This window comes from Spermophilus citellus, assembly GCF_964194105.1.
Source record: "Spermophilus citellus genome assembly, chromosome: 5".
Taxonomy (NCBI): Eukaryota; Metazoa; Chordata; class Mammalia; order Rodentia; family Sciuridae; genus Spermophilus; species Spermophilus citellus.
This window is the reverse complement of record NC_138186.1, coordinates 31,589,479-31,661,567: the sequence shown is the minus strand read 5'-3', so window position 1 is coordinate 31,661,567 and position 72,089 is coordinate 31,589,479.

Sequence of the window (72,089 nt, the reverse complement as noted above, 5' to 3'; positions counted from 1 at the left end):
GCTACATCAAGAGGAAACAAAACATAGAGAGAGAACGTGAAACTACATTATTCTGTCAAGTTTCAAGAAGCTAGCACAAACCGTGTTGGATTTAGAGTTCCAAATACATCTATCAATATAGGAGAAAACAGAGTGAAACCTAAAAATTCAAACTGTTACTGGAAACGAACGCTTCAACATAGAAGAACGAAGTTTCGGGAACCAAGTCGCCTTAGTGTACTGATCATTACCTGAAACTATCATCAAGTTTGGGTGAAAAAATATTTGCTGAGATTTCTGGAGATTCGTAATTTTTGGACGCTTGTCAACCCCTTTATATGGAAGTGTTTCTGTCCAGTCAGTGCTTAGGGCTACATCAAGAGGAAACAAAACATAGAGATAGAACGTGAAACTACATTATTGTGTCAAGTTTCAAGAAGCTAGCACAAACCGTGTTGTATTTAGAGTTCCAAATACATCTATCAATATAGGAGAAATCAGAGTGAAACCGAAAAATTCAAACTGTTACTGGAAACGAACGCTTCAACATAGAAGAACGAAATTTGGTGAACCAAGTGGGCTTAGTGTACTGATCATTACCTGAAAGTATCATCCAGTTTGGGTGAAAAAATATTTGCTGAGATTTCTGGAGATTCGTAATTTTTGGACGCTTGGCAACCCCTTTATATGGAAGTGTTTCTCGCCAGTCACTGGTTAGGGCTACATCAAGAGGAAACAAAACATAGAGATAGAACGTGAAACTACATTATTGTGTCAAGTTTCAAGAAGCTAGCACAAACCGCGTTGGATTTAGAGATCCAAATACATCTATCAATATAGGAGAAAACCGAGTGAAACCTAAAAATTCAAACTGTTACTGGAAACGAACGCTTCAACATAGAAGAACGAAATTTGGTGAACCAAGTGGGCTTAGTGTTCTGATAATTACCTGAAAGTTTCATCCAGTTTGGGTGAAAAAATATTTGCTGAGATTTCTGGAGATTCGTAATTTTTGGACGCTTGGCAACCCGTTTCCATGAAAGTGTTTCTCGCCAGTCACTGCTAAGGGCTACATCAAGAGGAAACAAAACATAGAGACAGAACGTGAAACTACTTTATTGCGTCAAGTTTCAAGAAGCTAGCACAAACCGTGTTGGATTTAGAGTTCCAAATACCTCTATCAATATAGGAGAAAATAGAGTGAAACCTAAAAATTCAAACTGTTACTGAAAATGAACGCTTCAACATAGAAGGACGAAGTTGCGGGAACCAAGTCGCCTTAGTGTACTGATCATTACCTGAAAGTATCATCCAGTTTGGGTGAAAAAATATTTGCTGAGATTTCTGGAGATTCGTAATTTTTGGACGCTTGGCAACCCGTTTCAATGAAAGTGTTTCTCCCAGTCACTGCTAAGGGCTACATCAAGAGGAAACAAAACATAGAGACAGAACGTGAAACTACTTTATTGTGTCAAGTTTCAAGAAGCTAGCACAAACCATGTTGGATTTAGAGTTCCAAATACATCTATCAATATAGGAGAAAACAGAATGAAACCTAAAAATTCAAACTGTTACTGGAAATGAACGCTTCAACATAGAAGGACGAAGTTGCGGGAACCAAGTCGCCTTAGTGTACTGATCATTACCTGAAAGTATCATTCAGTTTGGGTGAAAAAATATTTGCTGAGATTTCTGGAGATTCGTAATTTTTGGACGCTTGGCAACCCCTTTATATGGAAGTGTTTCTCGCCAGTCAGTGCTTAGGGCTACATCAAGAGGAAACAAAACATAGAGATAGAACGTGAAACTACATTATTGTGTCAAGTTTCAAGAAGCTAGCACAAACCGTGTTGTATTTAGAGTTCCAAATACATCTATCAATATAGGAGAAAACAGAGTGAAACCGAAAAATTCAAACTGTTACTGGAAACGAACGCTTCAACATAGAAGAATGAAATTTGGGGAACCAAGTCAGCTTAGTGTACTGATCATTACCTGAAAGTTTCATCCAGTTTGGGTGAAAAAATATTTGCTGAGATTTCTGGAGATTCGTAATTTTTGGACGCTTGTCAACCCGTTTCCATGAAAGTGTTTCTCGCCAGTCACTGCTAAGGGCTACATCAAGAGGAAACAAAACATAGAGACAGAACGTGAAACTACTTTATTGCGTCAAGTTTCAAGAAGCTAGCACAAACCGTGTTGGATTTAGAGTTCCAAATACATCTATCAATATAGGAGAAAATAGAGTGAAACCTAAAAATTCAAACTGTTACTGAAAATGAACGCTTCAACATAGAAGGATGAAGTTGCGGGAACCAAGTCGCCTTAGTGTACTGATCCTTACCTGAAAGTATCATCCAGTTTGGGTGAAAAAATATTTGCTGAGATTTCTGGAGATTCGTAATTTTTGGACGCTTGGCAACCCCTTTATATGGAAGTGTTTCTCGCCAGTCACTGCTTAGGGCTACATCAAGAGGAAACAAAACATAGAGAGAGAACGTGAAACTACATTATTCTGTCAAGTTTCAAGAAGCTAGCACAAACCGTGTTGGATTTAGAGTTTCAAATACATCTATCAATATAGGAGAAAACAGAGTGAAACCTAAAAATTCAAACTGTTACTGGAAATGAATGCTTCAACATAGAAGAATGAAATTTGGGGAACCAAGTCAGCTTAGTGTACTGATCATTACCTGAAAGTATCATCCAGTTTGGGTGAAAAAATATTTGCTGAGATTTCTGGAGATTCGTAATTTTTGGACGCTTGGCAACCCGTTTCCATGAAAGTGTTTCTCCCAGTCACTGCTAAGGGCTACATCAAGAGGAAACAAAACATAGAGACAGAACGTGAAACTACTTTATTGTGTCAAGTTTCAAGAAGCTAGCACAAACCGTGTAGGATTTAGAGTTCCAAATACATCTATCAATATAGGAGAAAACAGAATGAAACCTAAAAATTCAAACTGTTACTGGAAATGAACGCTTCAACATAGAAGAACGAAGTTTCGGGAACCAAGTCGCCTTAGTGTACTGATCATTACCTGAAACTATCATCAAGTTTGGGTGAAAAAATATTTGCTGAGATTTCTGGAGATTCATAATTTTTGGACGCTTGGCAACCCCTTTATATGGAAGTGTTTCTCGCCAGTCAGTGCTTAGGGCTACATCAAGAGGAAACAAAACATAGAGATAGAACGTGAAACTACATTATTGTGTCAAGTTTCAAGAAGCTAGCACAAACCGTGTTGGATTTAGAGTTCCAAATACATCTATCAATATAGGAGAAAACAGAGTGAAACCTAAAAATTCAAACTGTTACTGGAAACGAACGCTTCAACATAGAAGAATGAAATTTGGGGAACCAAGTCAGCTTAGTGTACTGATCATTACCCGAAAGTATCATCCAGTTTGGGTGAAAAAATATTTGCTGAGATTTCTGGAGATTCATAATTTTTGGACGCTTGGCAACCCCTTTATATGGAAATGTTTCTCGCCAGTCACTGCTTAGGGCTACATCAAGAGGAAACAAAACATAGAGATAGAACGTGAAACTACATTATTGTGTCAAGTTTCAAGAAGCTAGCACAAACCGTGTTGGATTTAGAGTTCCAAATACATCTATCAATATAGGAGAAAACAGAGTGAAACCGAAAAATTCAAACTGTTACTGGAAACGAACGCTTCAACATAGAAGAACGAAATTTGGTGAACCAAGTGGGCTTAGTGTACTGATCATTACCTGAAAGGATCTTCAAGTTTGGGTGAAAAAATATTTGCTGAGATTTCTGGAGATTCGTAATTTTTGGACGCTTGGCAACCCCTTTATATGGAAGTGTTTCTCGCCAGTCACTGCTTAGGGCTACATCAAGAGGAAACAAAACATAGAGATAGAACGTGAAACTACATTATTGTGTCAAGTTTCAAGAAGCTAGCACAAACCGCGTTGGATTTAGAGATCCAAATACATCTATCAATATAGGAGAAAACAGAGTGAAACCGAAAAATTCAAACTGTTACTGGAAACGAACGCTTCAACATAGAAGAATGAAATTTGGGGAACCAAGTCAGCTTAGTGTGCTGATCATTATGTGAAAGTATCATCCAGTTTGGGTGAAAAAATATTTGCTTAGATTTCTGGAGATTCGTAATTTTTGGATGCTTGGCAACCCCTTTCCATGAAAGTGTTTCTCGCCAGTCACTGCTTAGGGCTACATCAAAAGGAAACAAAACATAGAGATAGAACCTGAAACTACTTTATTGTGTCAAGTTTCAAGAAGGTAGCACAAACCGTGTTGTATTTAGAGTTCCAAATACATCTATCAATATAGGAGAAAACAGAGTGAAACCTAAAAATTCAAACTGTTACTGGAAACGAATGCTTCAACATAGAAGAACGAAATTTGGTGAACCAAGTGGGCTTAGTGTTCTGATCATTACCTGAAAGTTTCATCCAGTTTGGGTGAAAAAATATTTGCTGAGATTTCTGGAGATTCGTAATTTTTGGACGCTTGGCAACCCGTTTTTATGAAAGTGTTTCTCGCCAGTCACTGCTAAGGGCTACATCAAGAGGAAACAAAACATAGAGACAGAACGTGAAACTACTTTATTGCGTCAAGTTTCAAGAAGCTAGCACAAACCTTGTTGGATTTAGAGTTCCAAATACATCTATCAATATAGGAGAAAATAGAGTGAAACCTAAAAATTCAAACTGTTACTGAAAATGAACGCTTCAACATAGAAGGACGAAGTTGCGGGAACCAAGTCGCCTTAGTGTACTGATCATTACCTGAAAGTATCATCCAGTTTGGGTGAAAAAATATTTGCTGAGATTTCTGGAGATTCATAATTTTTGGACGCTTGGCAACCCCTTTATATGGAAGTGTTTCTCGCCAGTCACTGCTTAGGGCTACATCAAGAGGAAACAAAACATAGAGAGAGAACGTGAAACTACATTATTCTGTCAAGTTTCAAGAAGCTAGCACAAACCGTGTTGGATTTAGAGTTCCAAATACATCTATCAATATAGGAGAAAACAGAGTGAAACCTAAAAATTCAAACTGTTACTGGAAACAAACGCTTCAACATAGAAGAATGAAATTTCGGGAACCAAGTCAGCTTAATGTACTGATCATTACCTGAAAGTATCATCCAGTTTGGGTGAAAAAATATTTGCTGAGATTTCTGGAGATTCGTAATTTTTGGACGCTTGGCAACCCGTTTCCATGAAAGTGTTTCTCCCAGTCACTGCTAAGGGCTACATCAAGAGGAAACAAAACATAGAGACAGAACGTGAAACTACTTTATTGTGTCAAGTTTCAAGAAGCTAGCACAAACCGTGTTGGATTTAGAGTTCCAAATACATCTATCAATATAGGAGAAAACAGAATGAAACCTAAAAATTCAAACTGTTACTGGAAATGAATGCTTCAACATAGAAGAACAAAGTTTCAGGAACCAAGTCGCCTTAGTGTACTGATCATTACCTGAAACTATCATCAAGTTTGGGTGAAAAAATATTTGCTGAGTTTTCTGGAGATTCGTAATTTTTGGATGCTTGGCAACCCCTTTCCATGAAAGTGTTTCTAGCCAGTCACTGCTTAGGGCTACATCAAGAGGAAACAAAACATAGAGATAGAACCTGAAACTACTTTATTGTGTCAAGTTTCAAGAAGTTAGCACAAACCGTGTTGTATTTAGAGTTCCAAAAACATCTATCAATATAGGAGAAAACAGAGTGAAACCTAAAAATTCAAACTGTTACTGGAAATGAACGCTTCAACATAGAAGAACGAAATTTGGTGAACCAAGTGGGCTTAGTGTTCTGATCATTACCTGAAAGTTTCATCCAGTTTGGGTGAAAAAATATTTGCTGAGATTTCTGGAGATTCGTAATTTTTGGACGCTTGGCAACCCGTTTCCATGAAAGTGTTTCTCGCCAGTCACTGCTAAGGGCTACATCAAGAGGAAACAAAACATAGAGAGAGAACGTGAAACTACATTATTCTGTCAAGTTTCAAGAAGCTAGCACAAACCGTGTTGGATTTAGAGTTCCAAATACATCTATCAATATAGGAGAAAACAGAGTGAAACCTAAAAATTCAAACTGTTACTGGAAACGAACGCTTCAACATAGAAGAATGAAATTTGGGGAACCAAGTCAGCTTAGTGTACTGATCATTACCTGAAAGTATCATCCAGTTTGGGTGAAAAAATATTTGCTGAGATTTCTGGAGATTCGTAATTTTTGGACGCTTGGCAACCCGTTTCCATGAAAGTGTTTCTCCCAGTCACTGCTAAGGGCTACATCAAGAGGAAACAAAACATAGAGACAGAACGTGAAACTACTTTATTGTGTCAAGTTTCAAGAAGCTAGCACAAACCGTGTTGTATTTAGAGTTCCAAATACATCTATCAATATAGGAGAAAACAGAGTGAAACCGAAAAATTCAAACTGTTACTGGGAACGAACGCTTCAACATAGAAGAACGAAATTTGGTGAACCAAGTGGGCTTAGTGTACTGATCATTACCTGAAAGGATCATCAAGTTTGGGTGAAAAAATATTTGCTGAGATTTCTGGAGATTCGTAATTTTTGGACGCTTGGCAACCCCTTTATATGGAAGTGTTTCTCGCCAGTCACTGCTTAGGGCTACATCAAGAGGAAACAAAACATAGAGAGAGAACGTGAAACTACATTATTCTGTCAAGTTTCAAGAAGCTAGCACAAACCGTGTTGGATTTAGAGTTCCAAATACATCTATCAATATAGGAGAAAACAGAGTGAAACCTAAAAATTCAAACTGTTACTGGAAACGAACGCTTCAACATAGAAGAATGAAATTTGGGGAACCAAGTCAGCTTAGTGTACTGATCATTACCTGAAAGTATCATCCAGTTTGGGTGAAAAAATATTTGCTTTCTGGAGATTCTTAATTTTTGGACGCTTGGCAACCCGTTTCCATGAAAGTGTATCTCCCAGTCACTGCTAAGGGCTACATCAAGAGGAAACAAAACATAGAGACAGAACGTGAAACTACTTTATTGTGTCAAGTTTCAAGAAGCTAGCACAAACCGTGTTGGATTTAGAGTTCCAAATACATCTATCAATATAGGAGAAAACAGAATGAAACCTAAAAATTCAAACTGTTACTGGAAATGAACGCTTCAACATAGAAGAACGAAGTTTCGGGAACCAAGTCGCCTTAGTGTACTGATCATTACCTGAAAGTATCATCCAGTTTGGGTGAAAAAATATTTGCTGAGATTTCTGGAGATTCGTAATTTTTGGACGCTTGGCAACCCGTTTCAATGAAAGTGATTCTCCCAGTCACTGCTAAGGGCTACATCAAGAGGAAACAAAACATAGAGACAGAACGTGAAACTACTTTATTGTGTCAAGTTTCAAGAAGCTAGCACAAACCGTGTTGGATTTAGAGTTCCAAATACATCTATCAATATAGGAGAAAACAGAATGAAACCTAAAAATTCAAACTGTTACTGGAAATGAACGCTTCAACATAGAAGGACGAAGTTGCGGGAACCAAGTCGCCTTAGTGTACTGATCATTACCTGAAAGTATCATCCAGTTTGGGTGAAAAAATATTTGCTGAGATTACTGGAGATTCGTAATTTTTGGACGCTTGGCAACCCCTTTATATGGAAGTGTTTCTCGCCAGTCAGTGCTTAGGGCTACATCAAGAGGAAACAAAACATAGAGATAGAACGTGAAACTACATTATTGTGTCAAGTTTCAAGAAGCTAGCACAAACCGTGTTGTATTTAGAGTTCCAAATACATCTATCAATATAGGAGAAAACAGAGTGAAACCTAAAAATTCAAACTGTTACTGGAAACGAACGCTTCAACATAGAAGAACGAAATTTGGTGATCCAAGTGGGCTTAGTGTACTGATCATTACCTGAAAGGATCATCAAGTTTGGGTGAAAAAATATTTGCTGAGATTTCTGGAGATTCGTAATTTTTGGACGCTTGGCAACCCCTTTATATGGAAGTGTTTCTCGCCAGTCACTGCTTAGGGCTACATCAAGAGGAAACAAAACATAGAGATAGAACCTGAAACTACTTTATTGTGTCAAGTTTCAAGAAGGTAGCACAAACCGTGTTATATTTAGAGTTCCAAATACATCTATCAATATAGGAGAAAACAGAGTGAAACCTAAAAATTCAAACTGTTACTGGAAACGAACGCTTCAACATAGAAGAACGAAATTTGGTGAACCAAGTGGGCTTAGTGTTCTGATCATTACCTGAAAGTTTCATCCAGTTTGGGTGAAAAAATATTTGCTGAGATTTCTGGAGATTCATAATTTTTGGACGCTTGGCAACCCGTTTCCATGAAAGTGTTTCTCGCCAGTCACTGCTAAGGGCTACATCAAGAGGAAACAAAACATAGAGACAGAACGTGAAACTACTTTATTGCGTCAAGTTTCAAGAAGCTAGCACAAACCGTGTTGGATTTAGAGTTCCAAATACATCTATCAATATAGGAGAAAACAGAGTGAAACCTAAAAATTCAAACTGTTACTGGAAACGAACGCTTCAACATAGAAGAATGAAATTTGGGGAACCAAGTCAGCTTAGTGTACTGATCATTACCTGAAAGTATCATCCAGTTTGGGTGAAAAAATATTTGCTGAGATTTCTGGAGATTCGTAATTTTTGGACGCTTGGCAACCCGTTTCCATGAAAGTGTTTCTCCCAGTCACTGCTAAGGTCTACATCAAGAGGAAACAAAATATAGAGACAGAACGTGAAACTACTTTATTGCGTCAAGTTTCAAGAAGCTAGCACAAACCTTGTTGGATTTAGAGTTCCAAATACATCTATCAATATAGGAGAAAATAGAGTGAAACCTAAAAATTCAAACTGTTACTGAAAATGAACGCTTCAACATAGAAGGACGAAGTTGCGGGAACCAAGTCGCCTTAGTGTACTGATCATTACCTGAAAGTATCATCCAGTTTGGGTGAAAAAATATTTGCTGAGATTTCTGGAGATTCATAATTTTTGGACGCTTGGCAACCCCTTTATATGGAAGTGTTTCTCGCCAGTCACTGCTTAGGGCTACATCAAGAGGAAACAAAACATAGAGAGAGAACGTGAAACTACATTATTCTGTCAAGTTTCAAGAAGCTAGCACAAACCGTGTTGGATTTAGAGTTCCAAATACATCTATCAATATAGGAGAAAACAGAGTGAAACCTAAAAATTCAAACTGTTACTGGAAACAAACGCTTCAACATAGAAGAATGAAATTTCGGGAACCAAGTCAGCTTAATGTACTGATCATTACCTGAAAGTATCATCCAGTTTGGGTGAAAAAATATTTGCTGAGATTTCTGGAGATTCGTAATTTTTGGACGCTTGGCAACCCGTTTCCATGAAAGTGTTTCTCCCAGTCACTGCTAAGGGCTACATCAAGAGGAAACAAAACATAGAGACAGAACGTGAAACTACTTTATTGCGTCAAGTTTCAAGAAGCTAGCACAAACCGTGTTGGATTTAGAGTTCCAAATACATCTATCAATATAGGAGAAAACGGAATGAAACCTAATAATTCAAACTGTTACTGGAAATGAACGCTTCAACATAGAAGAACGAAGTTTCGGGAACCAAGTCGCCTTAGTGTACTGATCATTACCTGAAACTATCATCAAGTTTGGGTGAAAAAATATTTGCTGAGATTTCTGGAGATACGTAATTTTTGGAAGCTTGGCAGCCCCTTTCCATGAAAGTGTTTATAGCCCGTCACTGCTTAGGGGTACATCAAGAGGAAACAAAACGTAGAGATAGAAGATGAAACTATATAATTGTGTCAAGTTTAAAGAAGCTAGCACAAACCGTGTTGTATTTAGAGTTCCAAATACATCTATCAATATAGGAGAAAACAGAGTGAAACCTAAAAATTCAAACTGTTACTGGAAACGAACGCTTCAACATAGAAGAACGAAGTTTCGGGAACCAAGTCGCCTTAGTGTACTGATCCTTACCTGAAAGTATCATCCAGTTTGGGTGAAAAAATATTTGCTGAGATTTCTGGAGATTCGTAATTTTTGGACGCTTGGCAACCCCTTTATATGGAAGTGTTTCTCGCCAGTCACTGCTTAGGGCTACATCAAGAGGAAACAAAGCATAGAGATAGAACGTGAAACTACTTTATTGTGTCAAGTTTCAAGAAGCTAGCACAAACCGTGTTGGATTTAGAGTTCCAAATACATCTATCAATATAGGAGAAAACAGAGTGAAACCTAAAAATTCAAACTGTTACTGGAAACGAACGCTTCAACATAGAAGAATGAAATTTGGGGAACCAAGTCAGCTTAGAGTACTGATCATTACCTGAAAGTATCATCCAGTTTGGGTGAAAAAATATTTGCTGAGATTTCTGGAGATTCGTAATTTTTGGACGCTTGGCAACCCCTTTATATGGAAGTGTTTCTCGCCAGTCACTGCTAAGGGCTACATCAAGAGGAAACAAAACATAGAGACAGAACGTGAAACTACTTTATTGCGTCAAGTTTCAAGAAGCTAGCACAAACCGTGTTGGATTTAGAGTTCCAAATACATCTATCAATATAGGAGAAAACGGAATGAAACCTAATAATTCAAACTGTTACTGGAAATGAACGCTTCAACATAGAAGTACGAAGTTTCGGGAGCCAAGTCGCCTTAGTGTACTGATCATTACCTGAAACTATCATCAAGTTTGGGTGAAAAAATATTTGCTGAGATTTCTGGAGATACGTAATTTTTGGAAGCTTGGCAGCCCCTTTCCATGAAAGTGTTTATAGCCCGTCACTGCTTAGGGGTACATCAAGAGGAAACAAAACGTAGAGATAGAAGATGAAACTATATAATTGTGTCAAGTTTAAAGAAGCTAGCACAAACCGTGTTGTATTTAGAGTTCCAAATACATCTATCAATATAGGAGAAAACAGAGTGAAACCTAAAAATTCAAACTGTTACTGGAAACGAACGCTTCAACATAGAAGAACGAAGTTTCGGGAACCAAGTCGCCTTAGTGTACTGATCCTTACCTGAAAGTATCATCCAGTTTGGGTGAAAAAATATTTGCTGAGATTTCTGGAGATTCGTAATTTTTGGACGCTTGGCAACCCCTTTATATGGAAGTGTTTCTCGCCAGTCACTGCTTAGGGCTACATCAAGAGGAAACAAAACATAGAGATAGAACGTGAAACTACATTATTGTGTCACGTTTCAAGAAGCTAGCACAAACCGCGTTGGATTTAGAGATCCAAATACATCTATCAATATAGGAGAAAGCAGAGTGAAACCTAAAAATTCAAACTGTTACTGGAAACGAACGCTTCAACATAGAAGAACGAAATTTGGTGAACCAAGTGGGCTTAGTGTTCTGATCATTACCTGAAAGTTTCATCCAGTTTGGGTGAAAAAATATTTGCTGAGATTTCTGGAGATTCGTAATTTTTGGACGCTTGGCAACCCGTTTCCATGAAAGTGTTTCTCACCAGTCACTGCTAAGGGCTACATCAAGAGGAAACAAAACATAGAGACAGAACGTGAAACTACTTTATTGCGTCAAGTTTCAAGAAGCTAGCACAAACCGTGTTGGATTTAGAGTTCCAAATACATCTATCAATATAGGAGAAAATAGAGTGAAACCTAAAAATTCAAACTGTTACTGAAAATGAACGCTTCAACATAGAAGAACGAAGTTGCGGGAACCAAGTCGCCTTAGTGTACTGATCATTACCTGAAAGTATCATCCAGTTTGGGTGAAAAAATATTTGCTGAGATTTCTGGAGATTCATAATTTTTGGACGCTTGGCAACCCCTTTATATGGAAGTGTTTCTCGCCAGTCACTGCTTAGGGCTACATCAAGAGGAAACAAAACATAGAGAGAGAACGTGAAACTACATTATTCTGTCAAGTTTCAAGAAGCTAGCACAAACCGTGTTGGATTTAGAGTTCCAAATACATCTATCAATATAGGAGAAAACAGAGTGAAACCTAAAAATTCAAACTGTTACTGGAAACGAACGCTTCAACATAGAAGAATGAAATTTGGGGAACCAAGTCAGCTTAGTGTACTGATCATTACCTGAAAGTATCATCCAGTTTGGGTGAAAAAATATTTGCTGAGATTTCTGGAGATTCTTAATTTTTGGACGCTTGGCAACCCGTTTCCATGAAAGTGTTTCTCCCAGTCACTGCTAAGGGCTACATCAAGAGGAAACAAAACATAGAGACAGAACGTGAAACTACTTTATTGTGTCAAGTTTCAAGAAGCTAGCACAAACCGTGTTGGATTTAGAGTTCCAAATACATCTATCAATATAGGAGAAAACAGAATGAAACCTAAAAATTCAAACTGTTACTGGAAATGAACGCTTCAACATAGAAGAACGAAGTTTCGGGAACCAAGTCGCCTTAGTGTACTGATCATTACCTGAAACTATCATCAAGTTTGGGTGAAAAAATATTTGCTGAGATTTCTGGAGATTCGTAATTTTTGGATGCTTGGCAACCCCTTTCCATGAAAGTGTTTCTCGCCAGTCACTGCTTAGGGCTACATCAAGAGGAAACAAAGCATAGAGATAGAACGTGAAACTACTTTATTGTGTCAAGTTTCAAGAAGCTAGCACAAACCGTGTTGGATTTAGAGTTCCAAATACATCTATCAATATAGGAGAAAACAGAGTGAAACCTAAAAATTCAAACTGTTAGTGGAAACGAACGCTTCAACATAGAAGAATGAAATTTGGGGAACCAAGTCAGCTTAGAGTACTGATCATTACCTGAAAGTATCATCCAGTTTGGGTGAAAAAATATTTGCTGAGATTTCTGGAGATTCGTAATTTTTGGACGCTTGGCAACCCCTTTATATGGAAGTGTTTCTCGCCAGTCACTGCTAAGGGCTACATCAAGAGGAAACAAAACATAGAGACAGAACGTGAAACTATTTTATTGCGTCAAGTTTCAAGAAGCTAGCACAAACCATGTTGGATTTAGAGTTCCAAATACATCTATCAATATAGGAGAAAACGGAATGAAACCTAATAATTCAAACTGTTACTGGAAATGAACGCTTCAACATAGAAGAACGAAGTTTCGGGAACCAAGTCGCCAAGTGTACTGATCATTACCTGAAACTATCATCAAGTTTGGGTGAAAAAATATTTGCTGAGATTTCTGGAGATACGTAATTTTTGGAAGCTTGGCAGCCCCTTTCCATGAAAGTGTTTATCGCCCGTCACTGCTTAGGGGTACATCAAGAGGAAACAAAACGTAGAGATAGAAGATGAAACTACATTATTGTGTCAAGTTTAAAGAAGCTAGCACAAACCGTGTTGTATTTAGAGTTCCAAATACATCTATCAATATAGGAGAAAACAGAGTGAAACCGAAAAATTCAAACTGTTACTGGAAACGAACGCTTCAACATAGAAGAACGAAATTTGGTGAACCAAGTGGGCTTAGTGTACTGATCATTACCTGAAAGGATCATCAAGTTTGGGTGAAAAAATATTTGCTGAGATTTCTGGAGATTCGTAATTTTTGGACGCTTGGCAACCCCTTTATATGGAAGTGTTTCTCGCCAGTCACTGCTTAGGGCTACATCAAGAGGAAACAAAACATAGAGATAGAACGTGAAACTACATTATTGTGTCACGTTTCAAGAAGCTAGCACAAACCGCGTTGGATTTAGAGATCCAAATACATCTATCAATATAGGAGAAAGCAGAGTGAAACCTAAAAATTCAAACTGTTACTGGAAACGAACGCTTCAACATAGAAGAACGAAATTTGGTGAACCAAGTGGGCTTAGTGTTCTGATCATTACCTGAAAGTTTCATCCAGTTTGGGTGAAAAAATATTTGCTGAGATTTCTGGAGATTCGTAATTTTTGGACGCTTGGCAACCCCTTTCCATGAAAGTGTTTCTCGCCAGTCACTGCTAAGGGCTACATCAAGAGGAAACAAAACATAGAGACAGAACGTGAAACTACTTTATTGCGTCAAGTTTCAAGAAGCTAGCACAAACCGTGTTGGATTTAGAGTTCCAAATACATCTATCAATATAGGAGAAAATAGAGTGAAACCTAAAAATTCAAACTGTTACTGAAAATGAACGCTTCAACATAGAAGAACGAAGTTGCGGGAACCAAGTCGCCTTAGTGTACTGATCATTACCTGAAAGTATCATCCAGTTTGGGTGAAAAAATATTTGCTGAGATTTCTGGAGATTCGTAATATTTGGACGCTTGGCAACCCCTTTATATGGAAGTGTTTCTCGCAAGTCACTGCTTAGGGCTACATCAAGAGGAAACAAAACATAGAGAGAGAACGTGAAACTACATTATTCTGTCAAGTTTCAAGAAGCTAGCACAAACCGTGTTGGATTTAGAGTTCCAAATACATCTATCAATATAGCAGAAAACAGAGTGAAACCTAAAAATTCAAACTGTTACTGGAAACGAACGCTTCAACATAGAAGAATGAAATTTGGGGAACCAAGTCAGCTTAGTGTACTGATCATTACCTGAAAGTATCATCCAGTTTGGGTGAAAAAATATTTGCTGAGATTTCTGGAGATTCGTAATTTTTGGACGCTTGGCAATCCGTTTCCATGAAAGTGTTTCTCCCAGTCACTGCTAAGGGCTACATCAAGAGGAAACAAAACATAGAGACAGAACGTGAAACTACTTTATTGTGTCAAGTTTCAAGAAGCTAGCACAAACCGTGTTGGATTTAGAGTTCCAAATACATCTATCAATATAGGAGAAAACAGAGTGAAACCTAAAAATTCAAACTGTTACTGGAAACGAACGCTTCAACATAGAAGAATGAAATTTGGGGAACCAAGTCAGCTTAGTGTACTGATCATTACCTGAAAGTATCATCCAGTTTGGGTGAAAAAATATTTGCTGAGATTTCTGGAGATTCGTAATTTTTGGACGCTTGGCAACCCGTTTCAATGAAAGTGATTCTCCCAGTCACTGCTAAGGGCTACATCAAGAGGAAACAAAACATAGAGACAGAACGTGAAACTACTTTATTGTGTCAAGTTTCAAGAAGCTAGCACAAACCATGTTGGATTTAGAGTTCCAAATACATCTATCAATATAGGAGAAAACAGAATGAAACCTAAAAATTCAAACTCTTTCTGGAAATGAACGCTTCAACATAGAAGGACGAAGTTGCGGGAACCAAGTCGCCTTAGTGTACTGATCATTACCTGAAAGTATCATCCAGTTTGGGTGAAAAAATATTTGCTGAGATTTCTGGAGATTCGTAATTTTTGGACGCTTGGCAACCCCTTTATATGGAAGTGTTTCTCGCCAGTCAGTGCTTAGGGCTACATCAAGAGGAAACAAAACATAGAGATAGAACGTGAAACTACATTATTGTGTCAAGTTTCAAGAAGCTAGCACAAACCGTGTTGTATTTAGAGTTCCAAATACATCTATCAATATAGGAGAAAACAGAGTGAAACCTAAAAATTCAAACTGTTACTGGAAACGAACGCTTCAACATAGAAGAACGAAATTTGGTGATCCAAGTGGGCTTAGTGTACTGATCATTACCTGAAAGGATCATCAAGTTTGGGTGAAAAAATATTTGCTGAGATTTCTGGAGATTCGTAATTTTTGGACGCTTGGCAACCCCTTTATATGGAAGTGTTTCTCGCCAGTCACTGCTTAGGGCTACATCAAGAGGAAACAAAACATAGAGATAGAACGTGAAACTACATTATTGTGTCAAGTTTCAAGAAGCTAGCACAAACCGCGTTGGATTTAGAGATCCAAATACATCTATCAATATAGGAGAAAACAGAGTGAAACCTAAAAATTCAAACTGTTACTGGAAACGAACGCTTCAACATAGAAGAATGAAATTTGGGGAACCAAGTCAGCTTAGTGTGCTGATCATTATGTGAAAGTATCATCCAGTTTGGGTGAAAAAATATTTGCTGAGATTTCTGGAGATTCGTAATTTTTGGATGCTTGGCAACCCCTTTCCATGAAAGTGTTTCTCGCCAGTCACTGCTAAGGGCTACATCAAGAGGAAACAAAACATAGAGACAGAACGTGAAACTACTTTATTGTGTCAAGTTTCAAGAAGCTAGCACAAACCGTGTTGGATTTAGAGTTCCAAATACATCTATCAATATAGGAGAAAATAGAGTGAAACCTAAAAATTCAAACTGTTACTGAAAATGAACGCTTCAACATAGAAGGACGAAGTTGCGGGAACCAAGTCGCCTTAGTGTACTGATCATTACCTGAAAGTATCATCCAGTTTGGGTGAAAAAATATTTGCTGAGATTTCTGGAGATTCGTAATTTTTGGACGCTTGGCAACCCCTTTATATGGAAGTGTTTCTCGCCAGTCACTGCTTAGGGCTACATCAAGAGGAAACAAAACATAGAGAGAGAACGTGAAACTACATTATTGTGTCAAGTTTCAAGAAGCTAGCACAAACCGTGTTGGATTTAGAGTTCCAAATACATCTATCAATATAGGAGAAAACAGAGTGAAACCTAAAAATTCAAACTGTTACTGGAAACGAACGCTTCAACATAGAAGAATGAAATTTGGGGAACCAAGTCAGCTTAGTGTACTGATCATTACCTGAAAGTATCATCCAGTTTGGGTGAAAAAATATTTGCTGAGATTTCTGGAGATTCGTAATTTTTGGACGCTTGGCAACCCGTTTCCATGAAAGTGTTTCTCCCAGTCACTGCTAAGGTCTACATCAAGAGGAAACAAAATATAGAGACAGAATATGAAACTACTTTATTGTGTCAAGTTTCAAGAAGCTAGCACAAACCGTGTTGGATTTAGAGTTCCAAATACATCTATCAATATAGGAGAAAACAGAATGAAACCTAAAAATTCAAACTGTTACTGGAAATGAACGCTTCAACATAGAAGAACGAAGTTTCGGGAACCAAGTCGCCTTAGTGTACTGATCATTACCTGAAACTATCATCAAGTTTGGGTGAAAAAATATTTGCTGAGATTTCTGGAGATTCGTAATTTTTGGATGCTTGGCAACCCCTTTCCATGAAAGTGTTTCTCGCCAGTCACTGCTTAGGGCTACATCAAGAGGAAACAAAGCATAGAGATAGAACGTGAAACTACTTTATTGTGTCAAGTTTCAAGAAGCTAGCACAAACCGTGTTGGATTTAGAGTTCCAAATACATCTATCAATATAGGAGAAAACAGAGTGAAACCTAAAAATTCAAACTGTTACTGGAAACGAACGCTTCAACATAGAAGAATGAAATTTGGGGAACCAAGTCAGCTTAGAGTACTGATCATTACCTGAAAGTATCATCCAGTTTGGGTGAAAAAATATTTGCTGAGATTTCTGGAGATTCGTAATTTTTGGACGCTTGGCAACCCCTTTATATGGAAGTGTTTCTCGCCAGTCACTGCTAAGGGCTACATCAAGAGGAAACAAAACATAGAGACAGAACGTGAAACTACTTTATTGCGTCAAGTTTCAAGAAGCTAGCACAAACCGTGTTGGATTTAGAGTTCCAAATACATCTATCAATATAGGAGAAAACGGAATGAAACCTAATAATTCAAACTGTTACTGGAAATGAACGCTTCAACATAGAAGAACGAAGTTTCGGGAACCAAGTCGCCTTAGTGTACTGATCATTACCTGAAACTATCATCAAGTTTGGGTGAAAAAATATTTGCTGAGATTTCTGGAGATACGTAATTTTTGGAAGCTTGGCAGCCCCTTTCCATGAAAGTGTTTATAGCCCGTCACTGCTTAGGGGTACATCAAGAGGAAACAAAACGTAGAGATAGAAGATGAAACTACATAATTGTGTCAAGTTTAAAGAAGCTAGCACAAACCGTGTTGTATTTAGAGTTCCAAATACATCTATCAATATAGGAGAAAACAGAGTGAAACCTAAAAATTCAAACTGTTACTGGAAACGAACGCTTCAACATAGAAGAACGAAGTTTCGGGAACCAAGTCGCCTTAGTGTACTGATCATTACCTGAAAGTATCATCCAGTTTGGGTGAAAAAATATTTGCTGAGATTTCTGGAGATTCGTAATTTTTGGACGCTTGGCAACCCCTTTATATGGAAGTGTTTCTCTCCAGTCAGTGCTTAGGGCTACATCAAGAGGAAACAAAACATAGAGACAGAACGTGAAACTACTTTATTGTGTCAAGTTTCAAGAAGCTAGCACAAACCGTGTTGGATTTAGAGTTCCAAATACATCTATCAATATAGGAGAAAACAGAGTGAAACCGAAAAATTCAAACTGTTACTGGAAACGAACGCTTCAACATAGAAGAACGAAATTTGGTGAACCAAGTGGGCTTAGTGTACTGATCATTACCTGAAAGGATCATCAAGTTTGGGTGAAAAAATATTTGCTGAGATTTCTGGAGATTCGTAATTTTTGGACGCTTGGCAACCCCTTTATATGGAAGTGTTTCTCGCCAGTCACTGCTTAGTGCTACATCAAGAGGAAAAAAAACATAGAGATAGAACGTGAAACTACATTATTGTGTCAAGTTTCAAGAAGCTAGCACAAACCGTGTTGGATTTAGAGTTCCAAATACATCTATCAATATAGGAGAAATCAGAGTGAAACCTAAAAATTCAAACTGTTACTGGAAACGAACGCTTCAACATAGAAGAATGAAATTTGGGGAACCAAGTCAGCTTAGAGTACTGATCATTACCTGAAAGTATCATCCAGTTTGGGTGAAAAAATATTTGCTGAGATTTCTGGAGATTCGTAATTTTTGGACGCTTGGCAACCCCTTTATATGGAAGTGTTTCTCGCCAGTCACTGCTAAGGGCTACATCAAGAGGAAACAAAACATAGAGACAGAACGTGAAACTACTTTATTGCGTCAAGTTTCAAGAAGCTAGCACAAACCGTGTTGGATTTAGAGTTCCAAATACATCTATCAATATAGGAGAAAACGGAATGAAACCTAATAATTCAAACTGTTACTGGAAATGAACGCTTCAACATAGAAGAACGAAGTTTCGGGAACCAAGTCGCCTTAGTGTACTGATCATTACCTGAAACTATCATCAAGTTTGGGTGAAAAAATATTTGCTGAGATTTCTGGAGATACGTAATTTTTGGAAGCTTGGCAGCCCCTTTCCATGAAAGTGTTTATAGCCCGTCACTGCATAGGGGTACATCAAGAGGAAACAAAACGTAGAGATAGAAGATGAAACTACATAATTGTGTCAAGTTTAAAGAAGCTAGCACAAACCGTGTTGTATTTAGAGTTCCAAATACATCTATCAATATAGGAGAAAACAGAGTGAAACCTAAAAATTCAAACTGTTACTGGAAACGAACGCTTCAACATAGAAGAACGAAGTTTCGGGAACCAAGTCGCCTTAGTATACTGATCATTACCTGAAAGTATCATCCAGTTTGGGTGAAAAAATATTTGCTGAGATTTCTGGAGATTCGTAATTTTTGGACGCTTGGCAACCCCTTTATATGGAAGTGTTTCTCTCCAGTCAGTGCTTAGGGCTACATCAAGAGGAAACAAAACATAGAGACAGAACGTGAAACTACTTTATTGTGTCAAGTTTCAAGAAGCTAGCACAAACCGTGTTGGATTTAGAGTTCCAAATACATCTATCAATATAGGAGAAAACAGAGTGAAACCGAAAAATTCAAACTGTTACTGGAAACGAACGCTTCAACATAGAAGAACGAAATTTGGTGAACCAAGTGGGCTTAGTGTACTGATCATTACCTGAAAGGATCATCAAGTTTGGGTGAAAAAATATTTGCTGAGATTTCTGGAGATTCGTAATTTTTGGACGCTTGGCAACCCCTTTATATGGAAGTGTTTCTCGCCAGTCACTGCTTAGTGCTACATCAAGAGGAAAAAAAAACATAGAGATAGAACGTGAAACTACATTATTGTGTCAAGTTTCAAGAAGCTAGCACAAACCGTGTTGGATTTAGAGTTCCAAATACATCTATCAATATAGGAGAAAACAGAGTGAAACCTAAAAATTCAAACTGTTACTGGAAACGAACGCTTCAACATAGAAGAATGAAATTTGGGGAACCAAGTCAGCTTAGTGTACTGATCATTACCTGAAAGTATCATCCAGTTTGGGTGAAAAAATATTTGCTGAGATTTCTGGAGATTCGTAATTTTTGGACGCTTGGCAACCCCTTTATATGGAAGTGTTTCTCGCCAGTCACTGCTTAGGGCTACATCAAGAGGAAACAAAACATAGAGATAGAACGTGAAACTACATTATTGTGTCAAGTTTCAAGATGCTAGCACAAACCGTGTTGGATTTAGAGTTCCAAATACATCTATCAATATAGGAGAAAACAGAGTGAAACCTAAAAATTCAAACTGTTACTGGAAACGAACGCTTCAACATAGAAGAATGAAATTTGGGGAACCAAGTCAGCTTAGTGTGCTGATCATTACCTGAAAGTATCATCCAGTTTGGGTGAAAAAATATTTGCTGAGATTTCTGGAGATTCGTAATTTTTGGACGCTTGGCAACCCGTTTCCATGAAAGTGTTTCTCCCAGTCACTGCTAAGGGCTACATAAAGAGGAAACAAAACATAGAGACAGAACGTGAAACTACTTTATTGCGTCAAGTTTCAAGAAGCTAGCACAAACCGTGTTGGATTTAGAGTTCCAAATACATCTATCAATATAGGAGAAAACGGAATGAAACCTAATAATTCAAACTGTTACTGGAAATGAACGCTTCAATATAGAAGAACGAAGTTTCGGGAACCAAGTCGCCTTAGTGTACTGATCATTACCTGAAACTATCATCAAGTTTGGGTGAAAAAATATTTGCTGAGATTTCTGGAGATACGTAATTTTTGGAAGCTTGGCAGCCCCTTTCCATGAAAGTGTTTATCGCCCGTCACTGCTTAGGGGTACATCAAGAGGAAAAAAAAGGTAGAGATAGAAGATTAAACTACATTATTGTGTCATGTTTAAAGAAGCTAGCACAAACCGTGTTGTATTTAGAGTTCCAAATACATCTATCAATATAGGAGAAATCAGAGTGAAACCGAAAAATTCAAACTGTTACTGGAAACGAACGCTTCAACATAGAAGAACGAAATTTGGTGAACCAAGTGGGCTTAGTGTACTGATCATTACCTGAAAGGATCATTAAGTTTGGGTGAAAAAATATTTGCTGAGATTTCTGGAGATTCGTAATTTTTGGACGCTTGGCAACCCCTTTATATGGAAGTGTTTCTCGCCAGTCACTGCTTAGGGCTACATCAAGAGGAAACAAAACATAGAGAGAGAACGTGAAACTACATTATTCTGTCAAGTTTCAAGAAGCTAGCACAAACCGTGTTGGATTTAGAGTTCCAAATACATCTATCAATATAGGAGAAAACAGAGTGAAACCTAAAAATTCAAACTGTTACTGGAAACGAACGCTTCAACATAGAAGAATGAAATTTGGGGAACCAAGTCAGCTTAGTGTACTGATCATTACCTGAAAGTATCATCCAGTTTGGGTGAAAAAATATTTGCTGAGATTTCTGGAGATTCGTAATTTTTGGACGCTTGGCAACCCGTTTCCATGAAAGTGTTTCTCCCAGTCACTGCTAAGGTCTATATCAAGAGGAAACAAAATATAGAGACAGAATATGAAACTACTTTATTGTGTCAAGTTTCAAGAAGCTAGCACAAACCGTGTTGGATTTAGAGTTCCAAATACATCTATCAATATAGGAGAAAACAGAATGAAACCTAAAAATTCAAACTGTTACTGGAAATGAACGCTTCAACATAGAAGAACGAAGTTTCGGGAACCAAGTCGCCTTAGTGTACTGATCATTACCTGAAACTATCATCAAGTTTGGGTGAAAAAATATTTGCTGAGATTTCTGGAGATTCGTAATTTTTGGATGCTTGGCAACCCCTTTCCATGAAAGTGTTTCTCGCCAGTCACTGCTTAGGGCTACATCAAGAGGAAACAAAGCATAGAGATAGAACGTGAAACTACTTTATTGTGTCAAGTTTCAAGAAGCTAGCACAAACCGTGTTGGATTTAGAGTTCCAAATACATCTATCAATATAGGAGAAAACAGAGTGAAACCTAAAAATTCAAACTGTTACTGGAAACGAACGCTTCAACATAGAAGAATGAAATTTGGGGAACCAAGTCAGCTTAGAGTACTGATCATTACCTGAAAGTATCATCCAGTTTGGGTGAAAAAATATATGCTGAGATTTCTGGAGATTCGTAATTTTTGGACGCTTGGCAACCCCTTTATATGGAAGTGTTTCTCGCCAGTCACTGCTAAGGGCTACATCAAGAGGAAACAAAACATAGAGACAGAACGTGAAACTACTTTATTGCGTCAAGTTTCAAGAAGCTAGCACAAACCGTGTTGGATTTAGAGTTCCAAATACATCTATCAATATAGGAGAAAACGGAATGAAACCTAATAATTCAAACTGTTACTGGAAATGAACGCTTCAACATAGAAGAACGAAGTTTCGGGAACCAAGTCGCCTTAGTGTACTGATCATTACCTGAAACTATCATCAAGTTTGGGTGAAAAAATATTTGCTGAGATTTCTGGAGATACGTAATTTTTGGAAGCTTGGCAGCCCCTTTCCATGAAAGTGTTTATAGCCCGTCACTGCTTAGGGGTACATCAAGAGGAAACAAAACGTAGAGATAGAAGATGAAACTACATAATTGTGTCAAGTTTAAAGAAGCTAGCACAAACCGTGTTGTATTTAGAGTTCCAAATACATCTATCAATATAGGAGAAAACAGAGTGAAACCTAAAAATTCAAACTGTTACTGGAAACGAACGCTTCAACATAGAAGAACGAAGTTTCGGGAACCAAGTCGCCTTAGTGTACTGATCATTACCTGAAAGTATCATCCAGTTTGGGTGAAAAAATATTTGCTGAGATTTCTGGAGATTCGTAATTTTTGGACGCTTGGCAACCCCTTTATATGGAAGTGTTTCTCTCCAGTCAGTGCTTAGGGCTACATCAAGAGGAAACAAAACATAGAGACAGAACGTGAAACTACTTTATTGTGTCAAGTTTCAAGAAGCTAGCACAAACCGTGTTGGATTTAGAGTTCCAAATACATCTATCAATATAGGAGAAAACAGAGTGAAACCGAAAAATTCAAACTGTTACTGGAAACGAACGCTTCAACATAGAAGAACGAAATTTGGTGAACCAAGTGGGCTTAATGTACTGATCATTACCTGAAAGGATCATCAAGTTTGGGTGAAAAAATATTTGCTGAGATTTCTGGAGATTCGTAATTTTTGGACGCTTGGCAACCCCTTTATATGGAAGTGTTTCTCGCCAGTCACTGCTTAGTGCTACATCAAGAGGAAAAAAAACATAGAGATAGAACGTGAAACTACATTATTGTGTCAAGTTTCAAGAAGCTAGCACAAACCGTGTTGGATTTAGAGTTCCAAATACATCTATCAATATAGGAGAAATCAGAGTGAAACCTAAAAATTCAAACTGTTACTGGAAACGAACGCTTCAACATAGAAGAATGAAATTTGGGGAACCAAGTCAGCTTAGAGTACTGATCATTACCTGAAAGTATCATCCAGTTTGGGTGAAAAAATATTTGCTGAGATTTCTGGAGATTCGTAATTTTTGGACGCTTGGCAACCCCTTTATATGGAAGTGTTTCTCGCCAGTCACTGCTAAGGGCTACATCAAGAGGAAACAAAACATAGAGACAGAACGTGAAACTACTTTATTGCGTCAAGTTTCAAGAAGCTAGCACAAACCGTGTTGGATTTAGAGTTCCAAATACATCTATCAATATAGGAGAAAACGGAATGAAACCTAATAATTCAAACTGTTACTGGAAATGAACGCTTCAACATAGAAGAACGAAGTTTCGGGAACCAAGTCGCCTTAGTGTACTGATCATTACCTGAAACTATCATCAAGTTTGGGTGAAAAAATATTTGCTGAGATTTCTGGAGATACGTAATTTTTGGAAGCTTGGCAGCCCCTTTCCATGAAAGTGTTTATAGCCCGTCACTGCATAGGGGTACATCAAGAGGAAACAAAACGTAGAGATAGAAGATGAAACTACATAATTGTGTCAAGTTTAAAGAAGCTAGCACAAACCGTGTTGTATTTAGAGTTCCAAATACATCTATCAATATAGGAGAAAACAGAGTGAAACCTAAAAATTCAAACTGTTACTGGAAACGAACGCTTCAACATAGAAGAACGAAGTTTCGGGAACCAAGTCGCCTTAGTATACTGATCATTACCTGAAAGTATCATCCAGTTTGGGTGAAAAAATATTTGCTGAGATTTCTGGAGATTCGTAATTTTTGGACGCTTGGCAACCCCTTTATATGGAAGTGTTTCTCGCCAGTCACTGCTTAGGGCTACATCAAGAGGAAACAAAACATAGAGACAGAACGTGAAACTACTTTATTGTGTCAAGTTTCAAGAAGCTAGCACAAACCGTGTTGGATTTAGATTTCCAAATACATCTATCAATATAGGAGAAAACAGAGTGAAACCGAAAAATTCAAACTGTTACTGGAAACGAACGCTTCAACATTGAAGAACGAAATTTGGTGAACCAAGTGGGCTTAGTGTACTGATCATTACCTGAAAGGATCATCAAGTTTGGGTGAAAAAATATTTGCTGAGATTTCTGGAGATTCGTAATTTTTGGACGCTTGGCAACCCCTTTATATGGAAGTGTTTCTCGCCAGTCACTGCTTAGTGCTACATCAAGAGGAAAAAAAAAAACATAGAGATAGAACGTGAAACTACATTATTGTGTCAAGTTTCAAGAAGCTAGCACAAACCGTGTTGGATTTAGAGTTCCAAATACATCTATCAATATAGGAGAAAACAGAGTGAAACCTAAAAATTCAAACTGTTACTGGAAACGAACGCTTCAACATAGAAGAATGAAATTTGGGGAACCAAGTAAGCTTAGTGTACTGATCATTACCTGAAAGTATCATCCAGTTTGGGTGAAAAAATATTTGCTGAGATTTCTGGAGATTCGTAATTTTTGGACGCTTGGCAACCCCTTTATATGGAAGTGTTTCTCGCCAGTCACTGCTTAGGGCTACATCAAGAGGAAACAAAACATAGAGATAGAACGTGAAACTACATTATTGTGTCAAGTTTCAAGATGCTAGCACAAACCGTGTTGGATTTAGAGTTCCAAATACATCTATCAATATAGGAGAAAACAGAGTGAAACCTAAAAATTCAAACTGTTACTGGAAACGAACGCTTCAACATAGAAGAATGAAATTTGGGGAACCAAGTCAGCTTAGTGTGCTGATCATTACCTGAAAGTATCATCCAGTTTGGGTGAAAAAATATTTGCTGAGATTTCTGGAGATTCGTAATTTTTGGACGCTTGGCAACCCGTTTCCATGAAAGTGTTTCTCCCAGTCACTGCTAAGGGCTACATAAAGAGGAAACAAAACATAGAGACAGAACGTGAAACTACTTTATTGCGTCAAGTTTCAAGAAGCTAGCACAAACCGTGTTGGATTTAGAGTTCCAAATACATCTATCAATATAGGAGAAAACGGAATGAAACCTAATAATTCAAACTGTTACTGGAAATGAACGCTTCAATATAGAAGAACGAAGTTTCGGGAACCAAGTCGCCTTAGTGTACTGATCATTACCTGAAACTATCATCAAGTTTGGGTGAAAAAATATTTGCTGAGATTTCTGGAGATACGTAATTTTTGGAAGCTTGGCAGCCCCTTTCCATGAAAGTGTTTATCGCCCGTCACTGCTTAGGGGTACATCAAGAGGAAAAAAAAGGTAGAGATAGAAGATTAAACTACATTATTGTGTCATGTTTAAAGAAGCTAGCACAAACCGTGTTGTATTTAGAGTTCCAAATACATCTATCAATATAGGAGAAATCAGAGTGAAACCGAAAAATTCAAACTGTTACTGGAAACGAACGCTTCAACATAGAAGAACGAAATTTGGTGAACCAAGTGGGCTTAGTGTACTGATCATTACCTGAAAGGATCATTAAGTTTGGGTGAAAAAATATTTGCTGAGATTTCTGGAGATTCGTAATTTTTGGACGCTTGGCAACCCCTTTATATGGAAGTGTTTCTCGCCAGTCACTGCTTAGGGCTACATCAAGAGGAAACAAAACATAGAGAGAGAACGTGAAACTACATTATTCTGTCAAGTTTCAAGAAGCTAGCACAAACCGTGTTGGATTTAGAGTTCCAAATACATCTATCAATATAGGAGAAAACAGAGTGAAACCTAAAAATTCACACTGTTACTGGAAACGAACGCTTCAACATAGAAGAATGAAATTTGGGGAACCAAGTCAGCTTAGTGTACTGATCATTACCTGAAAGAATCATCCAGTTTGGGTGAAAAAATATTTGCTGAGATTTCTGGAGATTCGTAATTTTTGGACGCTTGGCAACCCGTTTCCATGAAAGTGTTTCTCCCAGTCACTGCTAAGGGCTACATAAAGAGGAAACAAAACATAGAGACAGAACGTGAAACTACTTTATTGCGTCAAGTTTCAAGAAGCTAGCACAAACCGTGTTGGATTTAGAGTTCCAAATACATCTATCAATATAGGAGAAAACGGAATGAAACCTAATAATTCAAACTGTTACTGGAAATGAACGCTTCAACATAGAAGAACGAAGTTTCGGGAACCAAGTCGCCTTAGTGTACTGATCATTACCTGAAACTATCATCAAGTTTGGGTGAAAAAATATTTGCTGAGATTTCTGGAGATACGTAATTTTTGGAAGCTTGGCAGCCCCTTTCCATGAAAGTGTTTATCGCCCGTCACTGCTTAGGGGTACATCAAGAGGAAACAAAAGGTAGAGATAGAAGATTAAACTACATTATTGTGTCATGTTTAAAGAAGCTAGCACAAACCGTGTTGTATTTAGAGTTCCAAATACATCTATCAATATAGGAGAAAACAGAGTGAAACCTAAAAATTCAAACTGTTACTGGAAACGAACGCTTCAACATAGAAGAACGAAGTTTCGGGAACCAAGTCGCCTTAGTGTACTGATCATTACCTGAAACTATCATCAAGTTTGGGTGAAAAAATATTTGCTGAGATTTCTGGAGATTCGTAATTTTTGGACGCTTGTCAACCCCTTTATATTGAAGTGTTTCTCTCCAGTCAGTGCTTAGGGCTACATCAAGAGGAAACAAAACATAGAGATAGAACGTGAAACTACATTATTGTGTCAAGTTTCAAGAAGCTAGCACAAACCGTGTTGTATTTAGAGTTCCAAATACATCTATCAATATAGGAGAAATCAGAGTGAAACCGAAAAATTCAAACTGTTACTGGAAACGAACGCTTCAACATAGAAGAACGAAATTTGGTGAACCAAGTGGGCTTAGTGTACTGATCATTACCTGAAAGGATCATCAAGTTTGGGTTAAAAAATATTTGCTGAGATTTCTGGAGATTCGTAATTTTTGGACGCTTGGCAACCCCTTTATATGGAAGTGTTTCTCGCCAGTCACTGCTTAGGGCTACATCAAGAGGAAACAAAACATAGAGATAGAACGTGAAACTACATTATTGTGTCAAGTTTCAAGAAGCTAGCACAAACCGCGTTGGATTTAGAGATCCAAATACATCTATCAATATAGGAGAAAACCGAGTGAAACCTAAAAATTCAAACTGTTACTGGAAACGAACGCTTCAACATAGAAGAACGAAATTTGGTGAACCAAGTGGGCTTAGTGTTCTGATAATTACCTGAAAGTTTCATCCAGTTTGGGTGAAAAAATATTTGCTGAGATTTCTGGAGATTCGTAATTTTTGGACGCTTGGCAACCCGTTTCCATGAAAGTGTTTCTCGCCAGTCACTGCTAAGGGCTACATCAAGAGGAAACAAAACATAGAGACAGAACGTGAAACTACTTTATTGCGTCAAGTTTCAAGAAGCTAGCACAAACCGTGTTGGATTTAGAGTTCCAAATACCTCTATCAATATAGGAGAAAATAGAGTGAAACCTAAAAATTCAAACTGTTACTGAAAATGAACGCTTCAACATAGAAGGACGAAGTTGCGGGAACCAAGTCGCCTTAGTGTACTGATCATTACCTGAAAGTATCATCCAGTTTGGGTGAAAAAATATTTGCTGAGATTTCTGGAGATTCGTAATTTTTGGACGCTTGGCAACCCGTTTCAATGAAAGTGTTTCTCCCAGTCACTGCTAAGGGCTACATCAAGAGGAAACAAAACATAGAGACAGAACGTGAAACTACTTTATTGTGTCAAGTTTCAAGAAGCTAGCACAAACCGTGTTGGATTTAGAGTTCCAAATACATCTATCAATATAGGAGAAAACAGAATGAAACCTAAAAATTCAAACTGTTACTGGAAATGAACGCTTCAACATAGAAGGACGAAGTTGCGGGAACCAAGTCGCCTTAGTGTACTGATCATTACCTGAAACTATCATCAAGTTTGGGTGAAAAAATATTTGCTGAGATTTCTGGAGATCCGTAATTTTTGGACGCTTGGCAACCCCTTTATATGGAAGTGTTTCTCGCCAGTCACTGCTTAGGGCTACATCAAGAGGAAACAAAACATAGAGATAGAACGTGAAACTACATTATTGTGTCAAGTTTCAAGAAGCTAGCACAAACCGTGTTGTATTTAGAGTTCCAAATACATCTATCAATATAGGAGAAAACAGAGTGAAACCGAAAAATTCAAACTGTTACTGGAAATGAACGCTTCAACATAGAAGAACGAAATTTGGTGAACCAAGTGGGCTTAGTGTTCTGATCATTACCTGAAAGTTTCATCCAGTTTGGGTGAAAAAATATTTGCTGAGATTTCTGGAGATTCGTAATTTTTGGACGCTTGTCAACCCCTTTATATGGAAGTGTTTCTCGCCAGTCACTGCTAAGGGCTACATCAAGAGGAAACAAAACATAGAGACAGAACGTGAAACTACTTTATTGCGTCAAGTTTCAAGAAGCTAGCACAAACCGTGTTGGATTTAGAGTTCCAAATACATCTATCAATATAGGAGAAAACAGAGTGAAACCTAAAAATTCAAACTGTTACTGGAAACGAACGCTTCAACATAGAAGAACGAAGTTTCGGGAACCAAGTCGCCTTAGTGTACTGATCATTACCTGAAACTATCATCAAGTTTGGGTGAAAAAATATTTGCTGAGATTTCTGGAGATTCGTAATTTTTGGACGCTTGTCAACCCCTTTATAAGGAAGTGTTTCTCTCCAGTCAGTGCTTAGGGCTACATCAAGAGGAAACAAAACATAGAGATAGAACGTGAAACTACATTATTGTGTCAAGTTTCAAGAAGCTAGCACAAACCGTGTTGTATTTAGAGTTCCAAATACATCTATCAATATAGGAGAAATCAGAGTGAAACCGAAAAATTCAAACTGTTACTGGAAACGAACGCTTCAACATAGAAGAACGAAATTTGGTGAACCAAGTGGGCTTAGTGTACTGATCATTACCTGAAAGGATCATCAAGTTTGGGTTAAAAAATATTTGCTGAGATTTCTGGAGATTCGTAATTTTTGGACGCTTGGCAACCCCTTTATATGGAAGTGTTTCTCGCCAGTCACTGCTTAGGGCTACATCAAGAGGAAACAAAACATAGAGATAGAACGTGAAACTACATTATTGTGTCAAGTTTCAAGAAGCTAGCACAAACCGCGTTGGATTTAGAGATCCAAATACATCTATCAATATAGGAGAAAACCGAGTGAAACCTAAAAATTCAAACTGTTACTGGAAACGAACGCTTCAACATAGAAGAACGAAATTTGGTGAACCAAGTGGGCTTAGTGTTCTGATAATTACCTGAAAGTTTCATCCAGTTTGGGTGAAAAAATATTTGCTGAGATTTCTGGAGATTCGTAATTTTTGGACGCTTGGCAACCCGTTTCCATGAAAGTGTTTCTCGCCAGTCACTGCTAAGGGCTACATCAAGAGGAAACAAAACATAGAGACAGAACGTGAAACTACTTTATTGCGTCAAGTTTCAAGAAGCTAGCACAAACCGTGTTGGATTTAGAGTTCCAAATACCTCTATCAATATAGGAGAAAATAGAGTGAAACCTAAAAATTCAAACTGTTACTGAAAATGAACGCTTCAACATAGAAGGACGAAGTTGCGGGAACCAAGTCGCCTTAGTGTACTGATCATTACCTGAAAGTATCATCCAGTTTGGGTGAAAAAATATTTGCTGAGATTTCTGGAGATTCGTAATTTTTGGACGCTTGGCAACCCGTTTCAATGAAAGTGTTTCTCCCAGTCACTGCTAAGGGCTACATCAAGAGGAAACAAAACATAGAGACAGAACGTGAAACTACTTTATTGTGTCAAGTTTCAAGAAGCTAGCACAAACCGTGTTGGATTTAGAGTTCCAAATACATCTATCAATATAGGAGAAAACAGAATGAAACCTAAAAATTCAAACTGTTACTGGAAATGAACGCTTCAACATAGAAGGACGAAGTTGCGGGAACCAAGTCGCCTTAGTGTACTGATCATTACCTGAAACTATCATCAAGTTTGGGTGAAAAAATATTTGCTGAGATTTCTGGAGATCCGTAATTTTTGGACGCTTGGCAACCCCTTTATATGGAAGTGTTTCTCGCCAGTCACTGCTTAGGGCTACATCAAGAGGAAACAAAACATAGAGATAGAACGTGAAACTACATTATTGTGTCAAGTTTCAAGAAGCTAGCACAAACCGTGTTGTATTTAGAGTTCCAAATACATCTATCAATATAGGAGAAAACAGAGTGAAACCGAAAAATTCAAACTGTTACTGGAAATGAACGCTTCAACATAGAAGAACGAAATTTGGTGAACCAAGTGGGCTTAGTGTTCTGATCATTACCTGAAAGTTTCATCCAGTTTGGGTGAAAAAATATTTGCTGAGATTTCTGGAGATTCGTAATTTTTGGACGCTTGTCAACCCCTTTATATGGAAGTGTTTCTCGCCAGTCACTGCTAAGGGCTACATCAAGAGGAAACAAAACATAGAGACAGAACGTGAAACTACTTTATTGCGTCAAGTTTCAAGAAGCTAGCACAAACCGTGTTGGATTTAGAGTTCCAAATACATCTATCAATATAGGAGAAAACAGAGTGAAACCTAAAAATTCAAACTGTTACTGGAAACGAACGCTTCAACATAGAAGAACGAAGTTTCGGGAACCAAGTCGCCTTAGTGTACTGATCATTACCTGAAACTATCATCAAGTTTGGGTGAAAAAATATTTGCTGAGATTTCTGGAGATTCGTAATTTTTGGACGCTTGTCAACCCCTTTATAAGGAAGTGTTTCTCTCCAGTCAGTGCTTAGGGCTACATCAAGAGGAAACAAAACATAGAGATAGAACGTGAAACTACATTATTGTGTCAAGTTTCAAGAAGCTAGCACAAACCGTGTTGTATTTAGAGTTCCAAATACATCTATCAATATAGGAGAAATCAGAGTGAAACCGAAAAATTCAAACTGTTAATGGAAACGAACGCTTCAACATAGAAGAACGAAATTTGGTGAACCAAGTGGGCTTAGTGTACTGATCATTACCTGAAAGTATCATCCAGTTTGGGTGAAAAAATATTTGCTGAGATTTCTGGAGATTCGTAATTTTTGGACGCTTGGCAACCCCTTTATATGGAAGTGTTTCTCGCCAGTCACTGCTTAGGGCTACATCAAGAGGAAACAAAACATAGAGATAGAACGTGAAACTACATTATTGTGTCAAGTTTCAAGAAGCTAGCACAAACCGCGTTGGATTTAGAGATCCAAATACATCTATCAATATAGGAGAAAACCGAGTGAAACCTAAAAATTCAAACTGTTACTGGAAACGAACGCTTCAACATAGAAGAACGAAATTTGGTGAACCAAGTGGGCTTAGTGTTCTGATAATTACCTGAAAGTTTCATCCAGTTTGGGTGAAAAAATATTTGCTGAGATTTCTGGAGATTCGTAATTTTTGGACGCTTGGCAACCCGTTTCCATGAAAGTGTTTCTCGCCAGTCACTGCTAAGGGCTACATCAAGAGGAAACAAAACATAGAGACAGAACGTGAAACTACTTTATTGCGTCAAGTTTCAAGAAGCTAGCACAAACCGTGTTGGATTTAGAGTTCCAAATACCTCTATCAATATAGGAGAAAACAGAGTGAAACCTAAAAATTCAAACTGTTACTGAAAATGAACGCTTCAACATAGAAGGACGAAGTTGCGGGAACCAAGTCGCCTTAGTGTACTGATCATTACCTGAAAGTATCATCCAGTTTGGGTGAAAAAATATTTGCTGAGATTTCTGGAGATTCGTAATTTTTGGACGCTTGGCAACCCGTTTCAATGAAAGTGTTTCTCCCAGTCACTGCTAAGGGCTACATCAAGAGGAAACAAAACATAGAGACAGAACGTGAAACTACTTTATTGTGTCAAGTTTCAAGAAGCTAGCACAAACCGTGTTGGATTTAGAGTTCCAAATACATCTATCAATATAGGAGAAAACAGAATGAAACCTAAAAATTCAAACTGTTACTGGAAATGAACGCTACAACATAGAAGGACGAAGTTGCGGGAACCAAGTCGCCTTAGTGTACTGATCATTACCTGAAAGTATCATCCAGTTTGGGTGAAAAAATATTTGCTGAGATTTCTGGAGATTCGTAATTTTTGGACGCTTGGCAACCCCTTTATATGGAAGTGTTTCTCGCCAGTCAGTGCTTAGGGCTACATCAAGAGGAAACAAAACATAGAGAGAGAACGTGAAACTACATTATTGTGTCAAGTTTCAAGAAGCTAGCACAAACCGTGTTGTATTTAGAGTTCCAAATACATCTATCAATATAGGAGAAAACAGAGTGAAACCGAAAAATTCAAACTGTTACTGGAAATGAACGCTTCAACATAGAAGAACGAAATTTGGTGAACCAAGTGGGCTTAGTGTTCTGATCATTACCTGAAAGTTTCATCCAGTTTGGGTGAAAAAATATTTGCTGAGATTTCTGGAGATTCGTAATTTTTGGACGCTTGTCAACCCGTTTCCATGAAAGTGTTTCTCGCCAGTCACTGCTAAGGGCTACATCAAGAGGAAACAAAACATAGAGACAGAACGTGAAACTACTTTATTGCGTCAAGTTTCAAGAAGCTAGCACAAACCGTGTTGGATTTAGAGTTCCAAATACATCTATCTATATAGGAGAAAATAGAGTGAAACCTAAAAATTCAAACTGTTACTGAAAATGAACGCTTCAACATAGAAGGACGAAGTTGCGGGAACCAAGTCGCCTTAGTGTACTGATCCTTACCTGAAAGTATCATCCAGTTTGGGTGAAAAAATATTTGCTGAGATTTCTGGAGATTCGTAATTTTTGGACGCTTGGCAACCCCTTTATATGCAAGTGTTTCTCGCCAGTCACTGCTTAGGGCTACATCAAGAGGAAACAAAACATAGAGAGAGAACGTGAAACTACATTATTCTGTCAAGTTTCAAGAAGCTAGCACAAACCGTGTTGGATTTAGAGTTCCAAATACATCTATCAATATAGGAGAAAACAGAGTGAAACCTAAAAATTCAAACTGTTACTGGAAACGAACGCTTCAACATAGAAGAACGAAGTTTCGGGAACCAAGTTGCCTTAGTGTACTGATCATTACCTGAAACTATCATCAAGTTTGGGTGAAAAAATATTTGCTGAGATTTCTGGAGATTCGTAATTTTTGGACGCTTGTCAACCCCTTTATATGGAAGTGTTTCTCTCCAGTCAGTGCTTAGGGCTACATCAAGAGGAAACAAAACATAGAGATAGAACGTGAAACTACATTATTGTGTCAAGTTTCAAGAAGCTAGCACAAACCGTGTTGTATTTAGAGTTCCAAATACATCTATCAATATAGGAGAAATCAGAGTGAAACCGAAAAATTCAAACTGTTACTGGAAACGAACGCTTCAACATAGAAGAACGAAATTTGGTGAACCAAGTGGGCTTAGTGTACTGATCATTACCTGAAAGTATCATCCAGTTTGGGTGAAAAAATATTTGCTGAGATTTCTGGAGATTCGTAATTTTTGGACGCTTGGCAACCCCTTTATATGGAAGTGTTTCTCGCCAGTCACTGGTTAGGGCTACATCAAGAGGAAACAAAACATAGAGATAGAACGTGAAACTACATTATTGTGTCAAGTTTCAAGAAGCTAGCACAAACCGCGTTGGATTTAGAGATCCAAATACATCTATCAATATAGGAGAAAACCGAGTGAAACCTAAAAATTCAAACTGTTACTGGAAACGAACGCTTCAACATAGAAGAACGAAATTTGGTGAACCAAGTGGGCTTAGTGTTCTGATAATTACCTGAAAGTTTCATCCAGTTTGGGTGAAAAAATATTTGCTGAGATTTCTGGAGATTCGTAATTTTTGGACGCTTGGCAACCCGTTTCCATGAAAGTGTTTCTCGCCAGTCACTGCTAAGGGCTACATCAAGAGGAAACAAAACATAGAGACAGAACGTGAAACTACTTTATTGCGTCAAGTTTCAAGAAGCTAGCACAAACCGTGTTGGATTTAGAGTTCCAAATACCTCTATCAATATAGGAGAAAATAGAGTGAAACCTAAAAATTCAAACTGTTACTGAAAATGAACGCTTCAACATAGAAGGACGAAGTTGCGGGAACCAAGTCACCTTAGTGTACTGATCATTACCTGAAAGTATCATCCAGTTTGGGTGAAAAAATATTTGCTGAGATTTCTGGAGATTCGTAATTTTTGGACGCTTGGCAACCCGTTTCAATGAAAGTGTTTCTCCCAGTCACTGCTAAGGGCTACATCAAGAGGAAACAAAACATAGAGACAGAACGTGAAACTACTTTATTGTGTCAAGTTTCAAGAAGCTAGCACAAACCGTGTTGGATTTAGAGTTCCAAATACATCTATCAATATAGGAGAAAACAGAATGAAACCTAAAAATTCAAACTGTTACTGGAAATGAACGCTTCAACATAGAAGGACGAAGTTGCGGGAACCAAGTCGCCTTAGTGTACTGATCATTACCTGAAACTATCATCAAGTTTGGGTGAAAAAATATTTGCTGAGATTTCTGGAGATTCGTAATTTTTGGACGCTTGGCAACCCCTTTATATGGAAGTGTTTCTCGCCAGTCACTGCTTAGGGCTACATCAAGAGGAAACAAAACATAGAGATAGAACGTGAAACTACATTATTGTGTCAAGTTTCAAGAAGCTAGCACAAACCGTGTTGTATTTAGAGTTCCAAATACATCTATCAATATAGGAGAAAACAGAGTGAAACCGAAAAATTCAAACTGTTACTGGAAATGAACGCTTCAACATAGAAGAACGAAATTTGGTGAACCAAGTGGGCTTAGTGTTCTGATCATTACCTGAAAGTTTCATCCAGTTTGGGTGAAAAAATATTTGCTGAGATTTCTGGAGATTCGTAATTTTTGGACGCTTGTCAACCCGTTTCCATGAAAGCGTTTCTCGCCAGTCACTGCTAAGGGCTACATCAAGAGGAAACAAAACATAGAGACAGAACGTGAAACTACTTTATTGCGTCAAGTTTCAAGAAGCTAGCACAAACCGTGTTGGATTTAGAGTTCCAAATACATCTATCAATATAGGAGAAAATAGAGTGAAACCTAAAAATTCAAACTGTTACTGAAAATGAACGCTTCAACATAGAAGGACGAAGTTGCGGGAACCAAGTCGCCTTAGTGTACTGATCCTTACCTGAAAGTATCATCCAGTTTGGGTGAAAAAATATTTGCTGAGATTTCTGGAGATTCGTAATTTTTGGACGCTTGGCAACCCCTTTATATGGAAGTGTTTCTCGCCAGTCACTGCTTAGGGCTACATCAAGAGGAAACAAAACATAGAGAGAGAACGTGAAACTACATTATTCTGTCAAGTTTCAAGAAGCTAGCACAAACCGTGTTGGATTTAGAGTTCCAAATACATCTATCAATATAGGAGAAAACAGAGTGAAACCTAAAAATTCAAACTGTTACTGGAAACGAACGCTTCAACATAGAAGAACGAAGTTTCGGGAACCAAGTCGCCTTAGTGTACTGATCATTACCTGAAACTATCATCAAGTTTGGGTGAAAAAATATTTGCTGAGATTTCTGGAGATTCGTAATTTTTGGACGCTTGTCAACCCCTTTATATGGAAGTGTTTCTCTCCAGTCAGTGCTTAGGGCTACATCAAGAGGAAACAAAACATAGAGATAGAACGTGAAACTACATTATTGTGTCAAGTTTCAAGAAGCTAGCACAAACCGTGTTGTATTTAGAGTTCCAAATACATCTATCAATATAGGAGAAAACAGAGTGAAACCTAAAAATTCAAACTGTTACTGGAAACGAACGCTTCAACATAGAAGAACGAAGTTTCGGGAACCAAGTCGCCTTAGTGTACTGATCATTACCTGAAACTATCATCAAGTTTGGGTGAAAAAATATTTGCTGAGTTTTCTGGAGATTCGTAATTTTTGGACGCTTGTCAACCCCTTTATATGGAAGTGTTTCTCTCCAGTCAGTGCTTAGGGCTACATCAAGAGGAAACAAAACATAGAGATAGAACGTGAAACTACATTATTGTGTCAAGTTTCAAGAAGCTAGCACAAACCGTGTTGTATTTAGAGTTCCAAATACATCTATCAATATAGGAGAAATCAGAGTGAAACCGAAAAATTCAAACTGTTACTGGAAACGAACGCTTCAACATAGAAGAACGAAATTTGGTGAACCAAGTGGGCTTAGTGTACTGATCATTACCTGAAAGTATCATCCAGTTTGGGTGAAAAAATATTTGCTGAGATTTCTGGAGATTCGTAATTTTTGGACGCTTGGCAACCCCTTTATATGGAAGTGTTTCTCGCCAGTCACTGGTTAGGGCTACATCAAGAGGAAACAAAACATAGAGATAGAACGTGAAACTACATTATTGTGTCAAGTTTCAAGAAGCTAGCACAAACCGCGTTGGATTTAGAGATCCAAATACATCTATCAATATAGGAGAAAACCGAGTGAAACCTAAAAATTCAAACTGTTACTGGAAACGAACGCTTCAACATAGAAGAACGAAATTTGGTGAACCAAGTGGGCTTAGTGTTCTGATAATTACCTGAAAGTTTCATCCAGTTTGGGTGAAAAAATATTTGCTGAGATTTCTGGAGATTCGTAATTTTTGGACGCTTGGCAACCCGTTTCCATGAAAGTGTTTCTCGCCAGTCACTGCTAAGGGCTACATCAAGAGGAAACAAAACATAGAGACAGAACGTGAAACTACTTTATTGCGTCAAGTTTCAAGAAGCTAGCACAAACCGTGTTGGATTTAGAGTTCCAAATACCTCTATCAATATAGGAGAAAATAGAGTGAAACCTAAAAATTCAAACTGTTACTGAAAATGAACGCTTCAACATAGAAGGACGAAGTTGCGGGAACCAAGTCGCCTTAGTGTACTGATCATTACCTGAAAGTATCATCCAGTTTGGGTGAAAAAATATTTGCTGAGATTTCTGGAGATTCGTAATTTTTGGACGCTTGGCAACCCGTTTCAATGAAAGTGTTTCTCCCAGTCACTGCTAAGGGCTACATCAAGAGGAAACAAAACATAGAGACAGAACGTGAAACTACTTTATTGTGTCAAGTTTCAAGAAGCTAGCACAAACCATGTTGGATTTAGAGTTCCAAATACATCTATCAATATAGGAGAAAACAGAATGAAACCTAAAAATTCAAACTGTTACTGGAAATGAACGCTTCAACATAGAAGGACGAAGTTGCGGGAACCAAGTCGCCTTAGTGTACTGATCATTACCTGAAAGTATCATCCAGTTTGGGTGAAAAAATATTTGCTGAGATTTCTGGAGATTCGTAATTTTTGGACGCTTGGCAACCCCTTTATATGGAAGTGTTTCTCGCCAGTCAGTGCTTAGGGCTACATCAAGAGGAAACAAAACATAGAGATAGAACGTGAAACTACATTATTGTGTCAAGTTTCAAGAAGCTAGCACAAACCGTGTTGTATTTAGAGTTCCAAATACATCTATCAATATAGGAGAAAACAGAGTGAAACCGAAAAATTCAAACTGTTACTGGAAACGAACGCTTCAATATAGAAGAATGAAATTTGGGGAACCAAGTCAGCTTAGTGTACTGATCATTACCTGAAAGTTTCATCCAGTTTGGGTGAAAAAATATTTGCTGAGATTTCTGGAGATTCGTAATTTTTGGACGCTTGTCAACCCGTTTCCATGAAAGTGTTTCTCGCCAGTCACTGCTAAGGGCTACATCAAGAGGAAACAAAACATAGAGACAGAACGTGAAACTACTTTATTGCGTCAAGTTTCAAGAAGCTAGCACAAACCGTGTTGGATTTAGAGTTCCAAATACATCTATCAATATAGGAGAAAATAGAGTGAAACCTAAAAATTCAAACTGTTACTGGAAATGAACGCTTCAACATAGAAGGACGAAGTTGCGGGAACCAAGTTGCCTTAGTGTACTGATCATTACCTGAAAGTATCATCCAGTTTGGGTGAAAAAATATTTGCTGAGATTTCTGGAGATTCGTAATTTTTGGACGCTTGGCAACCCCTTTATATGGAAGTGTTTCTCGCCAGTCACTGCTTAGGGCTACATCAAGAGGAAACAAAACATAGAGAGAGAACGTGAAACTACATTATTCTGTCAAGTTTCAAGAAGCTAGCACAAACCGTGTTGGATTTAGAGTTCCAAATACATCTATCAATATAGGAGAAAACAGAGTGAAACCTAAAAATTCAAACTGTTACTGGAAACGAACGCTTCAACATAGAAGAATGAAATTTGGGGAACCAAGTCAGCTTAGTGTACTGATCATTACCTGAAAGTATCATCCAGTTTGGGTGAAAAAATATTTGCTTTCTGGAGATTCTTAATTTTTGGACGCTTGGCAACCCGTTTCCATGAAAGTGTATCTCCCAGTCACTGCTAAGGGCTACATCAAGAGGAAACAAAACATAGAGACAGAACGTGAAACTACTTTATTGTGTCAAGTTTCAAGAAGCTAGCACAAACCGTGTTGGATTTAGAGTTCCAAATACATCTATCAATATAGGAGAAAACAGAATGAAACCTAAAAATTCAAACTGTTACTGGAAATGAACGCTTCAACATAGAAGAACGAAGTTTCGGGAACCAAGTCGCCTTAGTGTACTGATCATTACCTGAAAGTATCATCCAGTTTGGGTGAAAAAATATTTGCTGAGATTTCTGGAGATTCGTAATTTTTGGACGCTTGGCAACCCGTTTCAATGAAAGTGATTCTCCCAGTCACTGCTAAGGGCTACATCAAGAGGAAACAAAACATAGAGACAGAACGTGAAACTACTTTATTGTGTCAAGTTTCAAGAAGCTAGCACAAACCGTGTTGGATTTAGAGTTCCAAATACATCTATCAATATAGGAGAAAACAGAATGAAACCTAAAAATTCAAACTGTTACTGGAAATGAACGCTTCAACATAGAAGGACGAAGTTGCGGGAACCAAGTCGCCTTAGTGTACTGATCATTACCTGAAAGTATCATCCAGTTTGGGTGAAAAAATATTTGCTGAGATTTCTGGAGATTCGTAATTTTTGGACGCTTGGCAACCCCTTTATATGGAAGTGTTTCTCGCCAGTCAGTGCTTAGGGCTACATCAAGAGGAAACAAAACATAGAGATAGAACGTGAAACTACATTATTGTGTCAACTTTCAAGAAGCTAGCACAAACCGTGTTGTATTTAGAGTTCCAAATACATCTATCAATATAGGAGAAAACAGAGTGAAACCTAAAAATTCAAACTGTTACTGGAAACGAACGCTTCAACATAGAAGAACGAAATTTGGTGATCCAAGTGGGCTTAGTGTACTGATCATTACCTGAAAGGATCATCAAGTTTGGGTGAAAAAATATTTGCTGAGATTTCTGGAGATTCGTAATTTTTGGACGCTTGGCAACCCCTTTCCATGAAAGTGTTTCTCGCCAGTCACTGCTTAGGGCTACATCAAAAGGAAACAAAACATAGAGATAGAACCTGAAACTACTTTATTGTGTCAAGTTTCAAGAAGGTAGCACAAACCGTGTTATATTTAGAGTTCCAAATACATCTATCAATATAGGAGAAAACAGAGTGAAACCTAAAAATTCAAACTGTTACTGGAAACGAACGCTTCAACATAGAAGAACGAAATTTGGTGAACCAAGTGGGCTTAGTGTTCTGATCATTACCTGAAAGTTTCATCCAGTTTGGGTGAAAAAATATTTGCTGAGATTTCTGGAGATTCATAATTTTTGGACGCTTGGCAACCCGTTTCCATGAAAGTGTTTCTCGCCAGTCACTGCTAAGGGCTACATCAAGAGGAAACAAAACATAGAGACAGAACGTGAAACTACTTTATTGCGTCAAGTTTCAAGAAGCTAGCACAAACCGTGTTGGATTTAGAGTTCCAAATACATCTATCAATATAGGAGAAAATAGAGTGAAACCTAAAAATTCAAACTGTTACTGAAAATGAACGCTTCAACATAGAAGGACGAAGTTGCGGGAACCAAGTCGCCTTAGTGTACTGATCATTACCTGAAAGTATCATCCAGTTTGGGTGAAAAAATATTTGCTGAGATTTCTGGAGATTCGTAATTTTTGGACGCTTGGCAACCCCTTTATATGGAAGTGTTTCTCGCCAGTCACTGCTTAGGGCTACATCAAGAGGAAACAAAACATAGAGAGAGAACGTGAAACTACATTATTGTGTCAAGTTTCAAGAAGCTAGCACAAACCGTGTTGGATTTAGAGTTCCAAATACATCTATCAATATAGGAGAAAACAGAGTGAAACCTAAAAATTCAAACTGTTACTGGAAACGAACGCTTCAACATAGAAGAATGAAATTTGGGGAACCAAGTCAGCTTAGTGTACTGATCATTACCTGAAAGTATCATCCAGTTTGGGTGAAAAAATATTTGCTGAGATTTCTGGAGATTCGTAATTTTTGGACGCTTGGCAACCCCTTTATATGGAAGTGTTTCTCGCCAGTCACTGCTAAGGGCTACATCAAGAGGAAACAAAACATAGAGACAGAACGTGAAACTACTTTATTGCGTCAAGTTTCAAGAAGCTAGCACAAACCGTGTTGGATTTAGAGTTCCAAATACATCTATCAATATAGGAGAAAACGGAATGAAACCTAATAATTCAAACTGTTACTGGAAATGAACGCTTCAACATAGAAGAACGAAGTTTCGGGAACCAAGTCGCCTTAGTGTACTGATCATTACCTGAAACTATCATCAAGTTTGGGTGAAAAAATATTTGCTGAGATTTCTGGAGATACGTAATTTTTGGAAGCTTGGCAGCCCCTTTCCATGAAAGTGTTTATAGCCCGTCACTGCTTAGGGGTACATCAAGAGGAAACAAAACGTAGAGATAGAAGATGAAACTACATAATTGTGTCAAGTTTAAAGAAGCTAGCACAAACCGTGTTGTATTTAGAGTTCCAAATACATCTATCAATATAGGAGAAAACAGAGTGAAACCTAAAAATTCAAACTGTTACTGGAAACGAACGCTTCAACATAGAAGAACGAAGTTTCGGGAACCAAGTCGCCTTAGTGTACTGATCATTACCTGAAAGTATCATCCAGTTTGGGTGAAAAAATATTTGCTGAGATTTCTGGAGATTCGTAATTTTTGGACGCTTGGCAACCCCTTTATATGGAAGTGTTTCTCGCCAGTCACTGCTAAGGGCTACATCAAGAGGAAACAAAACATAGAGACAGAACGTGAAACTACTTTATTGCGTCAAGTTTCAAGAAGCTAGCACAAACCGTGTTGGATTTAGAGTTCCAAATACATCTATCAATATAGGAGAAAACGGAATGAAACCTAATAATTCAAACTGTTACTGGAAATGAACGCTTCAACATAGAAGAACGAAGTTTCGGGAACCAAGTCGCCTTAGTGTACTGATCATTACCTGAAACTATCATCAAGTTTGGGTGAAAAAATATTTGCTGAGATTTCTGGAGATACGTAATTTTTGGAAGCTTGGCAGCCCCTTTCCATGAAAGTGTTTATAGCCCGTCACTGCTTAGGGGTACATCAAGAGGAAACAAAACGTAGAGATAGAAGATGAAACTATATAATTGTGTCAAGTTTAAAGAAGCTAGCACAAACCGTGTTGTATTTAGAGTTCCAAATACATCTATCAATATAGGAGAAAACAGAGTGAAACATAAAAATTCAAACTGTTACTGGAAACGAACGCTTCAACATAGAAGAACGAAGTTTCGGGAACCAAGTCGCCTTAGTGTACTGATCCTTACCTGAAAGTATCATCCAGTTTGGGTGAAAAAATATTTGCTGAGATTTCTGGAGATTCGTAATTTTTGGACGCTTGGCAACCCCTTTATATGGAAGTGTTTCTCGCCAGTCACTGCTTAGGGCTACATCAAGAGGAAACAAAACATAGAGATAGAACGTGAAACTACATTATTGTGTCACGTTTCAAGAAGCTAGCACAAACCGCGTTGGATTTAGAGATCCAAATACATCTATCAATATAGGAGAAAGCAGAGTGAAACCTAAAAATTCAAACTGTTACTGGAAACGAACGCTTCAACATAGAAGAACGAAATTTGGTGAACCAAGTGGGCTTAGTGTTCTGATCATTACCTGAAAGTTTCATCCAGTTTGGGTGAAAAAATATTTGCTGAGATTTCTGGAGATTCGTAATTTTTGGACGCTTGGCAACCCGTTTCCATGAAAGTGTTTCTCGCCAGTCACTGCTAAGGGCTACATCAAGAGGAAACAAAACATAGAGACAGAACGTGAAACTACTTTATTGCGTCAAGTTTCAAGAAGCTAGCACAAACCGTGTTGGATTTAGAGTTCCAAATACATCTATCAATATAGGAGAAAATAGAGTGAAACCTAAAAATTCAAACTGTTACTGAAAATGAACGCTTCAACATAGAAGAACGAAGTTGCGGGAACCAAGTCGCCTTAGTGTACTGATCATTACCTGAAAGTATCATCCAGTTTGGGTTAAAAAATATTTGCTGAGATTTCTGGAGATTCGTAATTTTTGGACGCTTGGCAACCCCTTTATATGGAAGTGTTTCTCGCCAGTCACTGCTTAGGGCTACATCAAGAGGAAACAAAACATAGAGAGAGAACGTGAAACTACATTATTCTGTCAAGTTTCAAGAAGCTAGCACAAACCGTGTTGGATTTAGAGTTCCAAATACATCTATCAATATAGGAGAAAACAGAGTGAAACCTAAAAATTCAAACTGTTACTGGAAACGAACGCTTCAACATAGAAGAATGAAATTTGGGGAACCAAGTCAGCTTAGTGTACTGATCATTACCTGAAAGTATCATCCAGTTTGGGTGAAAAAATATTTGCTGAGATTTCTGGAGATTCTTAATTTTTGGACGCTTGGCAACCCGTTTCCATGAAAGTGTTTCTCCCAGTCACTGCTAAGGGCTACATCAAGAGGAAACAAAACATAGAGACAGAACGTGAAACTACTTTATTGTGTCAAGTTTCAAGAAGCTAGCACAAACCGTGTTGGATTTAGAGTTCCAAATACATCTATCAATATAGGAGAAAACAGAATGAAACCTAATAATTCAAACTGTTACTGGAAATGAACGCTTCAACATAGAAGAACGAAGTTTCGGGAACCAAGTCGCCTTAGTGTACTGATCATTACTTGAAACTATCATCAAGTTTGGGTGAAAAAATATTTGCTGAGATTTCTGGAGATTCGTAATTTTTGGATGCTTGGCAACCCCTTTCCATGAAAGTGTTTCTCGCCAGTCACTGCTTAGGGCTACATCAAGAGGAAACAAAGCATAGAGATAGAACGTGAAACTACATTATTGTGTCAAGTTTCAAGAAGCTAGCACAAACCGTGTTGGATTTAGAGTTCCAAATACATCTATCAATATAGGAGAAAACAGAGTGAAACCTAAAAATTCAAACTGTTAGTGGAAACGAACGCTTCAACATAGAAGAATGAAATTTGGGGAACCAAGTCAGCTTAGAGTACTGATCATTACCTGAAAGTATCATCCAGTTTGGGTGAAAAAATATTTGCTGAGATTTCTGGAGATTCGTAATTTTTGGACGCTTGGCAACCCCTTTATATGGAAGTGTTTCTCGCCAGTCACTGCTAAGGGCTACATCAAGAGGAAACAAAACATAGAGACAGAACGTGAAACTATTTTATTGCGTCAAGTTTCAAGAAGCTAGCACAAACCGTGTTGGATTTAGAGTTCCAAATACATCTATCAATATAGGAGAAAACGGAATGAAACCTAATAATTCAAACTGTTACTGGAAATGAACGCTTCAACATAGAAGAACGAAGTTTCGGGAACCAAGTCGCCTTAGTGTACTGATCATTACCTGAAACTATCATCAAGTTTGGGTGAAAAAATATTTGCTGAGATTTCTGGAGATACGTAATTTTTGGAAGCTTGGCAGCCCCTTTCCATGAAAGTGTTTATCGCCCGTCACTGCTTAGGGGTACATCAAGAGGAAACAAAACGTAGAGATAGAAGATGAAACTACATTATTGTGTCAAGTTTAAAGAAGCTAGCACAAACCGTGTTGTATTTAGAGTTCCAAATACATCTATCAATATAGGAGAAAACAGAGTGAAACCGAAAAATTCAAACTGTTACTGGAAACGAACGCTTCAACATTGAAGAACGAAATTTGGTGAACCAAGTGGGCTTAGTGTACTGATCATTACCTGAAAGGATCATCAAGTTTGGGTGAAAAAATATTTGCTGAGATTTCTGGAGATTCGTAATTTTTGGACGCTTGGCAACCCCTTTATATGGAAGTGTTTCTCGCCAGTCACTGCTTAGGGCTACATCAAGAGGAAACAAAACATAGAGATAGAACGTGAAACTACATTATTGTGTCACGTTTCAAGAAGCTAGCACAAACCGCCTTGGATTTAGAGATCCAAATACATCTATCAATATAGGAGAAAGCAGAGTGAACCTAAAAATTCAAACTGTTACTGGAAACGAACGCTTCAACATAGAAGAACGAAATTTGGTGAACCAAGTGGGCTTAGTGTTCTGATCATTACCTGAAAGTTTCATCCAGTTTGGGTGAAAAAATATTTGCTGAGATTTCTGGAGATTCGTAATTTTTGGACGCTTGGCAACCCGTTTCCATGAAAGTGTTTCTCGCCAGTCACTGCTAAGGGCTACATCAAGAGGAAACAAAACATAGAGACAGAACGTGAAACTACTTTATTGCGTCAAGTTTCAAGAAGCTAGCACAAACCGTGTTGGATTTAGAGTTCCAAATACATCTATCAATATAGGAGAAAACAGAGTGAAACCTAAAAATTCAAACTGTTACTGGAAACGAACGCTTCAACATAGAAGAACGAAGTTTCGGGAACCAAGTCGCCTTAGTGTACTGATCATTACCTGAAACTATCATCAAGTTTGGGTGAAAAAATATTTGCTGAGATTTCTGGAGATTCGTAATTTTTGGACGCTTGTCAACCCCTTTATAAGGAAGTGTTTCTCTCCAGTCAGTGCTTAGGGCTACATCAAGAGGAAACAAAACATAGAGATAGAACGTGAAACTACATTATTCTGTCAAGTTTCAAGAAGCTAGCACAAACCGTGTTGGATTTAGAGTTCCAAATACATCTATCAATATAGGAGAAAACAGAATGAAACCTAAAAATTCAAACTGTTACTGGAAATGAACGCTTCAACATAGAAGAATGAAATTTGGGGAACCAAGTCAGCTTAGTGTACTGATCATTACCTGAAAGTATCATCCAGTTTGGGTGAAAAAATATTTGCTGAGATTTCTGGAGATTCGTAATTTTTGGACGCTTGGCAACCCGTTTCCATGAAAGTGTTTCTCCCAGTCACTGCTAAGGGCTACATCAAGAGGAAACAAAACATAGAGACAGAACGTGAAACTACTTTATTGTGTCAAGTTTCAAGAAGCTAGCACAAACCGTGTTGGATTTAGAGTTCCAAATACATCTATCAATATAGGAGAAAACAGAGTGAAACCTAAAAATTCAAACTGTTACTGGAAACGAACGCTTCAACATAGAAGAATGAAATTTGGGGAACCAAGTCAGCTTAGTGTACTGATCATTACCTGAAAGTATCATCCAGTTTGGGTGAAAAAATATTTGCTGAGATTTCTGGAGATTCGTAATTTTTGGACGCTTGGCAACCCGTTTCAATGAAAGTGATTCTCCCAGTCACTGCTAAGGGCTACATCAAGAGGAAACAAAACATAGAGACAGAACGTGAAACTACTTTATTGTGTCAAGTTTCAAGAAGCTAGCACAAACCGTGTTGGATTTAGAGTTCCAAATACATCTATCAATATAGGAGAAAACAGAATGAAACCTAAAAATTCAAACTCTTTCTGGAAATGAACGCTTCAACATAGAAGGACGAAGTTGCGGGAACCAAGTCGCCTTAGTGTACTGATCATTACCTGAAAGTATCATCCAGTTTGGGTGAAAAAATATTTGCTGAGATTTCTGGAGATTCGTAATTTTTGGACGCTTGGCAACCCCTTTATATGGAAGTGTTTCTCGCCAGTCAGTGCTTAGGGCTACATCAAGAGGAAACAAAACATAGAGATAGAACGTGAAACTACATTATTGTGTCAAGTTTCAAGAAGCTAGCACAAACCGTGTTGTATTTAGAGTTCCAAATACATCTATCAATATAGGAGAAAACAGAGTGAAACCTAAAAATTCAAACTGTTACTGGAAACGAACGCTTCAACATAGAAGAACGAAATTTGGTGATCCAAGTGGGCTTAGTGTACTGATCATTACCTGAAAGGATCATCCAGTTTGGGTGAAAAAATATTTGCTGAGATTTCAGGAGATTCGTAATTTTTGGACGCTTGGCAACCCCTTTATATGGAAGTGTTTCTCGCCAGTCACTGCTTAGGGCTACATCAAGAGGAAACAAAACATAGAGATAGAACGTGAAACTACATTATTGTGTCAAGTTTCAAGAAGCTAGCACAAACCGTGTTGGATTTAGAGATCCAAACACATCTATCAATATAGGAGAAAACAGAGTGAAACCTAAAAATTCAAACTGTTACTGGAAACGAACGCTTCAACATAGAAGAATGAAATTTGGGGAACCAAGTCAGCTTAGTGTGCTGATCATTATGTGAAAGTATCATCCAGTTTGGGTGAAAAAATATTTGCTGAGATTTCTGGAGATTCGTAATTTTTGGATGCTTGGCAACCCCTTTCCATGAAAGTGTTTCTCGCCAGTCACTGCTTAGGGCTACATCAAAAGGAAACAAAACATAGAGATAGAACCTGAAACTACTTTATTGTGTCAAGTTTCAAGAAGGTAGCACAAACCGTGTTATATTTAGAGTTCCAAATACATCTATCAATATAGGAGAAAACAGAGTGAAACCTAAAAATTCAAACTGTTACTGGAAACGAACGCTTCAACATAGAAGAACGAAATTTGGTGAACCAAGTGGGCTTAGTGTTCTGATCATTACCTGAAAGTTTCATCCAGTTTGGGTGAAAAAATATTTGCTGAGATTTCTGGAGATTCATAATTTTTGGACGCTTGGCAACCCGTTTCCATGAAAGTGTTTCTCGCCAGTCACTGCTAAGGGCTACATCAAGAGGAAACAAAACATAGAGACAGAACGTGAAACTACTTTATTGCGTCAAGTTTCAAGAAGCTAGCACAAACCGTGTTGGATTTAGAGTTCCAAATACATCTATCAATATAGGAGAAAATAGAGTGAAACCTAAAAATTCAAACTGTTACTGAAAATGAACGCTTCAACATAGAAGGACGAAGTTGCGGGAACCAAGTCGCCTTAGTGTACTGATCATTACCTGAAAGTATCATCCAGTTTGGGTGAAAAAATATTTGCTGAGATTTCTGGAGATTCGTAATTTTTGGACGCTTGGCAACCCCTTTATATGGAAGTGTTTCTCGCCAGTCACTGCTTAGGGCTACATCAAGAGGAAACAAAACATAGAGAGAGAACGTGAAACTACATTATTGTGTCAAGTTTCAAGAAGCTAGCACAAACCGTGTTGGATTTAGAGTTCCAAATACATCTATCTATATTGGAGAAAACAGAGTGAAACCTAAAAATTCAAACTGTTACTGGAAACGAACGCTTCAACATAGAAGAATGAAATTTGGGGAACCAAGTCAGCTTAGTGTACTGATCATTACCTGAAAGTATCATCCAGTTTGGGTGAAAAAATATTTGCTGAGATTTCTGGAGATTCGTAATTTTTGGACGCTTGGCAACCCGTTTCCATGAAAGTGTTTCTCCCAGTCACTGCTAAGGTCTACATCAAGAGGAAACAAAATATAGAGACAGAATATGAAACTACTTTATTGTGTCAAGTTTCAAGAAGCTAGCACAAACCGTGTTGGATTTAGAGTTCCAAATACATCTATCAATATAGGAGAAAACAGAATGAAACCTAAAAATTCAAACTGTTACTGGAAATGAACGCTTCAACATAGAAGAACGAAGTTTCGGGAACCAAGTCGCCTTAGTGTACTGATCATTACCTGAAAATATCATCAAGTTTGGGTGAAAAAATATTTGCTGAGATTTCTGGAGATTCGTAATTTTTGGATGCTTGGCAACCCCTTTCCATGAAAGTGTTTCTCGCCAGTCACTGCTTAGGGCTACATCAAGAGGAAACAAAGCATAGAGATAGAACGTGAAACTACTTTATTGTGTCAAGTTTCAAGAAGCTAGCACAAACCGTGTTGGATTTAGAGTTCCAAATACATCTATCAATATAGGAGAAAACAGAGTGAAACCTAAAAATTCAAACTGTTACTGGAAACGAACGCTTCAACATAGAAGAATGAAATTTGGGGAACCAAGTCAGCTTAGAGTACTGATCATTACCTGAAAGTATCATCCAGTTTGGGTGAAAAAATATTTGCTGAGATTTCTGGAGATTCGTAATTTTTGGACGCTTGGCAACCCCTTTATATGGAAGTGTTTCTCGCCAGTCACTGCTAAGGGCTACATCAAGAGGAAACAAAACATAGAGACAGAACGTGAAACTACTTTATTGCGTCAAGTTTCAAGAAGCTAGCACAAACCGTGTTGGATTTAGAGTTCCAAATACATCTATCAATATAGGAGAAAACGGAATGAAACCTAATAATTCAAACTGTTACTGGAAATGAACGCTTCAACATAGAAGAACGAAGTTTCGGGAACCAAGTCGCCTTAGTGTACTGATCATTACCTGAAACTATCATCAAGTTTGGGTGAAAAAATATTTGCTGAGATTTCTGGAGATACGTAATTTTTGGAAGCTTGGCAGCCCCTTTCCATGAAAGTGTTTATAGCCCGTCACTGCTTAGGGGTACATCAAGAGGAAACAAAACGTAGAGATAGAAGATGAAACTACATAATTGTGTCAAGTTTAAAGAAGCTAGCACAAACCGTGTTGTATTTAGAGTTCCAAATACATCTATCAATATAGGAGAAAACAGAGTGAAACCTAAAAATTCAAACTGTTACTGGAAACGAACGCTTCAACATAGAAGAACGAAGTTTCGGGAACCAAGTCGCCTTAGTGTACTGATCATTACTGAAAGTATCATCCAGTTTGGGTGAAAAAATATTTGCTGAGATTTCTGGAGATTCGTAATTTTTGGACGCTTGGCAACCCCTTTATATGGAAGTGTTTCTCTCCAGTCAGTGCTTAGGGCTACATCAAGAGGAAACAAAACATAGAGACAGAACGTGAAACTACTTTATTGTGTCAAGTTTCAAGAAGCTAGCACAAACCGTGTTGGATTTAGAGTTCCAAATACATCTATCAATATAGGAGAAAACAGAGTGAAACCGAAAAATTCAAACTGTTACTGGAAACGAACGCTTCAACATAGAAGAACGAAATTTGGTGAACCAAGTGGGCTTAGTGTACTGATCATTACCTGAAAGGATCATCAAGTTTGGGTGAAAAAATATTTGCTGAGATTTCTGGAGATTCGTAATTTTTGGACGCTTGGCAACCCCTTTATATGGAAGTGTTTCTCGCCAGTCACTGCTTAGGGCTACATCAAGAGGAAACAAAACATAGAGAGAGAACGTGAAACTACATTATTCTGTCAAGTTTCAAGAAGCTAGCACAAACCGTGTTGGATTTAGAGTTCCAAATACATCTATCAATATAGGAGAAAACAGAGTGAAACCTAAAAATTCAAACTGTTACTGGAAACGAACGCTTCAACATAGAAGAACGAAGTTTCGGGAACCAAGTCGCCTTAGTGTACTGATCATTACCTGAAACTATCATCAAGTTTGGGTGAAAAAATATTTGCTGAGATTTCTGGAGATTCGTAATTTTTGGACGCTTGTCAACCCCTTTATATGGAAGTGTTTCTCTCCAGTCAGTGCTTAGGGCTACATCAAGAGGAAACAAAACATAGAGATAGAACGTGAAACTACATTATTGTGTCAAGTTTCAAGAAGCTAGCACAAACCGTGTTGTATTTAGAGTTCCAAATACATCTATCAATATAGGAGAAATCAGAGTGAAACCGAAAAATTCAAACTGTTACTGGAAACGAACGCTTCAACATAGAAGAACGAAATTTGGTGAACCAAGTGGGCTTAGTGTTCTGATAATTACCTGAAAGTTTCATCCAGTTTGGGTGAAAAAATATTTGCTGAGATTTCTGGAGATTCGTAATTTTTGGACGCTTGGCAACCCGTTTCCATGAAAGTGTTTCTCGCCAGTCACTGCTAAGGGCTACATCAAGAGGAAACAAAACATAGAGACAGAACGTGAAACTACTTTATTGCGTCAAGTTTCAAGAAGCTAGCACAAACCGTGTTGGATTTAGAGTTCCAAATACCTCTATCAATATAGGAGAAAATAGAGTGAAACCTAAAAATTCAAACTGTTACTGAAAATGAACGCTTCAACATAGAAGGACGAAGTTTCGGGAACCAAGTCGCCTTAGTGTACTGATCATTACCTGAAAGTATCATCCAGTTTGGGTGAAAAAATATTTGCTGAGATTTCTGGAGATTCGTAATTTTTGGACGCTTGGCAACCCGTTTCAATGAAAGTGTTTCTCCCAGTCACTGCTAAGGGCTACATCAAGAGGAAACAAAACATAGAGACAGAACGTGAAACTACTTTATTGTGTCAAGTTTCAAGAAGCTAGCACAAACCGTGTTGGATTTAGAGTTCCAAATACATCTATCAATATAGGAGAAAACAGAATGAAACCTAAAAATTCAAACTGTTACTGGAAATGAACGCTTCAACATAGAAGGACGAAGTTGCGGGAACCAAGTCGCCTTAGTGTACTGATCATTACCTGAAAGTATCATCCAGTTTGGGTGAAAAAATATTTGCTGAGATTTCTGGAGATTCGTAATTTTTGGACGCTTGGCAACCCCTTTATATGGAAGTGTTTCACGCCAGTCAGTGCTTAGGGCTACATCAAGAGGAAACAAAACATAGAGATAGAACGTGAAACTACATTATTGTGTCAAGTTTCAAGAAGCTAGCACAAACCGTGTTGTATTTAGAGTTCCAAATACATCTATCAATATAGGAGAAAACAGAGTGAAACCGAAAAATTCAAACTGTTACTGGAAATGAACGCTTCAACATAGAAGAACGAAATTTGGTGAACCAAGTGGGCTTAGTGTTCTGATCATTACCTGAAAGTTTCATCCAGTTTGGGTGAAAAAATATTTGCTGAGATTTCTGGAGATTCGTAATTTTTGGACGCTTGTCAACCCGTTTCCATGAAAGTGTTTCTCGCCAGTCACTGCTAAGGGCTACATCAAGAGGAAACAAAACATAGAGACAGAACGTGAAACTACTTTATTGCGTCAAGTTTCAAGAAGCTAGCACAAACCGTGTTGGATTTAGAGTTCCAAATACATCTATCAATATAGGAGAAAATAGAGTGAAACCTAAAAATTCAAACTGTTACTGAAAATGAACGCTTCAACATAGAAGGACGAAGTTGCGGGAACCAAGTCGCCTTAGTGTACTGATCCTTACCTGAAAGTATCATCCAGTTTGGGTGAAAACATATTTGCTGAGATTTCTGGAGTTTCGTAATTTTTGGACGCTTGGCAACCCCTTTATATGGAAATGTTTCTCGCCAGTCACTGCTTAGGGCTACATCAAGAGGAAACAAAACATAGAGAGAGAACGTGAAACTACATTATTCTGTCAAGTTTCAAGAAGCTAGCACAAACCGTGTTGGATTTAGAGTTCCAAATACATCTATCAATATAGGAGAAAACAGAGTGAAACCTAAAAATTCAAACTGTTACTGGAAATGAACGCTTCAACATAGAAGAATGAAATTTGGGGAACCAAGTCAGCTTAGTGTACTGATCATTACCTGAAAGTATCATCCAGTTTGGGTGAAAAAATATTTGCTGAGATTTCTGGAGATTCGTAATTTTTGGACGCTTGGCAACCCGTTTCCATGAAAGTGTTTCTCCCAGTCACTGCTAAGGGCTACATCAAGAGGAAACAAAACATAGAGACAGAACGTGAAACTACTTTATTGTGTCAAGTTTCAAGAAGCTAGCACAAACCGTGTAGGATTTAGAGTTCCAAATACATCTATCAATATAGGAGAAAACAGAATGAAACCTAAAAATTCAAACTGTTACTGGAAATGAACGCTTCAACATAGAAGAACGAAGTTTCGGGAACCAAGTCGCCTTAGTGTACTGATCATTACCTGAAACTATCATCAAGTTTGGGTGAAAAAATATTTGCTGAGATTTCTGGAGATTCGTAATTTTTGGACGCTTGGCAACCCCTTTATATGGAAGTGTTTCTCGCCAGTCACTGCTTAGGGCTACATCAAGAGGAAACAAAACATAGAGATAGAACGTGAAACTACATTATTGTGTCAAGTTTCAAGAAGCTAGCACAAACCGTGTTGGATTTAGAGTTCCAAATACATCTATCAATATAGGAGAAAACAGAGTGAAACCTAAAAATTCAAACTGTTACTGGAAACGAACGCTTCAACATAGAAGAATGAAATTTGGGGAACCAAGTCAGCTTAGTGTACTGATCATTACCCGAAAGTATCATCCAGTTTGGGTGAAAAAATATTTGCTGAGATTTCTGGAGATTCATAATTTTTGGACGCTTGGCAACCCCTTTATATGGAAATGTTTCTCGCCAGTCACTGCTTAGGGCTACATCAAGAGGAAACAAAACATAGAGATAGAACGTGAAACTACATTATTGTGTCAAGTTTCAAGAAGCTAGCACAAACCGTGTTGGATTTAGAGTTCCAAATACATCTATCAATATAGGAGAAAACAGAGTGAAACCGAAAAATTCAAACTGTTACTGGAAACGAACGCTTCAACATAGAAGAACGAAATTTGGTGAACCAAGTGGGCTTAGTGTACTGATCATTACCTGAAAGGATCTTCAAGTTTGGGTGAAAAAATATTTGCTGAGATTTCTGGAGATTCGTAATTTTTGGACGCTTGGCAACCCCTTTATATGGAAGTGTTTCTCGCCAGTCACTGCTTAGGGCTACATCAAGAGGAAACAAAACATAGAGATAGAACGTGAAACTACATTATTGTGTCAAGTTTCAAGAAGCTAGCACAAACCGCGTTGGATTTAGAGATCCAAATACATCTATCAATATAGGAGAAAACAGAGTGAAACCGAAAAATTCAAACTGTTACTGGAAACGAACGCTTCAACATAGAAGAATGAAATTTGGGGAACCAAGTCAGCTTAGTGTTCTGATCATTACCTGAAAGTTTCATCCAGTTTGGGTGAAAAAATATTTGCTGAGATTTCTGGAGATTCGTAATTTTTGGATGCTTGGCAACCCCTTTCCATGAAAGTGTTTCTCGCCAGTCACTGCTTAGGGCTACATCAAAAGGAAACAAAACATAGAGATAGAACCTGAAACTACTTTATTGTGTCAAGTTTCAAGAAGGTAGCACAAACCGTGTTGTATTTAGAGTTCCAAATACATCTATCAATATAGGAGAAAACAGAGTGAAACCTAAAAATTCAAACTGTTACTGGAAACGAATGCTTCAACATAGAAGAACGAAATTTGGTGAACCAAGTGGGCTTAGTGTTCTGATCATTACCTGAAAGTTTCATCCAGTTTGGGTGAAAAAATATTTGCTGAGATTTCTGGAGATTCGTAATTTTTGGACGCTTGGCAACCCGTTTTTATGAAAGTGTTTCTCGCCAGTCACTGCTAAGGGCTACATCAAGAGGAAACAAAACATAGAGACAGAACGTGAAACTACTTTATTGCGTCAAGTTTCAAGAAGCTAGCACAAACCTTGTTGGATTTAGAGTTCCAAATACATCTATCAATATAGGAGAAAATAGAGTGAAACCTAAAAATTCAAACTGTTACTGAAAATGAATGCTTCAACATAGAAGGACGAAGTTGCGGGAACCAAGTCGCCTTAGTTTACTGATCATTACCTGAAAGTATCATCCAGTTTGGGTGAAAAAATATTTGCTGAGATTTCTGGAGATTCATAATTTTTGGACGCTTGGCAACCCCTTTATATGGAAGTGTTTCTCGCCAGTCACTGCTTAGGGCTACATCAAGAGGAAACAAAACATAGAGAGAGAACGTGAAACTACATTATTCTGTCAAGTTTCAAGAAGCTAGCACAAACCGTGTTGGATTTAGAGTTCCAAATACATCTATCAATATAGGAGAAAACAGAGTGAAACCTAAAAATTCAAACTGTTACTGGAAACGAACGCTTCAACATAGAAGAACGAAGTTTCGGGAACCAAGTCGCCTTAGTGTACTGATCATTACCTGAAACTATCATCAAGTTTGGGTGAAAAAATATTTGCTGAGATTTCTGGAGATTCGTAATTTTTGGACGCTTGTCAACCCCTTTATATGGAAGTGTTTCTCTCCAGTCAGTGCTTAGGGCTACATCAAGAGGAAACAAAACATAGAGATAGAACGTGAAACTACATTATTGTGTCAAGTTTCAAGAAGCTAGCACAAACCGTGTTGTATTTAGAGTTCCAAATACATCTATCAATATAGGAGAAATCAGAGTGAAACCGAAAAATTCAAACTGTTACTGGAAACGAACGCTTCAACATAGAAGAACGAAATTTGGTGAACCAAGTGGGCTTAGTGTACTGATCATTACCTGAAAGTATCATCCAGTTTGGGTGAAAAAATATTTGCTGAGATTTCTGGAGATTCGTAATTTTTGGACGCTTGGCAACCCCTTTATATGGAAGTGTTTCTCGCCAGTCACTGGTTAGGGCTACATCAAGAGGAAACAAAACATAGAGATAGAACGTGAAACTACATTATTGTGTCAAGTTTCAAGAAGCTAGCACAAACCGCGTTGGATTTAGAGATCCAAATACATCTATCAATATAGGAGAAAACCGAGTGAAACCTAAAAATTCAAACTGTTACTGGAAACGAACGCTTCAACATAGAAGAACGAAATTTGGTGAACCAAGTGGGCTTAGTGTTCTGATAATTACCTGAAAGTTTCATCCAGTTTGGGTGAAAAAATATTTGCTGAGATTTCTGGAGATTCGTAATTTTTGGACGCTTGGCAACCCGTTTCCATGAAAGTGTTTCTCGCCAGTCACTGCTAAGGGCTACATCAAGAGGAAACAAAACATAGAGACAGAACGTGAAACTACTTTATTGCGTCAAGTTTCAAGAAGCTAGCACAAACCGTGTTGGATTTAGAGTTCCAAATACCTCTATCAATATAGGAGAAAATAGAGTGAAACCTAAAAATTCAAACTGTTACTGAAAATGAACGCTTCAACATAGAAGGACGAAGTTGCGGGAACCAAGTCGCCTTAGTGTACTGATCATTACCTGAAAGTATCATCCAGTTTGGGTGAAAAAATATTTGCTGAGATTTCTGGAGATTCGTAATTTTTGGACGCTTGGCAACCCGTTTCAATGAAAGTGTTTCTCCCAGTCACTGCTAAGGGCTACATCAAGAGGAAACAAAACATAGAGACAGAACGTGAAACTACTTTATTGTGTCAAGTTTCAAGAAGCTAGCACAAACCGTGTTGGATTTAGAGTTCCAAATACATCTATCAATATAGGAGAAAACAGAATGAAACCTAAAAATTCAAACTGTTACTGGAAATGAACGCTTCAACATAGAAGGACGAAGTTGCGGGAACCAAGTCGCCTTAGTGTACTGATCATTACCTGAAACTATCATCAAGTTTGGGTGAAAAAATATTTGCTGAGATTTCTGGAGATTCGTAATTTTTGGACGCTTGGCAACCCCTTTATATGGAAGTGTTTCTCGCCAGTCACTGCTTAGGGCTACATCAAGAGGAAACAAAACATAGAGATAGAACGTGAAACTACATTATTGTGTCAAGTTTCAAGAAGCTAGCACAAACCGTGTTGTATTTAGAGTTCCAAATACATCTATCAATATAGGAGAAAACAGAGTGAAACCGAAAAATTCAAACTGTTACTGGAAATGAACGCTTCAACATAGAAGAACAAAATTTGGTGAACCAAGTGGGCTTAGTGTTCTGATCATTACCTGAAAGTTTCATCCAGTTTGGGTGAAAAAATATTTGCTGAGATTTCTGGAGATTCGTAATTTTTGGACGCTTGTCAACCCGTTTCCATGAAAGTGTTTCTCGCCAGTCACTGCTAAGGGCTACATCAAGAGGAAACAAAACATAGAGACAGAACGTGAAACTACTTTATTGCGTCAAGTTTCAAGAAGCTAGCACAAACCGTGTTGGATTTAGAGTTCCAAATACATCTATCAATATAGGAGAAAATAGAGTGAAACCTAAAAATTCAAACTGTTACTGAAAATGAACGCTTCAACATAGAAGGACGAAGTTGCGGGAACCAAGTCGCCTTAGTGTACTGATCCTTACCTGAAAGTATCATCCAGTTTGGGTGAAAAAATATTTGCTGAGATTTCTGGAGATTCGTAATTTTTGGACGCTTGGCAACCCCTTTATATGGAAGTGTTTCTCGCCAGTCACTGCTTAGGGCTACATCAAGAGGAAACAAAACATAGAGAGAGAACGTGAAACTACATTATTCTGTCAAGTTTCAAGAAGCTAGCACAAACCGTGTTGGATTTAGAGTTCCAAATACATCTATCAATATAGGAGAAAACAGAGTGAAACCTAAAAATTCAAACTGTTACTGGAAACGAACGCTTCAACATAGAAGAACGAAGTTTCGGGAACCAAGTCGCCTTAGTGTACTGATCATTACCTGAAACTATCATCAAGTTTGGGTGAAAAAATATTTGCTGAGATTTCTGGAGATTCGTAATTTTTGGACGCTTGTCAACCCCTTTATATGGAAGTGTTTCTGTCCAGTCAGTGCTTAGGGCTACATCAAGAGGAAACAAAACATAGAGATAGAACGTGAAACTACATTATTGTGTCAAGTTTCAAGAAGCTAGCACAAACCGTGTTGTATTTAGAGTTCCAAATACATCTATCAATATAGGAGAAATCAGAGTGAAACCGAAAAATTCAAACTGTTACTGGAAACGAACGCTTCAACATAGAAGAACGAAATTTGGTGAACCAAGTGGGCTTAGTGTACTGATCATTACCTGAAAGTATCATCCAGTTTGGGTGAAAAAATATTTGCTGAGATTTCTGGAGATTCGTAATTTTTGGACGCTTGGCAACCCCTTTATATGGAAGTGTTTCTCGCCAGTCACTGGTTAGGGCTACATCAAGAGGAAACAAAACATAGAGATAGAACGTGAAACTACATTATTGTGTCAAGTTTCAAGAAGCTAGCACAAACCGCGTTGGATTTAGAGATCCAAATACATCTATCAATATAGGAGAAAACCGAGTGAAACCTAAAAATTCAAACTGTTACTGGAAACGAACGCTTCAACATAGAAGAACGAAATTTGGTGAACCAAGTGGGCTTAGTGTTCTGATAATTACCTGAAAGTTTCATCCAGTTTGGGTGAAAAAATATTTGCTGAGATTTCTGGAGATTCGTAATTTTTGGACGCTTGGCAACCCGTTTCCATGAAAGTGTTTCTCGCCAGTCACTGCTAAGGGCTACATCAAGAGGAAACAAAACATAGAGACAGAACGTGAAACTACTTTATTGCGTCAAGTTTCAAGAAGCTAGCACAAACCGTGTTGGATTTAGAGTTCCAAATACCTCTATCAATATAGGAGAAAATAGAGTGAAACCTAAAAATTCAAACTGTTACTGAAAATGAACGCTTCAACATAGAAGGACGAAGTTGCGGGAACCAAGTCGCCTTAGTGTACTGATCATTACCTGAAAGTATCATCCAGTTTGGGTGAAAAAATATTTGCTGAGATTTCTGGAGATTCGTAATTTTTGGACGCTTGGCAACCCGTTTCAATGAAAGTGTTTCTCCCAGTCACTGCTAAGGGCTACATCAAGAGGAAACAAAACATAGAGACAGAACGTGAAACTACTTTATTGTGTCAAGTTTCAAGAAGCTAGCACAAACCATGTTGGATTTAGAGTTCCAAATACATCTATCAATATAGGAGAAAACAGAATGAAACCTAAAAATTCAAACTGTTACTGGAAATGAACGCTTCAACATAGAAGGACGAAGTTGCGGGAACCAAGTCGCCTTAGTGTACTGATCATTACCTGAAAGTATCATTCAGTTTGGGTGAAAAAATATTTGCTGAGATTTCTGGAGATTCGTAATTTTTGGACGCTTGGCAACCCCTTTATATGGAAGTGTTTCTCGCCAGTCAGTGCTTAGGGCTACATCAAGAGGAAACAAAACATAGAGATAGAACGTGAAACTACATTATTGTGTCAAGTTTCAAGAAGCTAGCACAAACCGTGTTGTATTTAGAGTTCCAAATACATCTATCAATATAGGAGAAAACAGAGTGAAACCGAAAAATTCAAACTGTTACTGGAAACGAACGCTTCAACATAGAAGAATGAAATTTGGGGAACCAAGTCAGCTTAGTGTACTGATCATTACCTGAAAGTTTCATCCAGTTTGGGTGAAAAAATATTTGCTGAGATTTCTGGAGATTCGTAATTTTTGGACGCTTGTCAACCCGTTTCCATGAAAGTGTTTCTCGCCAGTCACTGCTAAGGGCTACATCAAGAGGAAACAAAACATAGAGACAGAACGTGAAACTACTTTATTGCGTCAAGTTTCAAGAAGCTAGCACAAACCGTGTTGGATTTAGAGTTCCAAATACATCTATCAATATAGGAGAAAATAGAGTGAAACCTAAAAATTCAAACTGTTACTGAAAATGAACGCTTCAACATAGAAGGACGAAGTTGCGGGAACCAAGTCGCCTTAGTGTACTGATCCTTACCTGAAAGTATCATCCAGTTTGGGTGAAAAAATATTTGCTGAGATTTCTGGAGATTCGTAATTTTTGGACGCTTGGCAACCCCTTTATATGGAAGTGTTTCTCGCCAGTCACTGCTTAGGGCTACATCAAGAGGAAACAAAACATAGAGAGAGAACGTGAAACTACATTATTCTGTCAAGTTTCAAGAAGCTAGCACAAACCGTGTTGGATTTAGAGTTTCAAATACATCTATCAATATAGGAGAAAACAGAGTGGAAACCTAAAAATTCAAACTGTTACTGGAAATGAATGCTTCAACATAGAAGAATGAAATTTGGGGAACCAAGTCAGCTTAGTGTACTGATCATTACCTGAAAGTATCATCCAGTTTGGGTGAAAAAATATTTGCTGAGATTTCTGGAGATTCGTAATTTTTGGACGCTTGGCAACCCGTTTCCATGAAAGTGTTTCTCCCAGTCACTGCTAAGGGCTACATCAAGAGGAAACAAAACATAGAGACAGAACGTGAAACTACTTTATTGTGTCAAGTTTCAAGAAGCTAGCACAAACCGTGTAGGATTTAGAGTTCCAAATACATCTATCAATATAGGAGAAAACAGAATGAAACCTAAAAATTCAAACTGTTACTGGAAATGAACGCTTCAACATAGAAGAACGAAGTTTCGGGAACCAAGTCGCCTTAGTGTACTGATCATTACCTGAAACTATCATCAAGTTTGGGTGAAAAAATATTTGCTGAGATTTCTGGAGATTCATAATTTTTGGACGCTTGGCAACCCCTTTATATGGAAGTGTTTCTCGCCAGTCAGTGCTTAGGGCTACATCAAGAGGAAACAAAACATAGAGATAGAACGTGAAACTACATTATTGTGTCAAGTTTCAAGAAGCTAGCACAAACCGTGTTGGATTTAGAGTTCCAAATACATCTATCAATATAGGAGAAAACAGAGTGAAACCTAAAAATTCAAACTGTTACTGGAAACGAACGCTTCAACATAGAAGAATGAAATTTGGGGAACCAAGTCAGCTTAGTGTACTGATCATTACCCGAAAGTATCATCCAGTTTGGGTGAAAAAATATTTGCTGAGATTTCTGGAGATTCATAATTTTTGGACGCTTGGCAACCCCTTTATATGGAAATGTTTCTCGCCAGTCACTGCTTAGGGCTACATCAAGAGGAAACAAAACATAGAGATAGAACGTGAAACTACATTATTGTGTCAAGTTTCAAGAAGCTAGCACAAACCGTGTTGGATTTAGAGTTCCAAATACATCTATCAATATAGGAGAAAACAGAGTGAAACCGAAAAATTCAAACTGTTACTGGAAACGAACGCTTCAACATAGAAGAACGAAATTTGGTGAACCAAGTGGGCTTAGTGTACTGATCATTACCTGAAAGGATCTTCAAGTTTGGGTGAAAAAATATTTGCTGAGATTTCTGGAGATTCGTAATTTTTGGACGCTTGGCAACCCCTTTATATGGAAGTGTTTCTCGCCAGTCACTGCTTAGGGCTACATCAAGAGGAAACAAAACATAGAGATAGAACGTGAAACTACATTATTGTGTCAAGTTTCAAGAAGCTAGCACAAACCGCGTTGGATTTAGAGATCCAAATACATCTATCAATATAGGAGAAAACAGAGTGAAACCGAAAAATTCAAACTGTTACTGGAAACGAACGCTTCAACATAGAAGAATGAAATTTGGGGAACCAAGTCAGCTTAGTGTGCTGATCATTATGTGAAAGTATCATCCAGTTTGGGTGAAAAAATATTTGCTTAGATTTCTGGAGATTCGTAATTTTTGGATGCTTGGCAACCCCTTTCCATGAAAGTGTTTCTCGCCAGTCACTGCTTAGGGCTACATCAAAAGGAAACAAAACATAGAGATAGAACCTGAAACTACTTTATTGTGTCAAGTTTCAAGAAGGTAGCACAAACCGTGTTGTATTTAGAGTTCCAAATACATCTATCAATATAGGAGAAAACAGAGTGAAACCTAAAAATTCAAACTGTTACTGGAAACGAATGCTTCAACATAGAAGAACGAAATTTGGTGAACCAAGTGGGCTTAGTGTTCTGATCATTACCTGAAAGTTTCATCCAGTTTGGGTGAAAAAATATTTGCTGAGATTTCTGGAGATTCGTAATTTTTGGACGCTTGGCAACCCGTTTTTATGAAAGTGTTTCTCGCCAGTCACTGCTAAGGGCTACATCAAGAGGAAACAAAACATAGAGACAGAACGTGAAACTACTTTATTGCGTCAAGTTTCAAGAAGCTAGCACAAACCTTGTTGGATTTAGAGTTCCAAATACATCTATCAATATAGGAGAAAATAGAGTGAAACCTAAAAATTCAAACTGTTACTGAAAATGAACGCTTCAACATAGAAGGACGAAGTTGCGGGAACCAAGTCGCCTTAGTGTACTGATCATTACCTGAAAGTATCATCCAGTTTGGGTGAAAAAATATTTGCTGAGATTTCTGGAGATTCATAATTTTTGGACGCTTGGCAACCCCTTTATATGGAAGTGTTTCTCGCCAGTCACTGCTTAGGGCTACATCAAGAGGAAACAAAACATAGAGAGAGAACGTGAAACTACATTATTCTGTCAAGTTTCAAGAAGCTAGCACAAACCGTGTTGGATTTAGAGTTCCAAATACATCTATCAATATAGGAGAAAACAGAGTGAAACCTAAAAATTCAAACTGTTACTGGAAACAAACGCTTCAACATAGAAGAATGAAATTTCGGGAACCAAGTCAGCTTAATGTACTGATCATTACCTGAAAGTATCATCCAGTTTGGGTGAAAAAATATTTGCTGAGATTTCTGGAGATTCGTAATTTTTGGACGCTTGGCAACCCGTTTCCATGAAAGTGTTTCTCCCAGTCACTGCTAAGGGCTACATCAAGAGGAAACAAAACATAGAGACAGAACGTGAAACTACTTTATTGTGTCAAGTTTCAAGAAGCTAGCACAAACCGTGTTGGATTTAGAGTTCCAAATACATCTATCAATATAGGAGAAAACAGAATGAAACCTAAAAATTCAAACTGTTACTGGAAATGAATGCTTCAACATAGAAGAACAAAGTTTCAGGAACCAAGTCGCCTTAGTGTACTGATCATTACCTGAAACTATCATCAAGTTTGGGTGAAAAAATATTTGCTGAGTTTTCTGGAGATTCGTAATTTTTGGATGCTTGGCAACCCCTTTCCATGAAAGTGTTTCTAGCCAGTCACTGCTTAGGGCTACATCAAGAGGAAACAAAACATAGAGATAGAACCTGAAACTACTTTATTGTGTCAAGTTTCAAGAAGTTAGCACAAACCGTGTTGTATTTAGAGTTCCAAAAACATCTATCAATATAGGAGAAAACAGAGTGAAACCTAAAAATTCAAACTGTTACTGGAAATGAACGCTTCAACTTAGAAGAACGAAATTTGGTGAACCAAGTGGGCTTAGTGTTCTGATCATTACCTGAAAGTTTCATCCAGTTTGGGTGAAAAAATATTTGCTGAGATTTCTGGAGATTCGTAATTTTTGGACGCTTGGCAACCCGTTTCCATGAAAGTGTTTCTCGCCAGTCACTGCTAAGGGCTACATCAAGAGGAAACAAAACATAGAGAGAGAACGTGAAACTACATTATTCTGTCAAGTTTCAAGAAGCTAGCACAAACCGTGTTGGATTTAGAGTTCCAAATACATCTATCAATATAGGAGAAAACAGAGTGAAACCTAAAAATTCAAACTGTTACTGGAAACGAACGCTTCAACATAGAAGAATGAAATTTGGGGAACCAAGTCAGCTTAGTGTACTGATCATTACCTGAAAGTATCATCCAGTTTGGGTGAAAAAATATTTGCTGAGATTTCTGGAGATTCGTAATTTTTGGACGCTTGGCAACCCGTTTCCATGAAAGTGTTTCTCCCAGTCACTGCTAAGGGCTACATCAAGAGGAAACAAAACATAGAGACAGAACGTGAAACTACTTTATTGTGTCAAGTTTCAAGAAGCTAGCACAAACCGTGTTGTATTTAGAGTTCCAAATACATCTATCAATATAGGAGAAAACAGAGTGAAACCGAAAAATTCAAACTGTTACTGGGAACGAACGCTTCAACATAGAAGAACGAAATTTGGTGAACCAAGTGGGCTTAGTGTACTGATCATTACCTGAAAGGATCATCAAGTTTGGGTGAAAAAATATTTGCTGAGATTTCTGGAGATTCGTAATTTTTGGACGCTTGGCAACCCCTTTATATGGAAGTGTTTCTCGCCAGTCACTGCTTAGGGCTACATCAAGAGGAAACAAAACATAGAGAGAGAACGTGAAACTACATTATTCTGTCAAGTTTCAAGAAGCTAGCACAAACCGTGTTGGATTTAGAGTTCCAAATACATCTATCAATATAGGAGAAAACAGAGTGAAACCTAAAAATTCAAACTGTTACTGGAAACGAACGCTTCAACATAGAAGAATGAAATTTGGGGAACCAAGTCAGCTTAGTGTACTGATCATTACCTGAAAGTATCATCCAGTTTGGGTGAAAAAATATTTGCTTTCTGGAGATTCTTAATTTTTGGACGCTTGGCAACCCGTTTCCATGAAAGTGTATCTCCCAGTCACTGCTAAGGGCTACATCAAGAGGAAACAAAACATAGAGACAGAACGTGAAACTACTTTATTGTGTCAAGTTTCAAGAAGCTAGCACAAACCGTGTTGGATTTAGAGTTCCAAATACATCTATCAATATAGGAGAAAACAGAATGAAACCTAAAAATTCAAACTGTTACTGGAAATGAACGCTTCAACATAGAAGAACGAAGTTTCGGGAACCAAGTCGCCTTAGTGTACTGATCATTACCTGAAAGTATCATCCAGTTTGGGTGAAAAAATATTTGCTGAGATTTCTGGAGATTCGTAATTTTTGGACGCTTGGCAACCCGTTTCAATGAAAGTGATTCTCCCAGTCACTGCTAAGGGCTACATCAAGAGGAAACAAAACATAGAGACAGAACGTGAAACTACTTTATTGTGTCAAGTTTCAAGAAGCTAGCACAAACCGTGTTGGATTTAGAGTTCCAAATACATCTATCAATATAGGAGAAAACAGAATGAAACCTAAAAATTCAAACTGTTACTGGAAATGAACGCTTCAACATAGAAGGACGAAGTTGCGGGAACCAAGTCGCCTTAGTGTACTGATCATTACCTGAAAGTATCATCCAGTTTGGGTGAAAAAATATTTGCTGAGATTACTGGAGATTCGTAATTTTTGGACGCTTGGCAACCCCTTTATATGGAAGTGTTTCTCGCCAGTCAGTGCTTAGGGCTACATCAAGAGGAAACAAAACATAGAGACAGAACGTGAAACTACTTTATTGTGTCAAGTTTCAAGAAGCTAGCACAAACCATGTTGGATTTAGAGTTCCAAATACATCTATCAATATAGGAGAAAACAGAATGAAACCTAAAAATTCAAACTCTTTCTGGAAATGAACGCTTCAACATAGAAGGACGAAGTTGCGGGAACCAAGTCGCCTTAGTGTACTGATCATTACCTGAAAGTATCATCCAGTTTGGGTGAAAAAATATTTGCTGAGATTTCTGGAGATTCGTAATTTTTGGACGCTTGGCAACCCCTTTATATGGAAGTGTTTCTCGCCAGTCAGTGCTTAGGGCTACATCAAGAGGAAACAAAACATAGAGATAGAACGTGAAACTACATTATTGTGTCAAGTTTCAAGAAGCTAGCACAAACCGTGTTGTATTTAGAGTTCCAAATACATCTATCAATATAGGAGAAAACAGAGTGAAACCTAAAAATTCAAAGTGTTACTGGAAACGAACGCTTCAACATAGAAGAACGAAATTTGGTGATCCAAGTGGGCTTAGTGTACTGATCATTACCTGAAAGGATCATCAAGTTTGGGTGAAAAAATATTTGCTGAGATTTCTGGAGATTCGTAATTTTTGGACGCTTGGCAACCCCTTTATATGGAAGTGTTTCTCGCCAGTCACTGCTTAGGGCTACATCAAGAGGAAACAAAACATAGAGATAGAACGTGAAACTACATTATTGTGTCAAGTTTCAAGAAGCTAGCACAAACCGCGTTGGATTTAGAGATCCAAATACATCTATCAATATAGGAGAAAACAGAGTGAAACCTAAAAATTCAAACTGTTACTGGAAACGAACGCTTCAACATAGAAGAATGAAATTTGGGGAACCAAGTCAGCTTAGTGTGCTGATCATTATGTGAAAGTATCATCCAGTTTGGGTGAAAAAATATTTGCTGAGATTTCTGGAGATTCGTAATTTTTGGATGCTTGGCAACCCCTTTCCATGAAAGTGTTTCTCGCCAGTCACTGCTAAGGGCTACATCAAGAGGAAACAAAACATAGAGACAGAACGTGAAACTACTTTATTGTGTCAAGTTTCAAGAAGCTAGCACAAACCGTGTTGGATTTAGAGTTCCAAATACATCTATCAATATAGGAGAAAATAGAGTGAAACCTAAAAATTCAAACTGTTACTGAAAATGAACGCTTCAACATAGAAGGACGAAGTTGCGGGAACCAAGTCGCCTTAGTGTACTGATCATTACCTGAAAGTATCATCCAGTTTGGGTGAAAAAATATTTGCTGAGATTTCTGGAGATTCGTAATTTTTGGACGCTTGGCAACCCCTTTATATGGAAGTGTTTCTCGCCAGTCACTGCTTAGGGCTACATCAAGAGGAAACAAAACATAGAGAGAGAACGTGAAACTACATTATTGTGTCAAGTTTCAAGAAGCTAGCACAAACCGTGTTGGATTTAGAGTTCCAAATACATCTATCAATATAGGAGAAAACAGAGTGAAACCTAAAAATTCAAACTGTTACTGGAAACGAACGCTTCAACATAGAAGAATGAAATTTGGGGAACCAAGTCAGCTTAGTGTACTGATCATTACCTGAAAGTATCATCCAGTTTGGGTGAAAAAATATTTGCTGAGATTTCTGGAGATTCGTAATTTTTGGACGCTTGGCAACCCGTTTCCATGAAAGTGTTTCTCCCAGTCACTGCTAAGGTCTACATCAAGAGGAAACAAAATATAGAGACAGAATATGAAACTACTTTATTGTGTCAAGTTTCAAGAAGCTAGCACAAACCGTGTTGGATTTAGAGTTCCAAATACATCTATCAATATAGGAGAAAACAGAATGAAACCTAAAAATTCAAACTGTTACTGGAAATGAACGCTTCAACATAGAAGAACGAAGTTTCGGGAACCAAGTCGCCTTAGTGTACTGATCATTACCTGAAACTATCATCAAGTTTGGGTGAAAAAATATTTGCTGAGATTTCTGGAGATTCGTAATTTTTGGATGCTTGGCAACCCCTTTCCATGAAAGTGTTTCTCGCCAGTCACTGCTTAGGGCTACATCAAGAGGAAACAAAGCATAGAGATAGAACGTGAAACTACTTTATTGTGTCAAGTTTCAAGAAGCTAGCACAAACCGTGTTGGATTTAGAGTTCCAAATACATCTATCAATATAGGAGAAAACAGAGTGAAACCTAAAAATTCAAACTGTTACTGGAAACGAACGCTTCAACATAGAAGAATGAAATTTGGGGAACCAAGTCAGCTTAGAGTACTGATCATTACCTGAAAGTATCATCCAGTTTGGGTGAAAAAATATTTGCTGAGATTTCTGGAGATTCGTAATTTTTGGACGCTTGGCAACCCCTTTATATGGAAGTGTTTCTCGCCAGTCACTGCTAAGGGCTACATCAAGAGGAAACAAAACATAGAGACAGAACGTGAAACTACTTTATTGCGTCAAGTTTCAAGAAGCTAGCACAAACCGTGTTGGATTTAGAGTTCCAAATACATCTATCAATATAGGAGAAAACGGAATGAAACCTAATAATTCAAACTGTTACTGGAAATGAACGCTTCAACATAGAAGAACGAAGTTTCGGGAACCAAGTCGCCTTAGTGTACTGATCATTACCTGAAACTATCATCAAGTTTGGGTGAAAAAATATTTGCTGAGATTTCTGGAGATACGTAATTTTTGGAAGCTTGGCAGCCCCTTTCCATGAAAGTGTTTATAGCCCGTCACTGCTTAGGGGTACATCAAGAGGAAACAAAACGTAGAGATAGAAGATGAAACTACATAATTGTGTCAAGTTTAAAGAAGCTAGCACAAACCGTGTTGTATTTAGAGTTCCAAATACATCTATCAATATAGGAGAAAACAGAGTGAAACCTAAAAATTCAAACTGTTACTGGAAACGAACGCTTCAACATAGAAGAACGAAGTTTCGGGAACCAAGTCGCCTTAGTGTACTGATCATTACCTGAAAGTATCATCCAGTTTGGGTGAAAAAATATTTGCTGAGATTTCTGGAGATTCGTAATTTTTGGACGCTTGGCAACCCCTTTATATGGAAGTGTTTCTCTCCAGTCAGTGCTTAGGGCTACATCAAGAGGAAACAAAACATAGAGACAGAACGTGAAACTACTTTATTGTGTCAAGTTTCAAGAAGCTAGCACAAACCGTGTTGGATTTAGAGTTCCAAATACATCTATCAATATAGGAGAAAACAGAGTGAAACCGAAAAATTCAAACTGTTACTGGAAACGAACGCTTCAACATAGAAGAACGAAATTTGGTGAACCAAGTGGGCTTAGTGTACTGATCATTACCTGAAAGGATCATCAAGTTTGGGTGAAAAAATATTTGCTGAGATTTCTGGAGATTCGTAATTTTTGGACGCTTGGCAACCCCTTTATATGGAAGTGTTTCTCGCCAGTCACTGCTTAGTGCTACATCAAGAGGAAAAAAAACATAGAGATAGAACGTGAAACTACATTATTGTGTCAAGTTTCAAGAAGCTAGCACAAACCGTGTTGGATTTAGAGTTCCAAATACATCTATCAATATAGGAGAAATCAGAGTGAAACCTAAAAATTCAAACTGTTACTGGAAACGAACGCTTCAACATAGAAGAATGAAATTTGGGGAACCAAGTCAGCTTAGAGTACTGATCATTACCTGAAAGTATCATCCAGTTTGGGTGAAAAAATATTTGCTGAGATTTCTGGAGATTCGTAATTTTTGGACGCTTGGCAACCCCTTTATATGGAAGTGTTTCTCGCCAGTCACTGCTAAGGGCTACATCAAGAGGAAACAAAACATAGAGACAGAACGTGAAACTACTTTATTGCGTCAAGTTTCAAGAAGCTAGCACAAACCGTGTTGGATTTAGAGTTCCAAATACATCTATCAATATAGGAGAAAACGGAATGAAACCTAATAATTCAAACTGTTACTGGAAATGAACGCTTCAACATAGAAGAACGAAGTTTCGGGAACCAAGTCGCCTTAGTGTACTGATCATTACCTGAAACTATCATCAAGTTTGGGTGAAAAAATATTTGCTGAGATTTCTGGAGATACGTAATTTTTGGAAGCTTGGCAGCCCCTTTCCATGAAAGTGTTTATAGCCCGTCACTGCATAGGGGTACATCAAGAGGAAACAAAACGTAGAGATAGAAGATGAAACTACATAATTGTGTCAAGTTTAAAGAAGCTAGCACAAACCGTGTTGTATTTAGAGTTCCAAATACATCTATCAATATAGGAGAAAACAGAGTGAAACCTAAAAATTCAAACTGTTACTGGAAACGAACGCTTCAACATAGAAGAACGAAGTTTCGGGAACCAAGTCGCCTTAGTATACTGATCATTACCTGAAAGTATCATCCAGTTTGGGTGAAAAAATATTTGCTGAGATTTCTGGAGATTCGTAATTTTTGGACGCTTGGCAACCCCTTTATATGGAAGTGTTTCTCTCCAGTCAGTGCTTAGGGCTACATCAAGAGGAAACAAAACATAGAGACAGAACGTGAAACTACTTTATTGTGTCAAGTTTCAAGAAGCTAGCACAAACCGTGTTGGATTTAGAGTTCCAAATACATCTATCAATATAGGAGAAAACAGAGTGAAACCGAAAAATTCAAACTGTTACTGGAAACGAACGCTTCAACATAGAAGAACGAAATTTGGTGAACCAAGTGGGCTTAGTGTACTGATCATTACCTGAAAGGATCATCAAGTTTGGGTGAAAAAATATTTGCTGAGATTTCTGGAGATTCGTAATTTTTGGACGCTTGGCAACCCCTTTATATGGAAGTGTTTCTCGCCAGTCACTGCTTAGTGCTACATCAAGAGGAAAAAAAAACATAGAGATAGAACGTGAAACTACATTATTGTGTCAAGTTTCAAGAAGCTAGCACAAACCGTGTTGGATTTAGAGTTCCAAATACATCTATCAATATAGGAGAAAACAGAGTGAAACCTAAAAATTCAAACTGTTACTGGAAACGAACGCTTCAACATAGAAGAATGAAATTTGGGGAACCAAGTCAGCTTAGTGTACTGATCATTACCTGAAAGTATCATCCAGTTTGGGTGAAAAAATATTTGCTGAGATTTCTGGAGATTCGTAATTTTTGGACGCTTGGCAACCCCTTTATATGGAAGTGTTTCTCGCCAGTCACTGCTTAGGGCTACATCAAGAGGAAACAAAACATAGAGATAGAACGTGAAACTACATTATTGTGTCAAGTTTCAAGATGCTAGCACAAACCGTGTTGGATTTAGAGTTCCAAATACATCTATCAATATAGGAGAAAACAGAGTGAAACCTAAAAATTCAAACTGTTACTGGAAACGAACGCTTCAACATAGAAGAATGAAATTTGGGGAACCAAGTCAGCTTAGTGTGCTGATCATTACCTGAAAGTATCATCCAGTTTGGGTGAAAAAATATTTGCTGAGATTTCTGGAGATTCGTAATTTTTGGACGCTTGGCAACCCGTTTCCATGAAAGTGTTTCTCCCAGTCACTGCTAAGGGCTACATAAAGAGGAAACAAAACATAGAGACAGAACGTGAAACTACTTTATTGCGTCAAGTTTCAAGAAGCTAGCACAAACCGTGTTGGATTTAGAGTTCCAAATACATCTATCAATATAGGAGAAAACGGAATGAAACCTAATAATTCAAACTGTTACTGGAAATGAACGCTTCAATATAGAAGAACGAAGTTTCGGGAACCAAGTCGCCTTAGTGTACTGATCATTACCTGAAACTATCATCAAGTTTGGGTGAAAAAATATTTGCTGAGATTTCTGGAGATACGTAATTTTTGGAAGCTTGGCAGCCCCTTTCCATGAAAGTGTTTATCGCCCGTCACTGCTTAGGGGTACATCAAGAGGAAAAAAAAGGTAGAGATAGAAGATTAAACTACATTATTGTGTCATGTTTAAAGAAGCTAGCACAAACCGTGTTGTATTTAGAGTTCCAAATACATCTATCAATATAGGAGAAATCAGAGTGAAACCGAAAAATTCAAACTGTTACTGGAAACGAACGCTTCAACATAGAAGAACGAAATTTGGTGAACCAAGTGGGCTTAGTGTACTGATCATTACCTGAAAGGATCATTAAGTTTGGGTGAAAAAATATTTGCTGAGATTTCTGGAGATTCGTAATTTTTGGACGCTTGGCAACCCCTTTATATGGAAGTGTTTCTCGCCAGTCACTGCTTAGGGCTACATCAAGAGGAAACAAAACATAGAGAGAGAACGTGAAACTACATTATTCTGTCAAGTTTCAAGAAGCTAGCACAAACCGTGTTGGATTTAGAGTTCCAAATACATCTATCAATATAGGAGAAAACAGAGTGAAACCTAAAAATTCAAACTGTTACTGGAAACGAACGCTTCAACATAGAAGAATGAAATTTGGGGAACCAAGTCAGCTTAGTGTACTGATCATTACCTGAAAGTATCATCCAGTTTGGGTGAAAAAATATTTGCTGAGATTTCTGGAGATTCGTAATTTTTGGACGCTTGGCAACCCGTTTCCATGAAAGTGTTTCTCCCAGTCACTGCTAAGGTCTATATCAAGAGGAAACAAAATATAGAGACAGAATATGAAACTACTTTATTGTGTCAAGTTTCAAGAAGCTAGCACAAACCGTGTTGGATTTAGAGTTCCAAATACATCTATCAATATAGGAGAAAACAGAATGAAACCTAAAAATTCAAACTGTTACTGGAAATGAACGCTTCAACATAGAAGAACGAAGTTTCGGGAACCAAGTCGCCTTAGTGTACTGATCATTACCTGAAACTATCATCAAGTTTGGGTGAAAAAATATTTGCTGAGATTTCTGGAGATTCGTAATTTTTGGATGCTTGGCAACCCCTTTCCATGAAAGTGTTTCTCGCCAGTCACTGCTTAGGGCTACATCAAGAGGAAACAAAGCATAGAGATAGAACGTGAAACTACTTTATTGTGTCAAGTTTCAAGAAGCTAGCACAAACCGTGTTGGATTTAGAGTTCCAAATACATCTATCAATATAGGAGAAAACAGAGTGAAACCTAAAAATTCAAACTGTTACTGGAAACGAACGCTTCAACATAGAAGAATGAAATTTGGGGAACCAAGTCAGCTTAGAGTACTGATCATTACCTGAAAGTATCATCCA